The sequence below is a fragment of the Mizuhopecten yessoensis genome, unplaced genomic scaffold, assembly GCF_002113885.1.
Source record: "Mizuhopecten yessoensis strain PY_sf001 unplaced genomic scaffold, ASM211388v2 scaffold9399, whole genome shotgun sequence".
NCBI lineage: Eukaryota > Metazoa > Mollusca > Bivalvia > Pectinida > Pectinidae > Mizuhopecten > Mizuhopecten yessoensis.
The window spans coordinates 524615-596703 of NW_018408028.1; the positions used below are offsets into that span (position 1 = coordinate 524615).

The following is a 72089-nucleotide window of genomic DNA, read 5'->3' on the forward strand; positions in this document are numbered from 1 at the left end:
ATCCTTTTGGTCAAATATTAAAAATTACCCACGTTCAAGAAACAGTTACTTGAGTGAAAGCTCCTTGCCAGTAACACTTACTTCTGTAGCAGTGATCACAGATTGGTGTTCGATAGGAACGTTCTACATGACGTACCATAATAATACACTCTGGTGTTAAAACAGTCATCAGATGAAAGACATTATTTTAAAATGATATTGTTTAATAATTTCCAGACAAAACAAATGTGGATTAAAGTCAGTAAATGGAAGATAGCAAACAGAAAATATATCACAAAGAATATACTCAACAGATCTAAGATTAAAATTTCACGAGATCATTATTCTGTCACTAACATACAGGTATGATATAAGTAATGTCAACATTGTTTACATCATAGTTCAACTACAGGCAAACAACACAAGTCTACATCAAAGCTTTACTTCATACACAATCAATTCTATTAAATGTGTCGTAACATTTCAAGACCGCCTGGTCCCTTTGTCAAGTTATGCCCGAGTGTGAGCGACTTGTATTTTTTACCTGTTCAATGATATGATGAAATTGTATATTTCCTATGTCACTCGGTTAGCCTATTGACAGAGAGTGTATACACATAAACAATATAGATTGCCCACTCAGTCATAGCTTGATGATATAACAGATTAAAAAACTGATGAATCTTATTGAAAATATAACAAGTCCATATTAAGTACAAAAATGATCTCACTACAAATGTATTTAATCATAATATTCTGATTAAATGTAAAGAAATGGATAAAGAGTAAGTTTTCAGTTTTTCCAGAAGTATATAATTTCTGTACTATCTATATTAAGTACAAAAACTATTTCACTACAAATGTATTTAATCATAATATTCTGATTAAATATAAAGAAATGGATAAAGAGTAAGTTTTCAGTTTTTCCAGATGTATATAATTTCTGTACTATCTATATTAAGTACAAAAATTATTTCACTACAAATGTATTTAATCATAATATTCTGATTAAATGTAAAGAAATGGATAAAGAGTAAGTTTTCAGTTTTTCCAGATGTTTATAATTTCTGTACTATCTATATTAAGTACAAAAATAAACGATTGTAAAACCTTAGAAGTATCATGAGAAAGCATTTTCCAAACTAAGACTAATGGTGCCATTTAAACGATTTTAGTTTATCTATCACTGACAAAATGAGAATGTCTTCAGAATTGTATTTATTATTGCAGATTCTGAAAACTTTTTGAACACCAGTACTGCATGAAGGGCAGAACAATATACACCCGTCCCATGTCAATCCGACATTCTTAAAATCCTTCTGACGTATTATTGTATCTCTGACGTATTATTGTATCTCTGACGTATTATTGTATCTCTGACGTATTATTGTATCGAAATGTATGTAAATAAGGAAATGGAAGGAGAAGGAACAATATTTGCACTGTATACGTATTGCTCATTAAGATTAAGAACTTTTTTTTTTAATGTGGTGAAAGGATAAAACTCAATGTACTTGACCAACTTCAGCAGAAGGAATCTATATCCTTTATGACCTTTAGTTAATTAATTTTCATAGGAATTGTCTCCCTTTGTATATGAATTGTCTCCCTTTGTATAGGAATTGTTTCCCTTTGTATATATTTCAAACCATGAAAATAGAAATTAAACATGACCCTTTCTGCCAATAATCAATTCATCTTACAAAATCACAGCCAAAGATATGTTATTGTTCATTAAATCCTGGCAGATTTCACTACTGGACCAAGTGTAAATAAGACCAAGCATCATCAAAATCCTGTCATATTTAACTAACTAATTACATGTATGTGAAAACCGTTGACCAAGCAGATAGAAGTATGCAAATTAACTATGCACAGGTTTTGCTCACGTTTAAGCTTAGCCTTAGTCATTGTATAAAATAATTACTGACCAGGTTTTATCAGAATCGGGTCATATTTGATGAAGTTATTTTGCAGAAATTCTGTCAACCAATCACAGCACAGTATGCTAATTAATTGTGCGTTGAGTATGCTCAATTTCAAAGTGACCCTCAGCATTACATAATATACATGCATACCAAGTTTCATCAAAAGTGAACATTATTTAAGCAAGCTATCTTGTGGAATCCAAAGTGTGGACGGATAAATATTACGATTCAGTGCCACGAATAAAGCCTGAAGTGATACGTGGAATGGTGACAGTTGGATACCTAACCATCAAACATTATATCAGGTTATTTTATATGTGATGCTAATTTAGCAAAATTTAGTACCTGAATTTGTGAATTTTCAAGTTTTTACCTCGATTATCATTATCACATTAGTGTGTGGTATTTTTTAGTAATTGATTAAAAAGTTTTGTTTAAGAATTTCATCATTTTGTGAATAAAGTGAAAAATAGATATTTGCAAAATATTCCTAATATCTTGTATAGGTCAACATGGTTTTCTTGATCCTCCACATAAATGTATATGTATTATAAGTATAATAGGAATATTAATATACATGAACTTTTCATAAACCAAATGCCTGATCGAGCAAACTATCCAAAAGTCACAAGGCACTTACAACAGGATGTCTGTGTGAAATATAAATATCAGCACCTCACCCAATACAAATACGTAGCAGAATACCCGGAAACGTCCCTCTCACACTCTTACTCTCCAGCAAACGTCCCTCTCACACTCTTACTCTCCAGCAAACGTCCCTCTCACACTCTTACTCTCCAGCAAACGTCCCTCTCACACTCTTACTCTCCAGCAAACGTCCCTCTCACACTCTTACTCTCCAGCAAACGTCCCTCTCACACTCTTACTCTCCAGCAAACGTCCCTCTCACACTCTTACTCTCCAGCAAACGTCCCTCTCACACTCTTACTCTCCAGCAAACGTCCCTCTCACACTCTTACTCTCCAGCAAACGTCCCTCTCACACTCTTACTCTCCAGCAAACGTCCCTCTCACACTCTTACTCTCCAGCAAACGTCCCTCTCACACTCTTACTCTCCAGCAAACGTCCCTCTCACACTCTTACTCTCCAGCAAACGTCCCTCTCACACTCTTACTCTCCAGCAAACGTCCCTCTCACACTCTTACTCTCCAGCAAACGTCCCTCTCACACTCTTACTCTCCAGCAAACGTCCCTCTCACACTCTTACTCTCCAGCAAACGTCCCTCTCACACTCTTACTCTCCAGCAAACGTCCCTCTCACACTCTTACTCTCCAGCAAACGTCCCTCTCACACTCTTACTCTCCAGCAAACGTCCCTCTCACACTCTTACTCTCCAACACTCACATCTTTATAAAACAGCTGACTATTCTATCTTCTCTTTTATCTTATATCTTGTAATAATAATATTAAAGAATAAAAATAGTGATTTTTTCATCACTTTACAAACTCATCACAGGCCTCTGTGCAATCCAAAACTCATCTCACGACCCATTATGACTCCAAACTCATCTAATGCCCCTGTGCAATTCTAACTTTCCTCATTCATCTCTGTGATTCTAAACTCATCTCATGCACCTGTGATTCCCAACTCATCTCACAACCCGCTGTGATTCCAAACTCATCTCAAGTCCCTGTGTGATTCCAAACTCATCTTACAACCCGCTGTGATTACAAACTCATCTCATGGCAATGTGTAATCCCAAACTCATCTCACAACCCAACGTAATTCCCAACTCATCTCATGCCCCTGTGTGGTTCTAAACTCATTTCAAAACCTGCTGTGATTACAAACTCATCTCATACCCCTGTGTGATTACAAACTTATCTCATGTCCCTGTGGAATACCAAACTCATCTCACAACCCACTGTGATTTTTTAAACACATTCCAAGCCCCTTTGCAATCTCAAACTCATCTCACACCACTCCATTGTGAGACCAACTCTTCACAAGCCCCTGTGCAATTCCAAACCATTCTAAAAAATTATCATCATTCACTGATATAACCAATCATCACGAGTAGGTGTCTCTAATATTGTTTATGTTTTGTTACATTTCAACCTCTGTATATAGATTACCTGTCTATTATAGATAGGCTTAAGACAGCAGCCTTACAGGTCAGAGTTATAATTATTTTTACTAACTGTTCATAGTTCATCTTTTTTAGTATTCTTTTCTTCTTTCTTTTCGTCTTTCTTTTCTGCCTCCTCCTTCCTTTTCTGCTGTCGTTTGAACTCCCTCTCACACCGGCCATTGATGATCTGTTCGGCAGCCTTGATTCCAGTGTCGTAGGCTCCGTGGGCCCCAACCATGCCATCGAGACTTGTGTATTCCCCAGCAAAATAGATGTATGGACAGACTGGAGTGCTTAAAATATCCCACATGCTGGCATTATTACCTAAAATATTAAATTGCTTTACAGACTACAAACGTTACAATGACAACAAAGTAGATACATGGTGATAATGTCTCACTGAATTGGTTACGTTTGTTATCATATGTATAAGCCTTTCTGTTGGTAAGCTATGGACCTCCGTGTCAAAAGGTTGCTACGGAGGGTAATCTATGGATCTCCGTGTCAATAGGTTGCTACGGAGGGTAATCTATGGACCTCCGTGTCAAAAGGTTGCTACGGAGGGTAATCTATGAACCATTGTGTCAAAAGGTTGCTACAGAGGGTAATCTATGGACCACCGTGTCAAAAGGTTGCTACGGAGGGTAATCTATGGACCTCCGTGTCAAAAGGTTGCTACGGAGGGTAAACTATGGACCTCCATGTCAAAAGGATGCTACGGAGGGTAAGCTATGGACCACCGTGTCAAAAGGTTGCTACAGAGGGTAATCTATGGACCACCGTGTCAAAAGGTTGCTACAGAGGGTTATCTATGGACCACTGTGTCAAAAGGTTGCTACGGAGGGTAATCTATGGACCACCGTGTCAAAAGGTTGCTATGGAGGGTAATCTATGGACCTCCGTGTCAAAAGGTTGCTACGGAGGGTAAGCTATGGACCTCCGTGTCAAAAGGTTGCTACGGAGGGTAAGACACGGACCTCTGTGTCAAAGAGTTGCTACGGAGGATAAGCTACGGTTCTCGGTGTCAAAAGGTTGCTACGGAGGGTAAGTTACGGACCTCCTTGTCAAGAGATTACCACGTATATACCTGTCTGAGGGTAAGCTATGGACCTGTGTCAAAAGGTTGCAAAGATATGGACCTTTGTTTCAAAAGGTTGCTATGTATATACCTGAGGGTAAGCTACAGACCTTGGTATACAAAGGTTGCTAATGTATATACCTGAGGGTAAGCTACAGACCTTGGTACACAAAGGTTGCTATGTATATACCTGAGGGTAAGCTACAGCCCTTGGTATACAAAGGTTGCTATGTATGTACCTGAGGGTAAGCTATAGACCTTGGTATAAAAAGGTTGCTATGTATATACCTGAGGGTAAGCTACAGACCTTGGTATACAAAGGTTGCTATGTATGTATACCTGAGGGTAAGCTACAGACCTTGGTATAAAAAGGTTGCTAGGTATATACCTGAGGGTAAGCTACAGACCTTGGTATACAAAGGTTGCTATGCATATACCTGCCTGATGGTAGGCTACAGATCTCTTTGTCAAAAGGTTCTACGTATTTATCTACCTGAGGGTAAGCAACGGAACTCGCTGTAAAGAGGATACCACGTATATACCTGCCTGAGAGTAAGCTACAGATCCCGCTGTAAAGAGGATACCACGTATATACCTGCCTGAGTAAGCTACAGATCTCTCTGTAAAGAGGATACCAAGTATATACCTGCCTGATGGTAAGCTACAGATCTCTCTGTAAAGAGGATACCACGTATATACCTGCCTGAGAGTAAGCTACAGATCTCGCTGTAAAGAGGATACCAAGTATATACCTGCCTGAGTAAGCTACAGATCCCGCTGTAAAGAGGATACCACGTATATACCTGCCTGAGTAAGCTACAGATCTCGCTGTAAAGAGGATACCAGGTATATACCTGCCTGAGAGTAAGCTACAGGCCTCAGTGTATAAGGTTGTTATGAACATACCTGCCTGAGAGTAAGCTACAGATCTCGCTGTAAAGAGGATACCACGTATATACCTGCCTGAGAGTAAGCTACAGGCCTCAGTGTATAAAGGTTGTTATGTATATACCTGCCTGAGAGTAAGCTACAGGCCTCAGTGTATAAGGTTGTTATGAACATACCTGCCCGTGGGTAAGCTCCAGAACCCAGGGTAAAGGGGTCACCGGACCACTTCGATCTTACCAATGTAGTCACATTATGCTGGGTCACCAAATCTTCTCCAAATAATTTCCCCAACACTTTGATAACTACAATACAAGCAAACACAAGTTTTCATTCATTTTGTAGCTAAAATGGGATGCTTCAGATAGAAAAAATATCAAAAAACCTAGAGCTTGTACATTTCAGACAAATGTCATTTTATTCTGACAAAATTAGGATTTTACAATCCTTTGACAGTCATTTATCTAATTTGCATTCAAATTCTTTGTCTTTGGCTATATTGGTAGTGTGTACCATTTGTCAAGGTTTATTTTACATGATTTGTTTTTTCAATATTCTGATATAATACAAAGAGATACAATGCTTTCAATTTTTTTTTTTTTTAAATGTACCATCATTTTTGTTTAGATTTTTTCCAATTTCTCATTGCAACATCATCACAGTTACTCTTAGTTACTATAGTTACAATACATCACCTTAGTTACTATAGTTACAATACATCACCTTAGTTTTTTCACCATTGAATGTATTGTTTACCTTTTTGTTTCAGTTCCTCTACAGGTGTTTGCTCCATCGCTTCGGCAGCTGTATCGTATAAATTACCGATGAGGTACGGAGCTCCGACGAGGTTCTGCATGTTGAACCATGTCTGGATGAAAGGCTCCTGTCCCTCCGGTGTAGTCATGGTAAACACTCCGACATCAGTCGGCCAGAACGCCTCAGAGAATCCTACGATCACTTTTTGGGATTGGTACACACCTACAAATGTATATCAATTATATTTTGTCAAACCATGCACTGTCAACAGGAACAATTGTAGGGACGGTAGTCTAGTGGTAGGACTCTGGGCTCGTGACCGAAAAATTGCAGGTTCCAGTCACGTCACGGCATGGTGTTGTATCTTTGAACAAGATACTTTACTCCATTTGCTCCAGTCTACTCAGCTGTAAATGAGTATGTGGTTGGGCAGTGCTAGAATTGTTGAATGCTAGCTGTGAGCGCCGAAATGGCAGCACCGGGGAGTTGAGAAGATATTGGCTGGTTGCAAAGGCCTTATAACCACAGCTAATAAATTTTGAACTGCTTTGAGACGATCTACAAACTAGGTTGTGATAAAAATTATTATTATTATCATTAATTAACAGAATGTGACTCACAGTATAAGTACTGTTGTTCCAATTAATCAATTCAATAGATGATTAATGGTCTTACCTCTGACTAAGACTAACCAACTGTAGATTTCTCTAATTGATCATGGTTTGACTATAACGTGAAAATTTGTTATTGAGATTCGGAGCAGAAGTGAAAACTGATTAAAAATTAGTTTTACCAAAAACTGCAATCAAACAACATTTCTGCCTATAGCTAAGCAGTTAATAAGTACCCACGACATCTGATCTCTTTTAGTGAATACTTAACTATTTATTTTGGTTTCATTTTAAGATCAATCCACGATCAATCATCGATCGTTTGAGAAATAGTGATTATTGTGACGCTAACACTAAGTATAGGTAAATATAAGTATAGGTAAATATATGTCTTATTCTACTAATAAACTAATATTTATTTGAAAAACTTCAATTTATAAAAAGGAGAATACTTGACCAAATTTAAAGATGTTTTTATCACATAATGTACTGTGTTATCAAGTGAATATACCCATGCCATATTTTTTTCCATATTAACACATGTATCATGACCTATCAGCCCTGTGATTGGTTGTAAGTTTCAATTGTTTAAACGTCACGCCTAGGACAAGTACATGACGTCACAGACTTACGCACTGGTAAACTCAAAATGGTGTTTTTTTTACTTTTCAAGGTTGCATGAAAATTGTCGGTTGATACGAATAAATGCCACAAATTTTGATTATGTGATAAAAAGGATCTTACACTCGTTTTCATTTTATATGAAGTTTATGAAACTCGTCACAAATTTTTCATTTTCGCTCGCCAGAGGCTCGCTAAATTGAAAAATTCTAAGATTCGTTTCATTAATCTCATATGAAATGTAAGATCCTATATATCTAAGACAGCAATAATATTCACAGAAAGGTTTCAATGGCATGGCCAACCCATGAGACATCCCTGACAAGGTAAAACATCGAAGACAAAGGAAGATAACTCCAACAAGAGTAAAATGAAGACTCAGTAACCATTATCATCTGGGTTTCAGGTTTTACTGCATAAAAAACAATTATGAATTAAAACATAAAACAGGAATGAGTCGGGAGTAATTTTTACGACATTGAATTGTAAACAATTACTACAAAAATTCTATCATTACCTAATTCTTTTATTGCCCTATACCATTCTTTAGGAAGCAGGGGTTCAAACAGAATAGCCTCATTTCTCAGCACACCGATTGGAACAGTCACTATCACAACGTCCGCAGTCACCTGTTTCAGGTCCTTTGTCCTGACAATGACCTTTTTCTCGTCCGAGTCGACGTGAATCTGTCTGACGATTTGGTTAAGGTTGATAGACAGAGGTCTCTCAGGTCCTAGACCTGACACAATGCTGTGGAGAGAAATAGAATCTTAAAATCCTTGTTTTGATGTACATTAAACCGTGCTGAGGAGGAGAAATAGATTCTTGCACCTGTGTAATTGCAGGGATTTTTTCAACCTAAATTTTACAACAGCCTATTCCTACATGATTTGGGGAAATATAGCATAATTTTTATTGTAATTTTTCTTTGTTTTGGGACAATACAGATTATTTTCGCCAGGGAAAGCAGCCTGTATTTGGCTGTAAAACTAGGCAAAAAAATCACTGAATTATCACTTTACAAGGAAAGACAAACGGAACCTTGTTCATCATGTCAATGTTGCTGTTGGTAAATCATAGCCTCTATAACCCTAGTAAGTCTATTAAAGGACAAGAATTACCGACAAAATACATTTGACTGTTTAATTTAAAAAAGCTATTTTATTATACTGAATGGAGGTAAATCCTTAAAATCCTTCTCTTTTCGTACAAATGGAAAAAAAACCACCAAAATTAGTCTAGAGCGTTATTGGGCCAAAAGGATTCAATTATGTATAAATGGAGGATGTTGCCCCCCACCCCCCACCCTTGGGCAGAGGGGCAGGGACAAGTAGGGGAAATAGAGGTAAATCTTTAATATCTTTCTCCTGTGTGGATGAAGGGGTTAGAATTGACTTTGATACAGCATTTTTTGGCCAAGGAGACTCATCTTTGTGTGAATTGATGATGTGGCCCATTAAAGGTAGAAATGGGGCCCAATCAGAGAAACTGTCATAACTTGAAAATGGTTTAGATCCCCACCCTAAATCCATATATTCCTTGCCTCATACCTTACTAATACACTACTTACTCCCAAGGTCATAACATAGAAACAGTTGAAATTTCCACTACATTTTCTATAACCATATATACATATATATATATATAATGCCGAGGCAATACTTGATACTCCAGGGGTTACGCTCGCTTTCGTTCTCTTCACCCATAAAAAAAATGAAAAATCTTACGCGTCTAGAACTTGATCGTATCCGTCCACCACGATTGTGTTCCAGCCGAATTGTTTCACCGGGTCAAAGAACATGGCAGAGTAGTCTGCCTTGGTAACGGCGTGATGATTGCGTAGAATGTTCGTAATGATGGTTTGATCGCCTTGGAACTTGTGTCGTTTTATCTCATCCTCGACGGCCTTCTGTAGAGAAACGTCTGTACCATTGGCTTTTACTGTATCTACTGCAGACTGCATTATCTGTGTAACAGACATCACAGATCAGGCAAGATGTTCCAGGAAGCTACTGAACAAAAGCTCAGTTTTTAGATTTTGCTGAAAATTCCTACTTTGACATTTGTACAGGCCCTTAAGAACTTTAAACTATGGGTCAACTCGAGCCTTGGAAGGTGTCTATATTTAGCTATTTTAGGAAACATGGCAACTAAACAACTAATGAATTTGCTGGCCCTGAACATTTTTCACTTTGGCAGTGTGTGAATTTAGCCCCTTAACCCTGGATACGAATTTACCAGGCAGACAAATGCAAATAGTCTAAAGAAATCATCCTTTCGTAAAATAGTGAACATTTATGCACCACAGAATCAACACAAGAAAGACCAAATCAAAACTCAAAGTTGATACACAAAGACATCAACAGGAACTTTGGGGATTTATCCAATATTATGTGTTATCTGGAAAATGTCTTACTGAGAAAACTTCGGAGAATATCTTGTTAGCTTCGTCACTCTTGAATATCTTGTCAGCCTCTGGAACATGGAGCTGGATGGGCCCTGAGACTTTAGTTTCTAGCTCTGCCTTCCTTACTATGGCTGAGATAGGGTTATCCTTTATCTTAGGATTGATCCAGGCACATCCAAGGTCTGTCTCTGCACCTGGAACGAAACAACATATTGAGTTTATATTATATACAGATAAAACTCATTAACTCATTCACCCCTGAAGACAAATTTGAGCTCTTCCAATTCAAAGGTTGGAATAGTTCATTATGAAATTTCAGGGGTGAATGAGTTAACCTGAACAATTCTGATCAGTTCCAACAAATAAGGTTACGATCAAGGAAGTGATAAACACACATAGCAAAAACGACAAATGTATCTATCATCTATTCCGCACTATGGAGCAGAATGGGTAAACCTAATACCCGTCCCCCTGACAGCTGGCTTTACTGATTCAGGACACCGTGGTATAGTGGGCTTGTTTCAGAGGTTTAGAGTTGAGACGCTGGTCATTTACCCACTTTGCTTGACACAGGAAACAGACATTTTCGAAAGCTTGCAAAATGAGTTTTCAATTCCTGTTTGTGTTCAAAATAAACTTAGCCTTTATTATTCATACCAAACAGCTGTATCTTATTTCAGAAAAATATATTATATATGTTTAATTACCAATAGGTTTCTTAAAGAGTTTCCTGTTTGTCCATACACGGCCTCCATATCGATCTGTCCGGGCTTCTAGCACCGTAACGTCATAGAGTTGGGAAGGATGGTTGTCCAACTTTCTGGCTGCAGCCAGACCTGATATCCCCCCACCAATCACAAGTACTTCCTTCGTCTGATAAGGAACTTCTGATTTACAAACTTCACTATTGAACATAAGCAGCAGCAGCAGACTCATCCATGTGCTCTCCATATCTGAAAAGTGAAAGTAAGAAAAACAGATGTCATCTGGAAATTAGTACACAAATCATGTAAACAAATGTATCAGTGGGGTGGCAAATCATTTTTCAGAGTGTATTCTTACATAGCTGGAAAACTTCTACTAGGACCTAGAAGCAATCTCCCGTGTTCTGGGAACTCGTTTAAGTCTGTTTATTAACAAGTTAAAGATTTACTTGCTAATTTTAAGACTAAAAGGCACTTAAAACAATTATCTGAGGATAACACGCTATAATATGTTCCGCTGGACTAAAATTTTCAAGAGATTTTATTATTTCTCTCCCTTTTTATGATTGATACGGACAGTCCGTACTAATCATAGAAAATAAAGAAATTAATAAAAAAAATATGATTGAAATAAATCTTCTTAAAATTTTAGTGTATGTTTAAGCATACAAGCATACATGTATGCTACGCCTCTGACTATATACAATATTAATGACATATTGTAATTCTAGAAGAGATTCTACTGGATACTGGATGTGTCAATTGTCAACACATGCACTCCTAGCATATTGATTTGTACAAATGAGAATATATATCAAATGGGCCCAGTAGTACTGTGGCTGCTGTAAATAATGACCAGTCCAACTCAATTTCGATTTAAAAGTAAAATCTGCTTCAGCAGTATATCTCAATTAACTGTGTGATATTTTGTTTTGTAAACTTTGTGTACTAAATTATAATCATATTCAATATATACCAAAAATACTCTTCCAAATTCAAGTCAAAACAGAGTTCCATGCTTAGTAATGATTTTGTACTTTATTGCATTAATTTAGTTGAATAGGATTTTGCTGTGAAAAATGCCACAAATAAAACCTCCCTTATTTTAACTTCATGATGATCAATTCCCTTCAAATGATTTTAAAACTCACAGATTGGTCTCCAAGAATTTGGGCATGTATGCGCCAAGGAATATATATGTAACACAGGCTAACAAATCACCCTGCGCTTTAGATTCTTTTGTATCGGTTTAATATCTACAAAGACCTACAAATACATAATACACAACATGAACACTTATAAACGTTACATAACTCACACACAATGACTGATTCACTGGTGCAGATTACATTTAACATAAGAAACAAGAGTACTGCGGAGCGGAACAATATACGCTCGTCGAATGCCATATAGTGTTATATACTTTCTTAAATTTAACTAAGATCTGAATCATTCTAAGAGTGGTTAGCTGACATGCTGTAAAAAATGTAGGAGAAAATCTATGGACAAAAAATAAAATACTGAAATGAACAAAGGGCAAGAATGTTTGCAAAAATTTTCGAATCAAAATTCGTTTTAGGGAGACACAACTTCATATCATGATTATAATGTATACCAAGTTTCAAAGAGATCTGTTGAAAAATGTAGGAGATTGCCAGACAAACAAAAGTTTACGCCGGATGGACAACCCCATACCACAATACTTCCGTCAAATTTGACGGGCGTATAAAAAGTATACATGTTTCTGCATTCACACTGACTTAACAGGGAATGAACGATGAACAGTGATAGTGGTATGGCGATAAGCCGATGCGTTACCTTGGAAAGCTGGCATTGGAATGATAGGAGGAATGTTCATGCAGGGAATAACAGGCGCTAAGCATGAACACACACTCACCCATTCACCCAGTAAGATAAGTTCTTTCACATACATATGTTTGACGCAATATGCAAGCACGGAAACTTACCTGTCTGGAGTTAGTCAACCCTGACTAATGTATACTAAATTACAAAGGGCTACATATACATCACAGAATTAGATTGCTATCTAAGTCTGTGATATATATATATTAAAAGATATGCTTTGATCAATATTATATTGTCCGTCTTCTGTAATAAATCGCTGTACTACATTATAAAATTATAAAATTATATGAGGGTACCCAAATTGGAATGGTATGCACAATCAGAAACGTATAAGGCAAATATCAGGTTGGGGAAAACCACCAACTTGTGTAAACATATAATACGCAAACTCGCCTACTATACGCCAGTTGGAGTATGGATTTGTCACTAAAAATAACCCAAATCGCTTCAAAAGTAACTTTTGCACGATATTATTAAAAATTGCATTAATTTAGGACAAGGTAAATAATATTATGCTAAAAGATGTTTACTGAAAGCGTTGGCTACTTAGAAACTTGATGTAACTTTACCGGAAGTATTGCATCTATTTATGGTACTTTCCCACATGCAAATAAAGTTTATTTTTGCATTTGTGATATATTTCATGACTAAATAAATGCGACTTGGACAAACAATTTGAAAAAGTTAAGATTAAAGTTGTTTTGGCTATTTTAAGTAACAAATCCATACACCTATTGGCGTATAATAGGCGTGTTTGCGTATTATACGCAAGTTAGTGGTTTTCACTGACCTGTATATGTCTCTATCAAAATGGAACACTTTCTACATTTATTTTGCAGATTTTGTTTATAATCTACTCTAAATCAACATTTATATAGTTTTAAGCAATTGGAGCAAATTGATCAGCCCACCTCATCACTGTTGCTAATTAGCTCAATTGAAAAGTTAAACAAAATGATAAATACATAATTAATACACAAGAATTGAAGAAATATGAAACATAAAATGAAGAGTGAAATAATTATAAGGATCCCTGTTATTACACATTTTTGTTGTTGTTTGACAATTTCACAATTATTACACAATCAAACCCATTGCAATTGTAGTGACCTGGATCTTTTATAAAAAAAAAAGCTTATTACTTTAAACTGCTCAGTCGTAAAATTCAGGATGAGGAAACAGCTTTTATCTATTTTATACTACCCGCGTCATCTGAGTTATCATTTCTGCAATTACGGAAACCCGTCCCATAAAACACGCACATGATCTAGATTTCAAAGTGAAAGCGGAAGCGTAAAAAGTCACATGATTTGTTATAATTTGCAAGATGGCGTCGCCTGTTCCACCCCCACCAGACTTAGGGATTTCGGAGCAGGGAGCAGCGGTTACGGTACAAAAATATATTCGAATTCATCATAGATATGTCATTTATACGAATGACGACCCATGAATGTATTTAATGTCATCGTGATATGTTTATTCTGATGACTATAAAAATGTCTTAATTTTGACAGGTGGTGGGGGCTCTGTATTAGAGGCATAGAGATAATTTGAATGCCACCTCGAACTTTCCATATCAGGTTTTACTGATTTAACACTCCATTTCAAAGTGTGGATTTTTGCAAAATACCTTTAAAGCGTTTTACATTAAAATGTTAAACATGATCAATTAAAAAATCAACAACAATATTCGTGTCAAAGACAAAATCACGACTTTATTATTTTTTTACTCTGTATTAAGTACAACGGAATCTTACGTTAAAAAAGTTGTGTAGGTTCGTGATTGTAAATAATTAAAAAAAAACACCTCAGAAAATAAGACAAATTATAACTAACTTTGTTTGATATGACATTCTCTCGAAAACACGAATAAAAGATGGTATGCTTCACTGTGATTCTTTTTTTATTTCACAAATATTTTTTCAAATGTAAAGGACTTTGACTGGGGTTTTTGGTCACAGGACATGTAAAAGAAATATTTTATTAGCGAGAAGTTGTAAATTAGAATTAAAATTGGCTCTTCAGAAAAACAAAAAGTTCACAAATAATGTCATCTTATGCACATCATTCAGCTTTATGCATATGCAATTTAAGAAAAAGGTATTCCTCTCATGACACATTAGCTGTATTATACATTCACCAATCAGACATTGAATTTTAAGATTTATATTAAAATTCTTTATGCATTGGTATTTTGCAAGGTAAAGTTATAAACATTTTTATGTTGAATTTATGATACTGTATACCTAAACTGATGTTTGGAGAGTTAAAATTAAATGTGTTTACATTCTGATAGGGTAATGAGACTGTGGGGGGCCTGAGGTCATGGGAGCGGGCCTGGGCTGTAGATGAGATGAGGAAGGAGGCTGGGAACTGGTCCCTCGCTGCTGATGCTGGGGTAGGTATCATGACTTGAGAATTAGAGAAAAAAATAACAAAGTTTACTAGAATGCTTCGTTGCTTGAAATTCAGAAAGGAGGCTTTTCTCAAAATACACAGTAAAATCCCTTAAAAGAGGAGGAAAACAGTTCTAATTACTGATGTGTTCTTTCTGTCTTTACTCTTTATTTGTGTAATATTGTTTTTAATAATTGCATGTGTTTAATAATATATGTGAAATGTGTATTGTAATTTGTTGTTTGTATTGTGTAGAAAGTTGTATGTAATGTTGATAATTCATGAACATTATATTTGTTATGGTGAATGTGTATGTAATGCCTTGTACATGTACATATGTATAAGTTATGTACTGTTGTGTGAATATGTAAATAATGTATATTGTATGTTAGATAGTTTGTTTCAAGTGTGTATTGTGTGATTTTGTGTGGTAATGTTGTGAGCAATATTATAATGTGATGTAGTAATTTTTTATATGGGGGAGAAAGAATATCTCCTGTAACCGGGTATAGATTATAGACCTCCACAATTCTGAAATTTTGATCAAGTAATGTAGACTGCATTTGTTTAATTATTTCAGCTTCTGCTGCACCTACAAGAGTTTTCCCAGAGGATGATATTGAAGGTCCACGAGATTGAAAAGGGAGTAGACGGACTGCTGAATGACTCGAAGGTAAATAGTGGTGTAGGATATGGAAAATATTAATTAATCTGGGTTTATTGCCTTTGTCTCGCAGTTTTGATAAAACTAACCCTTTCAACACTGTAGACCAATATGGACTCGTCCAGACCAATGTATGGTAGAGTCTACTGAAGTTACATTGGGGTGAAAGGATTAATGAATAACCTCCTTTTGTTATCTTTTTTTGCATATATGTGTTGAACAGTTGCATACTATACTCTACCTTATTCAAGCTCACTATGAGATTAAAAATAAATGCATGTAGGGAGCAAATAAAAAAGGTATGGGGTCACCTGTCTGACCAAGCAAGGAATTTACAACAGATCGAAATGAGAGTAGGGAGACTTTTTTATTGATACTGATCATTTATATAAATCTCTGTTCTAGCTGACTTCATTGATTGTTTTTGGGACTGCTTTTCATGTGGGACTCGCCCACATGTAGTAAACACACTTGATCTCCTAGCCTGAAATGATCCTACAAAAAGTAAAAAATGTCTTACATGATTTTATTATGCTGTTATCACAAACATAAAACATTACTTTCTTTTCCAGTTGACCTCAGTAAAAGTGAACAATGTCTTCAATGATTTTATCATGCTGGCCAATACACAGTTTGTGGAGAACGTATGTATCCTTGATGACTTTTGTTGTAAAATTGAGTTAGATGTGATGTGAATTATTATTGAGAATTCAGTATTCAAAAATTGTTTTAACCTTACATGATTTAAACTTATGAAGGTGTTTTTTTTTTTATTTTCAAAATGCAAGTATAACCCGGTAATTGAAATACAAAAAAATAATGAAAAAAAGAAAGAAAAATATTTATAAAATTGTTTCTATATCTACTGTTAATCATTTTCAAATCAGTTAAATACAATATCGATTATACTTTTTTTCTTAACTTGTTCTTATATGCCTTCTAGGTTTAAATCAGTATAACATACTGTCTCAGTTACTTCCTGGTATAATTTGGTTGTTATCTCCCTTTGAAGCGCGTCTACGATGAAGATGTTAGTCAGGAAGGAGCAGCTAAAGAGGAAACCAAACCAGAGGAACAGGTACCATATTATTGTACCTTTAACACTAGAGAGCTCCACTATTGTATCTAGTTGAACAGTTTTTGTTTTGGAGAAATAAATGTTAAAGAAAAATGCAAAATTATAAATACATATACATGTATATGTTATTTCTAAAATTTATTGCGACTTATGTTTAACCCTTTTACCACTGTAGACCATAATTGACACATCCATATCAATGCATGGTAGAGTCTACCTAAGTTACATAGGGGTGAAAGGGTTAACTCCTTGCTGATTGGTTGACAAGTACAAAATGTGTATTGCAATACTTGGTAATGAAGGTGGGAAAAATGATATGCAATGTTATGGAATGATGTACCGTGAGTGAAGTGAAGCTATTCTATTTTCACAGGAGAAGACTCGAGAACAAAGGGAAGCCGAACTAATTCCCAAGGTCAAAGAGGCATTAACCTTAGGCATCAATGTGATCGATGAGGCGTTTGAGAAACTTGACAGCCATGTTGCTGACTCCGACTCTGAGGACGATGATGAAACAGGATATAGAGTTGACCCCATCTTAGAACCTAAGGTCAGAAGTCAAAGTTTGACACTGCAGAACATAATACTATATATTATATAATGTTCGGATATAATTTGTATGGATAACAAATTTAAAACTTGAAGGATCTATCCTACAGTGACCGTCTTAAGAAATTACGTATCTCAACACTGACATACTTAAGAATGAGGGGAGATGTAATTAACGTCTATAAAATTTTGAACAATTTTTATGACAACAAAGTTACTGCTGGCATCTTTGATCAAGATTCAACATCTAGAACAGGAGGCATACACAAAAAATATAGAAGGAAACATTGTAGGATATTAGGAAACATTCCTTTGGCTACAGAACTGTTGATCTATGGAACAGTCTTCCCGAGGCGGCCATAGGCTACAACAATTATAGGCTTTGAAATTAGTTTGAACAATCATTAGAAACATCTTGAACTGAAATTTTATCACCTAGCTAGGTAAAAATCTAACAAGGGAGTAATTTGTAAATTAAAATTGTAATATTACATGATATGGACATAGAGGCAAGTAATTATCTGCGTCCATCATCTATCCTACTAAAAACTTAATGAAAATAACTGCAGTGCTGTTGGTATTTAGTTACCTGTCATGATATAGGTGACTGGGAACCACAGGCTCTCTGCTGTGAAAAATAAAATTACATCTTGAGTTGATGTTGTTCCTTGTGACAGGACCCGTACCTCAGCAGACCCCTTCCCCTCCTGATAGGTACACCTAACTTCCTCAACGACGACAACGTTGGATTGCTGGAAGAGGAATCAGGTTTGTAGAATTTCTTTGTATTTACCAATGTTTTTACCAACGGTTGGTTGTAAAAGCTTACGCTGAAGTTTATGTGATCATGTTTTTTGGAAAGTTACCTAAATGCTTTATCTTGCTGTGACAGCCACCTCCTTTTCAAAAGAGTTTAATGCTAAAACAAAATGTTAAACAAATTTTATAAATGGTAAATTTGAGTTGATTAATTGTGGTAATTGATGAAACTGGATGGTAAATTGGAGTTGATTAATTAGGGTTATAGGTGAAACTGGAATGCATGCATTTATAATGTGCACACAATTTTGATTTTCTTAACAACAGATGTACTATTGAAAAATTATAAGGGATAAAAGTCTAGCACACACCACAGGTATGCATAATGTGAAAGGATCAAGAATCACAGCTGTAATGTGTAAGGTAGCATATATCTTTAATTCTATCACAAAGCAGAGGTATTATGTTTGTAAAAGTGAAATTTTAAAATACACAATGTGTAAGGTAGGTAACTCTAATATATAAATCACATGAATATATACTGTTTAGTCTACATGGTGGTTTGTATGGCTATGGTTGCAAAAATGTTTGATGTTGAAGAATGTGATTTCTTTATTTAAGATAATATAGGCAGATATTAAATTCTGATAATTTAATACAAAATACTGAAATGCAATGATATGACCTTGACCCTGATTGGCGTTTGACAGAGGAGGAGGAGAGTGACCATGGCAGTATAAGTGAGAGTGAATCAGAAGACGAGAAGAAGCAGGAGACGTCGGATGAGGTGAGAAAAGAATTATCAATACATATTTATATAGTTTACTATTTAGTACATTATCGATTGTCCTGTAAACATTTAATTTTGCATTTTGTAGATAGACATATGTTTGCCTAATTCATTATTTTGCATGAAAATCTACTGTTTATCCAATTGTTTTCTCAATTTTTGAGATTGTGAATAAAATGTTTGACCAATTTTCATAGTAATTACACCATTTAATTGTAATATTGGGGTTATCCTGTAAGAAAATAGAGTTTTATCTAAATTGAATATGAAAATATGTCATTATTTACAACTCTACTAACAAATACTTGCCAAAAAGCTATTTCCCTTGTACGTTACTATTATTCTCTTTATTTCCTCCTTTAAGAAGATTTTACAAACAGAATAATGTAGTTACAATGATAAATTAGATAATAAATGCAAAATCAAATCAAATGGACGATAAGGCAAAATTAGTGCACAAGACTATTAGCTAACACAATAGGAATAGGTTAATCAATTGGAGTACAGTTTACAAAAGAATACATAATTAATAATATTTAAGGATGAAAGTAATATACTTTCTTTTGGACATAACTGTGTTTTTCATTAAATGATATAAGTATTGAATAATTATTATTGTTGATATCTTGTGCTTGAGTTAACTAGTCCTACACAGTGTGGAGTTTAACCCTTTCAACCCTATGTAACTTTAGTAGACCCTACCATGCATTGATCTGGATGAGTCCATTACGGTCTACAATGGTGAAAGGGTAACTAGGTTTGTTCATCTTTTCCTGGGACCACATAAGTAGTAAGCCTAAAGTAAGAATTATGAAAGTCATTGATTGAATATTACTATCCCAATCTGAAAAATTGAGACAAAATAAAGAGGATCCACTTTAAGTAGTTTTGTAGCAGAATTTTATTTAAAAACTTAAGTAGTTCGGCCTTGTTTATTTATGTATATTCCCTTCAAGTGTAATCATGTTATAAGTATAAAGGATAGCTAGACTTAAGTATAATTATACGATGTACTTATAGTAACCTATCAACCATACGGCTAAGGTCATAATAACATAAAGGAAAATAACTGGTAAGATATCTTAAATCACTGCAATTTGTATTTATTTTGATGCATGTAGTGATTGTATTAAGATGTTTGTATATTTTATGCATTTATATGTTTGTTAAAGTCAATTGTGCTGTTTGATTAGCATTATAAAGTAAAGATGAAACAGTACATAATATCAGCGTCACCATATGTTACCAATATTCTCAACTTGTATCAAATGAAGCAAAACAAAAAAAATGTTTGCCCTCTATAATGTTTGCCCTCCTCTGTAATGTTTTCCCTGTTTGCCCTCTATAATGTTTGCCCTCCTCTATAATGTTTGCCATCTATAATGTTTGCCCTTTAAAATGTTTGCCCTCTATAATGTTTGCCCTCAATAGTGTTTGCCCTCTATAATGTTTGCCCTCTATAATGTTTGCCCTCTATAATGTTTGCCCTCTATAATGTTTACCCTCCTCTATAATGTTTACCCTCCTCTATAATGTTTGCCCTCCTCTATAATGTTTGCCCTCTATAATGTTTGTCCTTATAATGTTTGCCCTTTATAATGTTTGCCCTCTATAAGCTATATTTTAACTTTGACCTTGTTGCCCTCTGTAAATTATATTTTAACTTTTACCTTATTGCCCTCTATAATGTTTGCCCTCGATAATGTTTGCCCTCCTCTATAATGTTTGCCCTCTATAATGTTTGTCTGTTTTAATGTTTGCCCTTTATAATGTTTGCCCTTTATAATGTTTGCCCTCTATAAGCTATATTCTAACTTTGACCTTGTTGCGCTCTATAAGTTATATTTTAACTTTTACCCTATTGCCCTCTATAATGTTTGCCCTCCTCTTTAATTTTTGCCCTCTATAATGTTTGCCCTCTATAATGAGGGCATATTTCAGACTGATAAATGTTGTCCCAGTTGGTTTTGTACTTAGAATATCCAAGGTGATAAGTTTATGGTAGAATATCCAAGGTGATAAGTTTATGGTGTCCAATGGAGATGGAGCCAATCAAATGTACTTCCTAGTTGCTACAAAGCTACTTTCAGTTTAATTATTTAGCCTACTTTCAGTTTATTCATTTAGCTTACTTTCAGTTTAATTGTTTAGCTTGCTTTCAGTTTAATTATTTAGCCTACTTTCAGTTTATTCATTTAGCCTACTTTCAGTTTAATTGTTTAGCTTACTTTCAATTTAATTAATTCGCCTACTTTCAGTTTAATTATTTAGCCTACTTTCAGTTTATTCATTTAGCTTACTTTCAGTTTTATTGTTTAGTTTACTTTCAGTTTAACTATTTAGCCTACTTTCAGTTTAATAATTTAGCTTACTTTCAGTTTAATTATTTAGCTTACTTTCAGTATGATTATTTAGCACACTTTCAGTTTAGCATGCTTTTCTTTACACTTTTGTATTGTGTTCTATATATAGTACTCGTATAGCGACAGTGACAGTGACTCTGACGCACCGAAATCGAAACCTGCACCCAGAAAAATTGCACGAGGGAGTTCTGACGAGGTGGGTTAGATTACTTCATCTGTCATCACTCGATGTTGATAATTGATATATTTTGAAAGATGGATTACAATGAGTATTGCCATGTATGACACTTACTAACCGAGCTCCTTGCACAATTTTGATGCTCGGTCAAATTTGTGAATATTTAATGAGATTGCTTTGACCTGATCAAAAAGGTATCAGCACATATATTACATTTTAATCCTTCATCATATGTTATTTGCAATCAGACATCAGTCACAGACACAGGCGACACATTTACTTCCGTGTAATTATTGTTCAACTTCAATTGTATGTTTAACTACATCGGGTTAACACATTGGGTTAGAGAATTTTTCAAATGTAGATAAATATTTAAGGATTAACTTGAATATATTTTTCATGTTATGGAGCTATAACACAAATATATTCAAGTTAATCCTTATATTTTAATCTACTTTACACAATCCCTGTGGAAATCCACTTTTATTGATGGACTCTTTTCTCTTAGAAATTATTGCGCTGCTGTATCAGCCAATCAAAAGCAACGTTACAAACGGCGACGTCATTTTTTTACGTTATGGGCTGATAACATATTGTTTTAAGTCAATGAAAATGCTTGTTACAAGCAAGATTAAATTATACATATTTATCATTGATTTATTCAATGTTTCAATAACAAGTTTTGATAAACCTTTTTGTAAACTGAAAATGAAAGTCATTTCTTTATTAATTTGAAGCTTTGCTTTTCACTTTCCTAATGAAAATTACTTTTAAATATTCAAACAATATTATCATGCTTCAATAATTAGAAAATTAATAAGTTATTCTAGTATTTAGAAAAATGTTCATTATCCATGAATATAAATAAGCAACTTTAGGAAAAAGTTATATTCAAATTTTGAAATACTCTCAGCAGGTTTAGGTACATCGTTCTATATTTTTTTGTATTTATGTAATTTAAGAAAAAGTTAAACTACAAAAATTGGCATTATTATAATATTTTGCCAAAGTTCTTTATATGTATACTTTACAAGAAGATATTATCACGGTACATTTTTGAGGTACTTGGTAAGTTCAAAGCTGTTAAAAATGATTATAAGAACGGAAAATAATAACAATTCATATTTTGTTTTACAGAGTGGTGACAGTGACGATGACCTGTTTGGGGGAAAAGGAAAGGACAGCGATGATCAGGAAGATGATGAGACTGATGATGAAGATGAAGATGAAATTGCAAGAGAAAAAGAAACACAGGTAGGACTTATGTCCAGCCTTCCTAACCATAGAAAAATCTGTAAATAGTTTTAAGACAAAAAAAATTGGAAGCTTAGCAAAACAATATATGTATAATGGAAGATTAATGTATTAATGTAGATTGATTTGATTTCTCGTCTTGCTCAAGCATAAATTTCCTAATGATAATTTATTGATACAAATCCACTCCAATAGTCTGAAGTTTTTAACAATGTTTGAAACCTAGTACACTGATGGTTGTCGGTTCAACTTCTGACATCGCTGTGACTTACTGTATACTAGATAAGTCTTCATGACAGTGTTATTTTCGCACCTTTCGCAGAATGATTCAACCGCAAATTCAACAATGCAGCAAAAATGTCCAGCTCAAGGAAATATCTTATTAAGATCTAGTACGAGACTAAGACAAAGACTACTGATTTAAAATATTGGAGCATTGTTGCTCTGACACATACATACTCAAACTGAAGTGGGGGGNGGAGTTCAAGGCCTAGGTGGGGCAGTCGCCAGGCACTGGCCTTAGGTCAATGGTTTTTCTCCGGGTTATCTGGCTTTAATTTCCTCCACCTCCAAAACCTGGCACGTCCTTAAATGGCCATAACTGTTGATAAAACGTAAAACACAAACAAACCAAACAAACTGAAGAGCCTACAAATATGTGTATAAACCAAGTAGTTGGATAAATAGGCTCAGGTCACTTCTTCGAGCCAGTTTCATTAAATAAAGACACAAAGGACCTACATTGTAACTGTTTCCCGCGAATTCTTTAAGAAATTGCGAAATATGGCATGGTGTCATGTGGTAGGTATTTATTTTCACACAGCAACCCTGGGTAAAGTTGTCATTTGTCTTTTGCCATTCATTGTTATGTTTGTATGTGACACAATACAGCAGCTGTCAGGGTTCTTAAAAACAAAACACAAAGTATGATTTCTTTTCAAACTCTAGCCAAAAGGACCAACCGACTTTGCATCAGAACTGGCTAAAAAGATTGGTGTTCCTGCCAAGAAGCCGCCACCAGAGAGTGATGAGGATGGTGATGACGAGTTTGTAGATGACCCGAAACCAAAGACGAAAGGTGAGATTTATCTCCTTCCTGAAACTACAGTGTTTTTTTTTATTCTGGGAAGAAGGGATCGAGGTATACAAAATCTTTATTTGGAGGAGGAGAGTAAGAGCATTTCAAAATTTTGAGGAAAAGAAAGGGTTGAACATGCTAAGTACAGATTTGTGAAGTTTCCTATTAAGAGGATCTTAAATGATGCAATTGAGAATGAAGTTGATTGTGGATTTTGTATTGGCTTTATGGCTTTATAGTAACTGTTGCTTAAGATTTCATATCAAACAAATAAGGAATTAATGATAATAAAAAAATCAGGTTAGGTTTAATAACTCAATTACAGAGACTGTTATAGGGTTTTTGTTTTTTCAATTACAGGGAAAGAAAAGAAGAGGACAGATTCAGAAAGCAGTCATAAGAAATCCAAAAAAGGAAAGGACAAATCATCGTCAAAGACGAAAGTCCCAGACGATGGTAAACAGTTAATATGGTTTCATCCTATCATACTAATGTAATATTTGTATCTGAATCATACATTTTAGCCTACTGTCATCAGATAGTGGGCTGATCGAATCGCCCTTTTACCCACGGCCTATCGTCTTTCCATCCGTCGATACATCCTTAAACAATTCTTGTTACATGTATTGCTATTGCTCAAATAGTAATGGACAAATCTTTCTCAAATTTCATATGAAGGTCCCCCTTGGTTCATAGTTGTACATGTTCCATTTTGGGATTGACGGAAAAAAATACATATGGCAGCAAACAGCAGTCTTAGTTTTTGAGAGTCAAAGTTTGTTGTTGGTATTTCTCATAGAACTAATGAAGATCTATTGATAGTGGGCATCAAGATCCCCCTGGGATCTCTTGTTTATATTGTATTCAAGTTTCAGTATACTGCAATACCTATGTATTCATCCTCATGTATACCGCCAAACTCAACACATATATGTTACCATAATTCTGTATACTATCATTTGTTTGCAATATTCTGTATGCTATCATAGCTATGTAAGATTTCTATATACAGCTACCGTTATGTATTCATACCTTGTATTACTTTTAGTAACAGAAATGATTTGATGGACTAGTACCTAACATAACCTATGATTTTACTTCTGTAGATGTGGACCTGTTTGGAGCCCCTGAAGAGGAAGACTCCCCGTTTGGTACCTCTGGTGGACTGTTCTCCGCCAGTAAGAGTATGTTTGACGATGACAGTGATGAGGTAAATAAATCTCCCCATTATTGTCAAACAAATTTACTTATAAATCATACATTTTCATGTTAATTTGTAGCAATTGTAAATCTTGAATTCAAGTATTTCCTGGGACACCAAATAATACATATATGTATCACAATTCATCTAACTATGACATAACCTAAATTTGATGGAGGTGTGCTCCTTGGTCCATCCCATGTAGACGGCATACACTTTCACAGTTCTCAGTGTTTACTGATACCAAGATTGTTTATCTGATATCTGATAGACAAATTGAATTCACTCTGGACAATCTGGAACTTAGATAGATGTCATTTTCATCTTTATGTAATCTTCTAAGAGTATAAAGTAGGAGGTGAAATGTGTAGCTTCCTTCCACTATCAATGAACACTTTCGCTATGACTAACAACAATGACGTGTGATTAACAAGATATGGCCGTATATTTGTGCCTCTTATCAAGTTTCCCGACACTGTGTATACATATAGCTGTGCCTCTTTTCAAGTTTCCCCGACCCTGTGTACACATATAGCTGTGCCTCTTATCGAGTTTCCCCGACACTGTGTACACATATAGCTGTGCCTCTTATCAGGTTTCCCGACACTGTGTATACATATAGCGGTGCCTCTCATCAAGCTTCCCCCCACTGTGCATACATATAGCTGTGCCTCTTATCAAGCTTCCCCGACACTGTGTATACATATAGCTGTTCCTCTTATCAAGTTTCCCGACACTGTATATACATATAGCTGTGCCTCTTACAAGTTTCCCGACACTGTGTATACATATATCTGTGCCTCTTATCAAGTTTCCCATCCCTGTGTATACATATAGCTGTGCCTCTTTTCAAGTTTCCCCGACCCTGTGTACACATATAGCTGTGCCTCTTATCAGGTTTCCCGACACTGTGTATACATTTAGCTGTGCCTCTTATCAAGTTTGCCCGACACTGTGTATACATATAGCTGTACCTCTTATCAAGTTTCCCGACACTGGGTATACATATAGCTGTGCCTCTTATCAATTTTCCCGACCCTGTGTATACATATAGCTGTGCCTCTAATCAAGTTTCCCCGACACTGTGTACACATATAGCTGTGCCTGTTATCAAGTTTCCCCGACACTGTGTACACATATAGCTGTGCCTGTTATCAAGTTTCCCCGACACTGTGTACACATATAGCTGTGCCTCTTATCGAGTTTCCCCGACACTGTGTACACATATAGCTGTGCCTGTTATCAAGTTTCCCCGACACTGTGTACACATATAGCTGTGCCTCTTATCAAGTCTCCCGACACTGTGTATACATATAGCGGTGCCTCTCATCAAGCTTCCCCCCACTGTGCATACATATAGCTGTGCCTCTTATCAGGTTTCCCGACACTGTGTACACATATAGCTGTGCCTCTTATCAAGGTTCCTGACACTGTGTATACATATAGCTGTGCCTCTAATCAAGTTTCCCGACCCTGTGTATACATATAGCTGTGCCTCTTATCAAGTTTCCCGACACTGTGTATACATATAGCTGTACCTCTTATCAAGTTTCCCGACACTGTGTATACATGTAGTATTGACCCTGTAATAAGCCCAGTGACCGACACAAATTTCTGACTCGACGTAGGAAAGGGGATTATTACAGGACAATGAAATCTGATTTGATGGCATTTTCTCTGATCGACAATTGACATATATATGGATGGGCTTATTACCAGGCATGGGCTTATTGCAAAACTATTTAAATTAATACCACTCAAATATTTTAACTTTTGTTCTGTAGGGAGGTCTTTTTGGTGATGTGGTGACAGAAGAGGCTATAGAGGAAGGTATGGCTTAAAAATAGAAATTCTCAAGTTTTTCTTTGGATTTTGCTGAAATTGTCAATGAGAATTAATCTGAAAATAATTACAAAAATATGATGATGGCCACTCACAGTTTCTTTATGTAAAATCTATAAGAAGCTTTTCGTGAATATACTATCATGAGTGACTTAATCAAAGAAGCACAAATCTAACTTATTTTTCATTGACTGTCTTACAACATATTTTACAACATAGAATATAGCATTTATTCAGTAAAATGATGATTTCAATGTCATGTTTACAGAGAAACCTAAGAAGAAAACTAGTAAGAAGCCTGCTGGAGGCGTGTCTCTGTTTAGGGCAGGTAAGGAATCATTATCTCCCCAGGTTATAGAATTGTACACATCGTAGCGGAGTAAACATGATATCAGATCAACACCGCATCATAGCATAATTAATGTTAATATATCATTTCAACAACATTTTATAGCGAAATGAGTGTGTCATTGTCATTTCAACAGCACATAATAGCATAGTTAACATTACAATGTCCGATAAAAATGCTATATGATAAAGATAATTTCAGAAAAGTCTTGCATCAAACACATACTAACAAGACCTCAGATTGTCAATTCATGTTGATTTCCTGTCTGATGGTATCCTCTAAATATACCATTATTAACAAATCGGTCCACAAATTTGACATGTCAGGGTTGTATTTTATCTTCAAAATGTTGCTGATGATTTTGTCTACGAGGTCATTTGTCTTCCAGATGATGATGATATGTTTGAGTCCAGTACGAAGGAAAGAAGTGACTCCAACAAAAAGCCAACGTCCATATCGGCTCCAAGCACTAAGAAAGGCGGAGGCGCTGGCAGTGGATTCTTTGATGACGACGACGATGAGGATGAGGATGCCGGTGATTTGTTTGCCACATCAAACAAAAAACCATCAGGTCATTATATAGATTTCGTTTTCCTTTTAACTAAACTATGTTTAGTTCAAAACAGGTGGCAGCACTGTACTACGCTTAAATGTTGATGTACAAACTGTATACCGAGAAACTTTCACCCTGACAAACTTTCACCCTGACAAACTTTCACCCTGACAAACTTCGCTCTCCACACATAGAATCTGTTTTTCGCTCAGTGTTAATTTCGCCTTCCACATGTTATTACTCTGTATAGTATGTTGTGTATTTATTTTCAGTGTCGTGGTAAATCCGCTCTCAATATGAAGGAGGAAAAAGGCGATAGATAAACTGTGACGAAAATTTCCCGATACACAGTATACATTACATATCTTATATAGGGTGTCACATACAATTCCCAAATGTTATATGTCAGTTAAATATTTCAGTTAAATACGTTGGTTAGCATGTACAATGTACAAAGCCTAAGGCCAAGTTCATACAAACGCTTCACCAGTCATTTGCCTAACAACATCCTCGGTATCCAGGGGTTACGCTCTCTTTCACTCTCTACACCCCTGGAATGTGTCATAGCAAAATTGAAGGTTCAGTGTGCGCCACCTTGTCGATGAGAAAAGAAGGCTAGTTTGATCCTTTGATATACATCAAAAGAATCTCGCGATCACATAACGGTAAAATTTGACAGGCTTTGAAGTCGGGCGTCTCTCCTTTGTAATCTTCAAAGGACAGGTATCAGCCTAGCGATTGGTCAGTTTGTTTTTACCCGAGACCAATCAAACAGCTATCTTTGTGTCTTTAATTTTGCTATGGCATATTCCAGGGGTGTAGAGAGCGAAAGTGAGCGTAACCTCTGGACATGGAGGATGGCCTAACAAAGGTGACAGTACATATTGTACTAGTCATCTAAATGTCAGGCTCAAACATTTCACTGGTTGGGCTATATGAACCTTTACTTGACAAACTCGAGGGAAATATTTAGAAATTGGTCAATATTTATAACTACATGAAGACAAAGACTTAGTTCAAAGTTGAACAAGATGTAACTGGACGGCGTATATTTTTCCACCCCTGCGGTACTCTTGTTGTCATTTACATTTAAAATTATCATCTTTGCTATATGTTGTATAACTGCATTAGTTTAAGCTATAATATTCAATGGAACTTGGATGCATCTAGATTTGTATTAAATATGTTGTTTTATTTTAAGAATTATTTCATTATTTATAAAAGAGTATTCTCCACTCTGAATATAGGTTCAACATATATCAATATTCTGTATTAAATCTGAATGGTACAAGTAAAGCATCTTAACTCATTTACCCCTAAAGACACATTTGAGCTCTTTTGATTCCAAGGTTGGAATAGTTCATTATGAATTTCAGGGGTGAATTAGTTAGAGAAATTCAAGTATACTGTGTATCTCTTAACCCCATTTGTGAAAAATTAATTAAGTCTATTGGTGGTTGGGGTGTCTCAAGTTAGAGCCAACAAGTACATTTTATCATGAAAATGGAGTAGTTTATGCTGTATTGAGAAACTGAACGGAAAACCAATTGTATCAGGGAAATATATTGAGTTATATATATTATTGATCTAATTCTGTGTCAGTAGATAACTTGATGAATAATTTTACATACTTTATCAAAAAAAAAAAAAACCCATTTGTATCAGAAGTAAAATCCATAATCATGAATTTGATTTGAAAGTTGCATAATGATGACCTTGACTTAAGATTGTGACTGATAGACTTTGACATAGTATCGGTGATGTGTGTTGATGACGTTGACTTCTAGTAAGGTTGTCTTTGTGTTTCAGGAGAAGAAAAGGTCAAAGCTCCATCTAAATCTGCATTGTTTGATGACGAGGATGATGAGGGGGATTTGTTTGGATCAGGTTCAGCAGCAAAACCACCAGAGGAGAAAAAGAAACCAGAGAAAAAGGTTAGGGTCATACAGTCAGAAGACTGGTTAACGAATGTCTATAAGGCAAGGTATCAAGAAATGCAGGATCCTAAGGTTAAAGGTGAAATAAACACAAGTTCAAAGGTCAATTAATGTGGGGTCACTGGTCAACAATGTAAGGGGTCAAACAAAGGGACATTAATGTTGAATATTTAGCTCATTTGGCTCAAGGGGCCAGGTGAGCTTATCCTGTGGTATGGCATCCATCATCTGTCAACTTTTTCTTTAAACAATTTCTTCTTGACGGGAGAATAGAAGGTATGGGATCCTATAGGTTTGACATTTAGTAACCTTTGATAAAGCCACTTTGGGTTTCTGTGAAAATTTGGAATATTGAATTTTCTGTTTTAAGAAATAATCAACTTAAATTCCCAAATTCCTGAATAATTTGTTTTGAGACTACAAAATATAACAACAAAAAAACAAAGCACAATTTCCATATTACTAGACTCTGGTATGACAATTTTTAGGTCACCTGAGCTTTAGCTCAAGTGACCTATTGCTATCCGTTTTCGTCCGTCGTCGTCCGTCGTCCGTCGTCCGTCATCCGTCGTCCGTCGTCCGTCGTCCGTCGTCCGTTAACATTTTACATTTCAAACTTAAAGTCAAGTTCTGCTGGGCCGATTGAACNGTTTGTGTTCTCACAGCTACCAGCGGGGGCTGTCTCCATGTTTGGTAGTGGACCTAACCCACTAGCTGCTGCTCTGAAGAAACAGCGTCCAGCCTCTGATGTAAGTGGACATATTCTATAAACCAGATCCAGTTTGCTGTCCGGTCTAGACATAATGTCAGATTTCAGGCCTTGTCATTGTGAGACAAACAATCTAATCATTGGTTGTTGAGGGAACTTTTATTATTTCTGTTTTAGAAATAATTACCTTTTGCAATGCAGAATGTTATTTCAGTCACAAAAATGTAACATATATGTAGGGTAGGAAGTCTTAAAGCTAGCAGTTAAAGCTAGGTGGAACAGCATATTTGGGGAAGAAGGCTTAATTTAGAAGGTAAAACTTCAGAGCCAGCTCCGTAAAGCCATCTTGGCAAGTTCATTTTCTCAATTTGTGAGATCATAGACAATATTCCTAGCCTCTTTCACAATTTACGCTCTTAATTATTGAATTTGAAAGTTTCGTCCATAATATAGACATGATAAGGAAACAACTTTTCCAAGCATCGTTTATCATGTTGATGAAGGATTAGTGTTTTTTTAATATACATATATGGTGATTTGTCTTCCTGTTTACCACGGTCTGTCTATAGTTGTCGGAAATAGTTTTTTAACCTTTTATAAGGAACCTTACTTGTCAGTTTTGATATGCTTGATCAGACACATGTCTTTTAAAATTTCTTCCTTCTTTTCTTACACTCTTTACAAATTTTCATGTGTATATTATTTATATTTATATATAATAATTTATTAAATATATCTGTATTTATATTCTAAAATAGATTTTGTTCCGTTTATACCAGGATGAAGACAGCGATGCCTCAGCTGGACACAAGTCCCGTAGCAGCAGCATTAAATCTAGCCAATCACAGTCCTCTTTGTCTTCACGACAAGTTGATAAAGTGAAGAAAGATGGCCGGAGTTCTTCCAACAATAGTCTGTTTGATGAGGATGCTGATGACAGTTTATTCAGTAGTCCTCCTAAACCAAGAGCAGACAGGTGAGTTTTCTACTTCTGTAATAATGATATACACAAATATTAACACATGGGCGTGGTGTATGTTGTCAAATATTAACACAGGGGCATGGTGTGTGTTGTCAAATATTAACACAGCATGGTGTATGTTGTCAAATGTTAACACAGGGGCATGGTGAATGTTGCCAAATATTAACACAGGGATGTGGTGAATGTTGTCAAATATTAACACAGGGGTGTGGTGTATTTTGTCAAATATTAACACAGGGGTGTGGTGTATGTTGTCAAATATTAACACAGGGGCGTGGTGTATATTGACAAACAATAACACAGGGGCCTGGGGATTTTAACAGACAATAGAACAAGGGTCTGTCGGATGTAGATGACCCTTATCACTGCTTCAGAGATATTGACAGGATTAAACATGTTGATGGTCAGTAGGACAACAGCCTTGGCATTCAACATTGAAATTGTTGCCCTGGGGGATGAAGAATTAGGCCATCACAGGGACATGTGGATTAAACTTTTAAAGAAAGTTCTGCTTAAAAATGAGTGAAGGTATTTTTGGCTAGTTTAGCATGGAGCGTCCCATTGCTGAGGATACCAAGGTTGTATGGATATGAATGGTGTGGCCAGTCCTGGAGACAAGAAAGGGTCCTTAAAAGGGGAAGGAGGTGTATATCAGAAATGTTTTAACAGTTCAACCCAAATTGTTTGTTCTACAATTTCTGTATCCTGGTAAATCAATTTTTATGTTTTTTCAGTAAATCGAAAGCTAAGCCAGTAGATTCATTGTTTGGAGAGGATGAAGATGACGGTTTGTTTGGTATGGGAAAGAAACCTAACAAAAAAGCAGCAGCAAAGGTATAAAGCTGGTATTATCAGTGTATAATAGATTAATATGGTATCGTGGATACATAGGGCTATTGTCATTTGTCATAAGGATCCCTCTACCACTGTCAAAAACTGTAACGGTTTATTCTAGCATGACTAGCTTTGATAAATCATTGCTGAAAAGAAAACCATACCATGCACAATGAATTGTTCCACTCTTAAAAAAACTCATTGTTTCTGGGTAGAGAAAAACCTTACCTATGACTTCTATATACAGTGAAACCTCAGGGTAAAGGACACTATACACAGTGAAACCTCAGGGTAATGGACACTATATACAGTGAAACCTTGGGGTAATGGACATTATACACAGTGAAACCTCAGGGTAATGGACATTATATACAGTGAAACCTAGGGGTAATGGACACTATACACAGTGAAACCTCAGGGTAATGGACACTATACACAGTGAAACCTTGAGGTAATGGACATTATATACAGTAAAACCTTGGGGTAATGGACATTATACACAGTGAAACCTCAGGGTAATGGACACTATACACAGTGAAACCTTGGGGTAATGGACACTATACACAGTGAAACCTCAGGGTAATGGACATTATATATATATCTGTATGGTTTCTTCGTAAAGTACAACCTTGTTAGTATGGGGTCAGGACTAAACAATTAAACCTGATTATTCTGTGTTAAGTATTCTAACAAAAATGGAAAACAAATGTTTGAAATAATTAGAACGTCACCTGTCATGTGTTAAAACTTGCCTCTATATCAGGAGCATTTATAAGTGCGGACTAATTTTGTAATTCACGATCAGAGTTAACGATTTACTTTTGGGACTATTTTCTTTATCTACTCTCTGAGTTGGGATTTATGTTAGGACTGTTTTTTGGGACTATTTTCTTTATTTCTGATCTGAGTTGAGATATATTGTTTACAGAGTAAGGTGACAGAGAAGCCTAAATCAAGTGGTCTGTTTGGGGAGGAAGATGAGGAAGGAGACATGTTTGATGGCGCCCCAGTCAAGTCTACCCCCAGGTATATTGTCATTTCAAATTGTCCATTTTCCTTGTTTAATTTCCACACAATCAGTTGATAAACAAAAAATATTAACATGACAGTATGAACAACACGTAATGTTAGTATAAATGTTTTAATTTATTTTGTTCTATGTATTTTAGTTTTATATGTGAAAATGATAGTGTCTGAACTAAAAATTAAAAAAAAATCTTCTTAATAAAGTTATGAAATGATATAAATTAAAAAAAAAATCTTCATAATAACATTACGAAAATTATGCCAACTCTTTTCAATCTTACCAGATACATGAAGATTGTATAAAATAATTACATTACGAAAATTTGGTTGGGTGGAATAGTGAATTAGATTGACTTTGCTGGTTTGTAAGCCTTTCTCTGTCCTATACACACAGTAAGAAACCTGTGGGAGGCGTGTCCTTGTTTGGTGGGGCTGATATTCTCGGCAAAAAAAAAGCAGACCCAACACCAGAGCCAGTACAGAAACAGGTCAGTTGTCTCCAGTAATGAACTTACTTATGATATTTAATCATATGAGCAATCCACAGGATTTCAACCTGTGTTAATAAAAACCTGTCGGCTGTATTTTTTAAACAAGATAGCTAACTTTGTTCTGAATGGTAATGGGTATTCTGACATACTCATGAAATATACACGTTGTATACTGTATACCATGAAATATATACACGTTGTATACTGTATACCATGAAATATACACGTTGTATACTGCATACCATGAAATGTTCGTTGTATATAAACATTCATGGTTTTCGTGGAGGCTACGGAACCACGAATATAAATACAACGAATTTAATTCATATATACTGGACTACTCTTTGTTTATATAGGGAATCCACGAAAGTTTGTAGCACAAAACGATCTAATGGCTTTCAGCCATGAAAGAAAATACTCACGAATATTTCATGTTATACAGTAACGTATTCAACATTACACCGTTAATTATTCTCTTTATCTTAACACAATAAGGGCATATCTCAACGTAAATGGTACAGGAACTTACCATAATATAAATCGTTTATTAACCAGATACAATTTTGAAACAATACCAAGTTATGTTAGATAGCTGTTACCAAATGTACAAATGTCCATAGACATATTTCAAGTCCACAAAAGATCTTTTTGCATGAACACAGGGATAAATATCTCCATGGACCTAACAAAGTTCAGCCTTCTCTCTGATATCTGCTAAATGTTTCTTTGTATATTCAAGGAATGTTTTAACATTTTGCCGCGAATGTATTGCTTTGGTAACCATGGTCAACGTTACAATGCGACGGTCTTTGTCTGCACAGGAACCTCCAAAGACACAAGCTGCTGCGCCGAACAAGTCTCCTCTGTCACTGTTTGATGATAACGCGGACGAAGAAGATGATTTGTTTGGAGGAGTTGGTGATGTGGCCACCAAAGCACCACAGGTGTGTACATAACCTTGTACTGTTCAGCTCCCTCTGTTTTTAGGTCGTTTATATAAAACGTTGGATATAAACAGGGCTTTAAATTTATTTGAGTTAACATCGACAGCTATCAGCTTGGTGCAGATATAAACTAGGCATTGGATGTTAAAGTTAACATAAACCGCAATCCACTGGGCCTGGGCCAAGTGGCTCCAAGTAATGTTAGGTTAATCGGACAATATATAAAAGTTTCAGTCTCAAATATTCCCAGGATTATTGAAGTCAATTGTGAAATCATGTGTCAAGATATTGATGATATCCTAAAGACAAAATCATAAAAATAACTTGTATAATTCAGAAAGTTAAACAATGACCTATTTGATATTTGATATTTATTCACCAGGATATTCGATTGTGAATTCAACTATATCATCATTATTTCTTCCAACACATCAAATATTATTAGGTTTGACATATTATCTAAAAGAAATTCACATTTCATGGTTTTGTGATGTCACACTTGTGACTTAATATTTTCATAACAGATTTTAATGAAACTAAATTTGCTTCTAAATCCTGTTAAGGGTGCTCGGCTCCCACCTGAGGATTTGTATTGTAATTGATAACATCAAGTTAATATTTTTTCCTATATTAAAACATCAGTATGCAGACATGGTTAAGCTGTTAATTGTTATTGGGCGGATTGGTTGAGTGGTTAACACTCCGGCCTTCCACACAGTGGTGAACACAGGTATCTGTGCTGTAGCATTCAAGTGAGGTGGCACTATAAATGATACTGTTGGAAGCACGGTCTCCCTACAAACAGAACACATTACATCTCCAGCACACACGCAGGCATACACACATAGGAAGATATTAGCCTGGTGGCATAGGGCTAGAAGTTAGCACCTGATAAGGCAGCTCCTAAGAATTCCTCCAAAATTGTATTGATTAATGTATATGCTAATTGTATTNACAAATTCCTCCAAAATTGTATTGATTTATGTATATGCTAATTGTATTAATTGTATATATATGTCCTGTAAAGCGCTTTAGAGTGGCTTATTCTAGCTAGATAGGGCGCTATATCAAATGTTGTATAGTATTCTAGCTAGATAGGGCGTATATCAAATGTTGTATAGTATTCTAGCTAGATAGAGCGTATATCAAATGTTATATAGTATTCTAGCTAGATAGGGTGCTATATCAAACGTTGTATATTATTCTAGCTAGATAGGGCGTATATCAAATGTTGTATATTATTCTAGCTAGATAGGGCGCTATATCAAATGTTTTATATTGTTCTGTTTCTAGGCCAAACCTGTGGCCACAACAGGAGGGAAGAGAGATTTGTTTGGTGATGAGGATGTCCTGTTTGGAGGGGCTGAGGAGGAGTCCCCCGGGGTCAATCTGTTTGGCTCTCCTGCTTCCCCTGGCACATCACCAGAGGTAAACGTCAGGATTTCTGGTTCCAGTTTTCACTTCATTCATGTGCCTTTAATGTGTTCGAGTTATCTCCCTTAACACAATTAATGATCATTTTACAAGTTTTGTCAATAAATGCATTGTTGTGTATAGGGCTTAGCGGTCAGATATGTGTATGCCCTATATATAGTAATCATGGTGTCTGTCTGTCTGTCGGTCTGTCAGTCTGTCTGTCCACATTTTCGTTTTCGTAGATTATCTTGGAAACCAAGAGACTAATCTTTCTGAAATTTGACAAGGTGAAATATAGTTATTTGGCATTTAAAAATGGTGGAGGTCAGTCAGACACATAGCGGGGCCCTTGCTGACCTGTCGGTGTACTTGTTAGATAAGAAAAAGTTAAATTACTCAATATTTAAGATTTTTCACAATTCCATATACAGTATGCAGTATTTATTTAGCATAACTATATAGAACGAAAAAGAAATAACAGCGCTTTACGTACAGAGTACCATAAAGATGAAATATCTTACTACCATCACCACTATTATGAAACATGTAAGTCATTTCATTGCTAGTTGGCATTACTTCTTGTATAAAATAAGTTTGATTCACGTGTATATTTTAGGATATGTCATATTTTAGTGGACAAGTTAAAGAAGGATATGGTATTCCTGATATATTGCTATTCATTTGTTATGTCTGAAACTGTCCATTTTTTTAGCTCTGCCTACAGTGCAGTCCAAGTTTGTTCGTTAATCCTAGAGTTTTTATGAACCTCCTGAACTGTTTCAACCGGGATATGCAAATGCGGCCCATGTATCAAATCTCATGAACAATTTCAACTTCTTTTTCAGAAGAGTTCGCCTGTAAAGTCAAAGGCAGCTCCGACCCCTAAGGCGCCTGTTACCAAGGTAACACAGAAATCAAGCTCAGGTCTGTTTAACGATGACGATGACGACGACATGTTTGGATCGTCAGCACCAAAGGTAAAAAGAACATTGGAACACAAAGCATTAGAGTGTTAGATGAAGTCAAAAGATAAAAAAAATATTTTAAGTTTTACTGCAAAAGACAAGTTTTCCTGTTTGAGTAAATTAATGATGATTTACTTTTGTAGACTCTAAACTTTGTTTTTAGGCTACATGTAAGATGAAGTTAAATGTGTTCATGTGACAACTTGTCCATTGAAAATTACCCAAGTAAAACATTTCCTCTGTTCCTACCTGATCATTCCAGTTTTCTGCCGGGACAGGTGTGTGACGATAATTTATTGAATATCCAACAGAATAAAATTGGAACTCGTTTTGATATGCTTGCCAGGTTGTTCCAGGAAAGTATTTGATATAAAATTGTTTTTGAAAAATTCTGCTCCAATCTTTCTCTTTAAATTCTGTATTTTAGGTACGGGCGGACAGTGGGGCGACACTCCCTGTGGCTGGGGTCACTACGGAGGAGAGTTCTGATACACCAAAGGTCTGAATCACTAGTTATATAATCATCTCACAGCTTGGTTCTTACTACTTCAAATACCAATACTGAATTTGAAAGAAAAATGTCTTGTGATTTCATGTTTGTCAGCAAATTTGATTTAGTATTGTTTATTTTGTAGAATAAGGAGGCTACAAAGCCCTGGAAACCTGTAGGAGGCGTGTCCATCATGGGGGGTATCGATCCCTTCGCCATCAAAAAACGAAGACCAGTCGGTGAATCAGACGAGGAGGACGATGTGGGGCCAAAGAAAACAGAAGTAAAGGAACCACCAGAGCCTGCCCAGTCTGCTCCGGTAACAAAAAAAGGTATAGGCCGATAGATCAGAAAAGGTTCTGTTCTTAGAAGAATTTTACAGTGTGTCATATACATATGTAAGTGTATCCATGTGGAACCAAGGCATATGCTGAAGGTAGAATTAACTTACCCCCACAAACCTACATGATAATTAATCCCCCACAGATGGTAGCAGAGGGGACTACAGGTTTGTACTGCATTGGTCAGTGTGTCCTAGGCGTATCTCATGTAACCTGTGCATGTGAATACCTTTTGGTATGGTAGCGTCACAAACTGAAACATAGGGTCTTGTGCAGAGAGTATAGAGAGTTATAGCCCTTTGTTCACCGTGGGTCGCTCTATCGAGGGCATGTCTCGTATTCCCTGGTAGGCACGTGGCATGTCTCGTATTCCCTGGTAGGCACACGGCATGTCTCGTATTCCCTGGTAGGCACACGGCATGTCCCGTATTCCCTGGTAGGCACACGGCAGGGCCCTTGTTGACCTGGCAAGGTTCTAGTTGCATCGACCACTGCATTCCAGAAAGTAATCGGGTCAATACAAATTTCGATAATTTTTTATTTTATTTTTAAATTTGTTATTGCATCAATCACATAATTAAGGTACAAGTGAGACAAAGGTGCTTGATTCTATAAAATGTAACACTATTTATTTTTCCAGTTGATCCCTTATTTGGTGATGACGATGATAGTGATGACATGTTCACAGTCTCCAAACCAAGTCCTAAACCCTCGACTATTTCCGCCACTAAACCTCCCCAGAAAACTGAGGATGTCTTTAGCCCCAACAAACCTGCCAACACTTCAGTGCCAAAACCCAAGCCTGGTCCCCTGTCTGTGGACGATGACGAGGATGATGATGACATGTTTGGTCGGAAGCCTCCCCCATTACAACTTGACTCTCCAGCTAAATCAAAAGTGGGTGATGTATTTAGTTCGTCCCCCTCCTCAGAAAGCGATATGTTTGGCTCGTCACCCCCCGCGCTAGAGGAACCACAAACGGCACCACCAAAGGTGAAGAAGCCGCCTGCGGGGGCTGTGTCCATGTTTGGTGGGGTTGATCCATTCGCAGCCATGAAGAAAAAACAAGCTGTAGAAAGTGAAAGTAAGTGTTATTGTTTGATTTGTAAAATGATTGATAAATGTTAAGGGTACAGCCAACATGATGGTGGAATAATCTCGTCCTCTGTCCCTCGTCTGGATACTCAAAAGTATGCAGGACAATTGAGTAAAATGGTTTACATATTAATATAAACTTTATTTCATTTCCTTTTTTCCCCGTTTACAGTATGATGTAAAGCAATACACAATTGTTGAAATTAGATTTGTAAACAAGTTTAACAACTTATGTAGATCCGTATCCAGGTTACATATTCATAGATTCAATCACAACAGGCGAAGGAGCAGGTTGTCCTTGTGGTTTATTAGGATCGCAGGTGTCTTGTAGTTTATATTAGAATAATGATTCTAATAAACTATAAGAACTAGTCGATCCTTTGCCTGTTGGGATTGAAGCTATGGTTGATGAAGAATACATCACAGCTAGGTACGACTCATACTGTCTGGATTGTGGAATGACGGAATGCAGCATCATTGTCTATAAAATCCAATTATTACCGTTATAGCATAAATATATGTCATTGGTTCCTGTCCGTAATTTTTCTTGCTCTCCGTAAACCTGTTTTTCTTGCTCTCCGTAAACCTGTTTTTCATAAACCTGTTTTTCTTGCTCTCCTCAAACCTGTTTTTCGTAAACCTGTTTTTCTTGCTCTCCGTAAACCTGTTTTTCTTGCTCTCCGTAAACCTGGTTTTCTTGCTCTCCGTAATCCTGGTTTTCTTATTACACCTAAGATATTGCAGTTACTTATTTCATTTGTTACATATTGTCGTATTCTTTAGAAAAGGAGTCCAATTTTTGGAAATATTTTTGTAAGAAAGTTTATTTAAAAACGTGTCCTTTCCAGAACAGTTTTTAAGGAGTTTTATAAAATTGAAAAAATTGTACTACGAATATGTTTTACAAATAATATATGAACAAAACATGTTTTTTCAGAGACAGCAGAAGATTCAGAAGAACAGGTAATCATGATTATTTTTGTATTGTAGTTTTGGTGTGGCTTTACCTGGTAGTGTTTAGCTCTCTGACTTTTTCTCGTAGTGTTTTAGTAGGAGGTTTGCCTTCTGTCATGTTCTATCCTGCCTAACGAGCTTTAACAACTTACAGCCTATTTTAAAACATTCAAAACATTTCAAATTTTAGAAGATTAGATTTTTTCTTGTAATAAATCCAATCCAAAAAAGGGAAAGAAGTAATTTCTCAAAAACTGCAGTTTATTTCATTAGGCTCTGTATCATTGAAAAAAAAATCGTATTTTAAAATTCATAGATTCCCATTAGATAAAAAATAATTTGGAAAGGAAAAAAATCAAAAATATTATTTTGTTTTTCAAATTTGAAGATAAATAAAAAAACAAATTAAGATATCGACAAAAATTGAAGTTTCACTAACACTTTCTTGTTTGTGAAGCTGTCTTGAAGGAATCAGGCACAGAGTTCTACATTTTTGATTTTATAGAGTTTTATGATAATTGCTGCAATACAATATCAATCCCACTTCAAATAGATAATTGTCACTGAATTGGTTTTCAATAAAAGATTATATAATTATGTATTCATGAAAGAACTAAAGGATGAATATAACAACAAATTATTATGGAATATGATGTAAACATAATAAAATTTCAAGATATCAAAATGGCTGAACTTCAAACAGAACATTGTTCTGTTGCTGAAAGAACACCATGCTTTTCCTTTTTAATGGTTGTGTAGTTAGCAGATTTTCATTTAAAAAGAAACCTTTTTCTTGTATCAAATTCTTTATATGTTAATCTGTAGTGTGTTGTGTGTGGCTTGTACTCTCTGGTTTGTGTTGTGGTTGCCTGGCTTTTTACTGACTGTAGTGATGCTTTGTTTCTTAGCCCTCAGCATCTGTACCTAAAAAGGCAACTTCTAACAAGGGGAGCGAACTCCCATCTCCAACCAAGGAGACAGAACCCCCGTCTCCCACCAAAGGGTTTGCCCCTTCTTCACCCACCAAGGGGCCAGAGAAAGGGTTTCCTACCAAAGGGCCCGCTGGTAAAATAGGGAAACTAAAGGTATTGCCCTGTAAAACAGTCTATATAATGTATGAATGTAGCCTATATGTTGGTGTCCTATTTATCAAAATACAACAATCTAATAACAGACAGTTTCACAAATCGCTTAATTGTGGTCATTTTAAGATTTTTCTTTCAGCAATGATTAAGGGAGATTTAAGAATATTCAATAAGGAAAACTCATAAATAAAATGTTTGTTATAGCCAGAAGTGTTTGCAGATAGAATTATCCTGTTGAATCTTAGACATAAAAAGAGATATATTTTTCAAGCAATTTTTTATCCTATAACAGTTTTAGTATCGTTACTGATCAGAAGATGAATTACACATACTGTTATATTACAGATGAACATAGGGATCAACCCCGCTGCTCTACTACCTGGGGCGGCCCCACCTGTGAAGGAGCCAGAACCGGTCGCTATAGGATTTGACCAGCCCGCTGAGGTCAAAACCCTACACAGCGCCTCAAAGGTACGAAACAGAAACATGTAACCACCAGCAGACAACTTTTATACATGATCAATTGCTCATTCTTCGAATCCTCATCAAAGATAACTTTTCATGAATGCATTTTCTAGTATCAAGACAAAATACTTTATTGAAGACACCAAAAATTATTAGATAAATTAATCAAAATACACTCAATAGTACATTTGGAGGTCGGAGCCAGAATGGTGACCTTATTACTGACATATACATTTGCAAATGTAATTGCATTTATAGTTGAGAATATTTTCTCTCAGTATTATGATGGAGGGTATATTGTGTATTTTCCAGGACCGTGCAAGAATACAGACGAAACGCCGCCCACCCAGTCGCATGGCTCGTCAATCAAAGGGAGATAGTAGCACCAGTGATTTATTTAGCCCTTCATCGCCACCTGGTGATGATGTTCCCAAAGAGATGCCAAAACCAGTTGTGAATAATCGAGTGCCGCAACCAACCTCCGATCTTTTTGGTAACGATGATTTGCTGGATGGTGGCTCTACGACACCTGTCAAGTCAGCTCCTATTGTCCAAGAAAATCACCTATTCTCAGGTGGAGCTTTCTCCTCAGGTGCTAAAGTTACAAAATCAAAAAAAGGGGTGGACGATGATTTGTTTGGAAGTCCGACTAAATCGGTTGTGAAGTCAGCGACTAGTGACGATGTATTTGATGTGTCATCTAAAAAGCCTAGTACACTAATGAACAACGATGAGGAGGAGGATTTGTTTGCTCCTAAATCTTCTAAAAGGTCTACTAAAGTTACTGATGAGGACGATATATTTTCTACGTCACAGCCAAAAGTGTCAAAACAGTTGCTAAATGACGATAACTTATTCCCTTCAAAGTCAGGAACAAAGAATGATAACTCTAAGGCGCTGCCACCTAGTGAGAAATCTACAAACGGTACTCAGAATGATGATGATATATTTGGGGGTGTAGGCACACCCAAGAAAACAGGTACGGTATTTTATTTGTACTTCTTTACCCAGTAGGTTTAGGTTAGATTCTGTTTTCCAGGCAAGAATGAGAAAAAAAAACCAGATGTATATATTTTCTCTGTAGTTTATTCCATTTAAGGCCGACAGTCCAAATTAATCAACTTCAGTTGAAATAAAATAAAATGTTCAGAATGCTTTTGAGATGATCCCTTCTATTGACCATCTTGTCTGGCCATCATATCCAAGGAAATACTTTAGCGGGGCAGAGGTATGGTGAGCCTGGCTCATTTTGTGTCAGTTTAACACCTGACCCTAACTTTTCGCTCTTTCAATGAATTATCAATTTTAACAATTATAGATTACTTCTGTAGGAAAGATAAATTCATCAAAACTTGAGTGTATAGCGCCTATTATATAGTCTTCACTTCAAAATCCCTAATTGATTTTATTGATTACAACTGTAAATACCAATTGTACAGTAGTTTTTAGTATCATGTAGTTGTATAAATAGTTGTATAATCTATTCATTTTATTAAGATTCCAGGAGTGAGGTGTGGGGTGTGTGGAGTGATAAATATGTAATGTAAACAAGACCTCCTCAATGATGCTATTTCCTTTGTGACCAACAGGACTTAGGTCCTTCCTCTATATGACTGAGGAATGATTTACGTAGAATATCTTTCTGTAAATGAAGGAAGTTCACTCAATTAATTTACATTACTTGTTCGTTTTGAAACATGATATTTTCCTGTTGTCTATTTCAGATATGAAATTTGAGGTTTCTGATTTTCCCCTGTTGTCTATTTCAGAAGCAAAGCCTGTACTTGAAAAAGACAAAATGAACAATGATGATATATTTGCTGGAGCCACGGACACTGTGAAAAAAGTAGAAAAACCCAATCAGGATGAGGTTAGTTTTACAGACTTGTAACTTAGGTAGAATAATGGCCGTGCAAGCCTAGGTAGGTAAAGACAGGTTTCTAGGGTAAGAAAGGGGTGCAAGACATTTCTTTCTTACTCCTCGAACTGCTCAGCATGACATGCCGTCAAGAATTTGAAAAAGTCTGATGCCACAATGCGGAAATAAAGGAGTCTTATAATAAAAAAGAAAACACAACTAAATTCCACAATTCATTTCCAGGACGAAGACTTGTTTGGAAAGCCAATGGAAAAGAAGAAACGGCAAGTGAAACGAGCCCCAAAGACGAAAGATGAAGATTTATTTAATGACAACACAGACATTTTTGCTGACGTCCCTGCATCTAAACCCAAGGAGAAGAAGAAGAAAAAGACGACAACTGGAGGCTCAAAGAGCTTATTTAAAGACACGGATGGTTTAGGTATGTGTAGGGATATCATCGTATAAGACCCGGATGGTTAAGGTATGTGTAGGGATATCATGATATAAGACACGGATAGTTTAGGTATGTGTAGGGATATCATCGTATAAGACCCGGATGGTTAAGGTATGTGTAGGGATGTCATGGTATAAGACACGGATAGTTTAGGTATGTGTAGGGATATCATGGTATAAGACTCGGATGGTTTAGGTATGTGTAGGGATAACATCGTATAAGACACGGAGGGTTTAGGTATGTGTAGGGATACCATGGTATAAGACACGGAGGGTTTAGGTATGTGTAGGGATATCATTGTATAAGACACGGATGGTTAAGGTATGTGTAGGGATATCATGATATAAGACACGGATAGTTTAGGTATGTGTAGGGATATCATCGTATAAGAGACGGAGGGTTTAGGTATGTGTAGGGATATCATCGTATAAGAGACGGAGGGTTTAGGTATGTGTAGGGATATCATGGTATAAGACACTGATGGTTTAGGTATGTGTAGGAATATTGTCGTATAAGACACGGATGGTTTAGGTATGTGTAGGGATATCATCGTATAAGACACGGATGGTTTAGGTATGTGTAGGGATATCATCGTATAAGACACGGATGGTTTAGGTATGTGTAGGGATATCATCGTATAAGACACGGATGGTTTAGGTATGTGTAGGGATATCATCGTATAAGACACGGATGGTTTAGGTATGTGTAGGGATATCATCGTATAAGACACGGATGGTTTAGGTATGTGTAGGGATATCATCGTATAAGACACGGATGGTTTAGGTATGTGTAGGGATATCATCGTATAAGACACGGATGGTTTAGGTATGTGTAGGGATATCATCGTATAAGACACGGATGGTTTAGGTATGTGTAGGGATATCATCGTATAAGACACGGATGGTTTAGGTATGTGTAGGGATATCATCGTATAAGACACGGATGGTTTAGGTATGTGTAGGGATATCATCGTATAAGACACGGATGGTTTAGGTATGTGTAGGGATATCATCGTATAAGACACGGATGGTTTAGGTATGTGTAGGGATATCATCGTATAAGACACGGATGGTTTAGGTATGTGTAGGGATATCATCGTATAAGACACGGATGGTTTAGGTATGTGTAGGGATATCATCGTATAAGACACGGATGGTTTAGGTATGTGTAGGGATATCATCGTATAAGACACGGATGGTTTAGGTATGTGTAGGGATATCATCGTATAAGACACGGATGGTTTAGGTATGTGTAGGGATATCATCGTATAAGACACGGATGGTTTAGGTATGTGTAGGGATATCATCGTATAAGACACGGATGGTTTAGGTATGTGTAGGGATATCATCGTATAAGACACGGATGGTTTAGGTATGTGTAGGGATATCATCGTATAAGACACGGATGGTTTAGGTATGTGTAGGGATATCATCGTATAAGACACGGATGGTTTAGGTATGTGTAGGGATATCATCGTATAAGACACGGATGGTTTAGGTATGTGTAGGGATATCATCGTATAAGACACGGATGGTTTAGGTATGTGTAGGGATATCATCGTATAAGACACGGATGGTTTAGGTATGTGTAGGGATATCATCGTATAAGACACGGATGGTTTAGGTATGTGTAGGGATATCATCGTATAAGACACGGATGGTTTAGGTATGTGTAGGGATATCATCGTATAAGACACGGATGGTTTAGGTATGTGTAGGGATATCATCGTATAAGACACGGATGGTTTAGGTATGTGTAGGGATATCATCGTATAAGACACGGATGGTTTAGGTATGTGTAGGGATATCATCGTATAAGACACGGATGGTTTAGGTATGTGTAGGGATATCATCGTATAAGACACGGATGGTTTAGGTATGTGTAGGGATATCATCGTATAAGACACGGATGGTTTAGGTATGTGTAGGGATATCATCGTATAAGACACGGATGGTTTAGGTATGTGTAGGGATATCATCGTATAAGACACGGATGGTTTAGGTATGTGTAGGGATATCATCGTATAAGACACGGATGGTTTAGGTATGTGTAGGGATATCATCGTATAAGACACGGATGGTTTAGGTATGTGTAGGGATATCATCGTATAAGACACGGATGGTTTAGGTATGTGTAGGGATATCATCGTATAAGACACGGATGGTTTAGGTATGTGTAGGGATATCATCGTATAAGACACGGATGGTTTAGGTATGTGTAGGGATATCATCGTATAAGACACGGATGGTTTAGGTATGTGTAGGGATATCATCGTATAAGACACGGATGGTTTAGGTATGTGTAGGGATATCATCGTATAAGACACGGATGGTTTAGGTATGTGTAGGGATATCATCGTATAAGACACGGATGGTTTAGGTATGTGTAGGGATATCATCGTATAAGACACGGATGGTTTAGGTATGTGTAGGGATATCATCGTATAAGACACGGATGGTTTAGGTATGTGTAGGGATATCATCGTATAAGACACGGATGGTTTAGGTATGTGTAGGGATATCATCGTATAAGACACGGATGGTTTAGGTATGTGTAGGGATATCATCGTATAAGACACGGATGGTTTAGGTATGTGTAGGGATATCATCGTATAAGACACGGATGGTTTAGGTATGTGTAGGGATATCATCGTATAAGACACGGATGGTTTAGGTATGTGTAGGGATATCATCGTATAAGACACGGATGGTTTAGGTATGTGTAGGGATATCATCGTATAAGACACGGATGGTTTAGGTATGTGTAGGGATATCATCGTATAAGACACGGATGGTTTAGGTATGTGTAGGGATATCATCGTATAAGACACGGATGGTTTAGGTATGTGTAGGGATATCATCGTATAAGACACGGATGGTTTAGGTATGTGTAGGGATATCATCGTATAAGACACGGATGGTTTAGGTATGTGTAGGGATATCATCGTATAAGACACGGATGGTTTAGGTATGTGTAGGGATATCATCGTATAAGACACGGATGGTTTAGGTATGTGTAGGGATATCATCGTATAAGACACGGATGGTTTAGGTATGTGTAGGGATATCATCGTATAAGACACGGATGGTTTAGGTATGTGTAGGGATATCATCGTATAAGACACGGATGGTTTAGGTATGTGTAGGGATATCATCGTATAAGACACGGATGGTTTAGGTATGTGTAGGGATATCATCGTATAAGACACGGATGGTTTAGGTATGTGTAGGGATATCATCGTATAAGACACGGATGGTTTAGGTATGTGTAGGGATATCATCGTATAAGACACGGATGGTTTAGGTATGTGTAGGGATATCATCGTATAAGACACGGATGGTTTAGGTATGTGTAGGGATATCATCGTATAAGACACGGATGGTTTAGGTATGTGTAGGGATATCATCGTATAAGACACGGATGGTTTAGGTATGTGTAGGGATATCATCGTATAAGACACGGATGGTTTAGGTATGTGTAGGGATATCATCGTATAAGACACGGATGGTTTAGGTATGTGTAGGGATATCATCGTATAAGACACGGATGGTTTAGGTATGTGTAGGGATATCATCGTATAAGACACGGATGGTTTAGGTATGTGTAGGGATATCATCGTATAAGACACGGATGGTTTAGGTATGTGTAGGGATATCATCGTATAAGACACGGATGGTTTAGGTATGTGTAGGGATATCATCGTATAAGACACGGATGGTTTAGGTATGTGTAGGGATATCATCGTATAAGACACGGATGGTTTAGGTATGTGTAGGGATATCATCGTATAAGACACGGATGGTTTAGGTATGTGTAGGGATATCATCGTATAAGACACGGATGGTTTAGGTATGTGTAGGGATATCATCGTATAAGACACGGATGGTTTAGGTATGTGTAGGGATATCATCGTATAAGACACGGATGGTTTAGGTATGTGTAGGGATATCATCGTATAAGACACGGATGGTTTAGGTATGTGTAGGGATATCATCGTATAAGACACGGATGGTTTAGGTATGTGTAGGGATATCATCGTATAAGACACGGATGGTTTAGGTATGTGTAGGGATATCATCGTATAAGACACGGATGGTTTAGGTATGTGTAGGGATATCATCGTATAAGACACGGATGGTTTAGGTATGTGTAGGGATATCATCGTATAAGACACGGATGGTTTAGGTATGTGTAGGGATATCATCGTATAAGACACGGATGGTTTAGGTATGTGTAGGGATATCATCGTATAAGACACGGATGGTTTAGGTATGTGTAGGGATATCATCGTATAAGACACGGATGGTTTAGGTATGTGTAGGGATATCATCGTATAAGACACGGATGGTTTAGGTATGTGTAGGGATATCATCGTATAAGACACGGATGGTTTAGGTATGTGTAGGGATATCATCGTATAAGACACGGATGGTTTAGGTATGTGTAGGGATATCATCGTATAAGACACGGATGGTTTAGGTATGTGTAGGGATATCATCGTATAAGACACGGATGGTTTAGGTATGTGTAGGGATATCATGGTATAAGACACGGATGGTTTAGGTATGTGTAGGGATATCATCGTATAAGACACGGATGGTTTAGGTATGTGTAGGGATATCATCGTATAACTAGACACCGATGGTTTAGGTATGTGTAGGGATATCATCGAAAAAGACATGGTTACTTAAACCTCTTGTCAGACACATATTATACTGGGAAATATTGCCTTTTTCGCCCTCCATAATGAGGTTGAATTTATCATTACAGCCAACCTTAGTCAACAACATAATATACATAGTAATAAAATGTGAAGGACGAATTTAACACTGGGCAAATATGGATTATACCGGCAAAGGGTGAAAGTTTCCTGGTAAAGAGTAATTGTAACTTTTATACATTGTACAAGCATGGAACAAATTATTGTGAATCGGTTATTACAAAAGGTGTTCCAATGGTACTAATGTACATGTGTTTCCATTACACAGCCCCGAGATAAATCTACCAAAAATGCTGTAATAAACTCCCCACAGCCAGAACTACGGTACTGTTCAATCAGGGACAAATCATGTTGTCATGTCATATTCTAACTATGACGGAAATTCACAGATGATTTATGGTCATTTAGATTTGTCTGTGTGAAATATCCATTTTAGTATTTGGCTGCAAAATAAACATCCCAATTTGAAATCAAATGTAGATTCTTTTATTCTTCCCTATTGAAGTTATTCATGAACAAAAACACTGATTTACAAGCCAAATTGATCATCAATACATACTTGTTCTCCCTTGTTGCAGACGACATCTTTGCCAGTGCTCCACCCAAAACCAAGACAACCAAGAAGGAGAAAGCCAAGAAAACCGCTCCAGCCGCTGAGAAAAAGACTGGTGCGGATTCAAATGATATTTTTGATGATCCCCTCGGCAACTAATTAAACAAGATGGCCACCTCTTTAAACACGTAGCCTTGAACTGATGATGTTGTGGTGACCTCTAGGATAACCATGTGGTCACCTTGGTGAAGAATATGACTAGGAAGAAATGACCTTCATCTTTATTGTGTGACCTTGATGGTAAAACATTCTCCAAAGAGTGACCTTGGCAAGAAAGTTATGACCTTCATCTTGGATATTTTACCTTGATGATGAAACAATTGCTTAGCAATTACCTTGACCAGGAATCCATGACTATCTTGTGTGCTGAACATTGCTTAAGGAATAACTTTGATTGTTTTGGGGGTTATACGGTATATACCGAAAAATCTGTATGGACTTTGCATAAAGCCCACATATATAACGAAAGAAGTCATAGTTATTCCTTATAATTAAATTCAGAAAGACAGACAGCACTACTTTGTCTATAGTTAATGAGTATTTATTTATTTATGATAAAAACAAAATTCCCACAAAACACAGCATTGTGGTGTAGTATCATTGCTGAGCCACTCAATTAATCAGAAATTAGAATTACAAACACAGTGCCAAACATTGCAGTATACAATGTCATCTGTTTTTGTGTTTATGTGTACAGGGAAAACTTCTGAATTCAAACCGAGAAATATATGTGATTTAAAATGATTTTTTGTGACTTTTCTCGATCAGCAAAATTAATACAATTACACTAGAATGAAATGTATTTTTGATCGTAGTTTTTCGAGGGTACGAAAGGAAACAGATATATTATATTACTTGGCCTGATAAAACATTTTTAAATACTGTAATGTACCTGATATCTTATTTACACCCCATCTACAAAGGAGCTTGGGTTATTCTGTTTTTCGTCCCATCCTTCTGTCTATCTGTCTGTTAGTGATTGTCTCCACTCCAGAGAGCTCATGATATTATTTTATCAAACTTGATGCAACGTTTCAGGACGTTGAATGTGGTTCTCTTACAACTGGTCATAAAAGCGTTCCCAAAGCACTTGGTTTTCTACAGTGTATGTTTAAATTACACAAAAGAGTGAGTTTCAAAGTACTCTATTCAAGGTCAAGGTCACTGTTTCTTAAAATAAAATCTTTGCCATCACTCTAGAAAGCTTATTTCAGATTGCAGTTTAGTATATCAATATCTTGACTGATTTTTAGAAAGCTTATTTCAGAACGCAATTAAGTATTTCAATATCTTAACTGAATTTTAGAAAGCTTTTATCAGATTGCAGTTAAGTATCAGGTATATCAATATCTTGACAGAATTTTAGAAAGCTTTTATCAGATTGTAAGTATTTCAGTATCTTCACAGAATACATATTTACCAATGTATTACGTGGACCAGATTCAGGTCAGATTTGAATGGATATAAGTAAGTATTACCAGTCATCAACATTATACTTAGTGCAATAATGGACTTTAAACATCACAGCATTTGTGACATTAACTACACATTTATAATTCATGGGTTACCTGATTTTCACCACTGGTACCATTTACCTACCTGTGGGCATTAACAATTATACATCACACAAGTTATTGTGTATTGTTGTTACCTAAACAGGATGGCAGAGAAATTGTGTAAGCGTTCCTCACTTCCTTTTGTTGAAAATGTAAGGTTTTATAAAGAAAGTAAGAAAGTATGTACCAGTGTTCTGACTTCAGATATGAATTGATATGTTGTTAAATACTTCATCCTGTTTTGTATATATGTAGAAACCCATTCCCTCCAATGTACAATGTCCTGCCTGAGTATATAATACTGACATTCCTTGTGTAATACCGGTACCACACACACAGAGTGTACCTTGTGTTATACCGGTACCACACACATACAGTGTCACTTATGTAATACAGGTACCACACACACACAGTGTACCTTGTGTAATAACAGTACCACACATACGGTGTACCTTGTGTAATACCGGTACCACACACATACGGTGTACCTTGTGTAATAACGGTACCACACACAGTGTACCTTGTGTAATACCGGTACCACACACACACAGTGTACCTTGTGTTATACCGGTACCACACACATACAGTGTAACTTATGTAATACAGGTACCACACACACACAGTGTACCTTGTGTAATACCGGTACCACACATACGGTGTACCTTGTGTAATACCGGTACCATACACACACAGTGTACCTTGTGTAATACCGGTACCACAGACAGTGTACCTTGTGTAATACCGGTACCACGCACACAGTGTACCTTGTGTATTACCGGTACCATACACACACAGTGTACCTTGTGTAATACCGGTACACATTGTTATCACACATTTACAGTGTACCTTGTGTAATACCGGTACACATTGTTATCGCACACACACAGTGTACCTTGTGTAATACCGGCACACATTGTTATCACACATTTACAATGTACCTTGTGTAATTCCGGTACACATTGTTATCACACAGGTACGGTTTGCCTTGTGTAATAACGGTACCACACACACACAGTGTACCTTGTGTAATACAGGTCCCTCACACACACACAGTGTACCTTGTGTAATACCGGCACACATTGTTATCACACATTTACAATGTACCTTGTGTAATACCGGTACACATTGTTCTCACACATGTACAGTGTACCTTGTGTAATACCGGTACACATTGTTATCACACATTTACAATGTACCTTGTGTAATACCGGTACACATTGTTATCACACATGTACGGTGTACCTTGTGTAATACCGGTACACATTGTTATCACATATGTAGTGTACCTTGTGTAATATCGGTACACATTTTTATAGGCGTGTGTCAATACATGGTTATAATATATATATATCTTTATTGCATAGAAATAAATGTATTTTGATTGGATAAAACTTTGTAGTTAATTCTAATGTTAACTGAATGTGTATTCAGAGACCAAAATGAGACCACATTTTGACTTCTGAATACAGATATGATCCCAGTAATGGTTCCTCTCTACAGGTTTGGTTCCTAAAGGGTGCATGTCTCTCAATACAGGTTTTACTGCTGGAAACCACTGATAGTTCCCAAGGTATTTCTTTATTAGCGAAAAAGTCATTGACAAATTCAAGTTACTTGCTTCCTGACCAAGATAAGGTTACTTTATAGCCCACCATCATTTGATTGTTGGCTGTCCAAATTGTTCTTTGTCCATGTTCCATTGTCAAGTCAGAACACCTGTCCTGAGAGAACATTTCTTGAGACTCATGAACACCTGCTTTTGAGAGAATACCTGTCATGAGAAGAACACCTGTCTTGAGAGAGAACACCTGTTCTGAGAGAACACCTGTCAAATGAAAACACCTGTTTTGAGAGAGAGAACACCTGCCAAATGAAAACACCTGTTTTGAGAAGGAACACCTGTCCTGAGAGAACATCTCTTAAGAGACCACCTGTCCCGAGAGGGCACTTGTACTGAGAGAATACTTGTCCTGAGAAAACACCTGCTTTTGAGAAAACACCTGTTTTTGAGAGAACACCTGATTTGAGAAGAACACCTGTTCTGTGAGAATACCTGTCCTGATAGAATATCTATCCAGAGAAAACACCTGCTTTTGAGAGAACACCTGTCTTTGGAATACACATGTTCTGAGAGAACACCTGTTTTTGAGAGAACACCTGTCCTGAGAGAACACCTGTTTTTGAGAGAGAGAGAACTCCTGCTGTGACAACCTTTGGATGTTAAATTTCAAGTAGGAAAACCACATGGAATTCAAATACACATTAAAATATCAATATTGTATCCTAAAGAAAATTATGAATAACAAGAGTATTGCAGGGAATACAATTTGATGTGATATAGAAGAACCAAGTTATGTAACATTTAATATTTTTTTATTACACCAAAACAAATCCTTATTTTTGTAGAATATTCAATGAATGGTTTTGTTATTAATTATAAAACGAACTAAATTAACAGTACAGAGTTATCCTTCCTGGGACCAACCAGTATCCTTGGTCAGGTCTTGCGACATATCATGTGACTGAGAAAGTTCTGATATGTCATGTGACTGAGAAAGTTCTGATATGTCATGTGACCTAGGAACGTCCTGTGATAGAGATGAGTCATGTGACCCCTGACGTAGATCCTCTCGCTGAAGCCTGAGGTGTACTCTCTCCATGGCCTTGGAATGTGAAGCCACATCATGTGACACAGACACGTTTCCTTCGGTATGTGAATCCACATCCATGGCAGTAGTATGTGAAACACTGACACTTGAATCACCTCCAGAAGTTTGTGAAGCACCGGGACTGTCCATTAGATGAGACACATTTCCTGAAGTCTCAAAACCTAACAGAGAGCTACTTTTGTCCAGCTGCCATAGTAGCATTGACCTACTTTTATCTAGGTCACAAGACAACAGTGACCTAGTCTTTTCAATGTCACTTGAATGTTGTACAGATTCTTGTGATGTTTCATCATCTTCTTCATTTGTTTCTAATTTCTTTTGACTAATCCGTTTTTCTCTCTGTCGTTCATTTTTCCACCATATTTTGACCTTGGCAGCAGTGACCTTGGGCCTTTCTAAGCGCACATGACCTTTATTGAGTTCGTCTGCGAAGTTTTTAAGTTTTGCGTTTGTGGGATTCTTACATTGTTTGTACCACTTCCTCATCTGAGGCACCTCGTGTTCTGGGTGGAAGGTCATTCGAGTGTCCCTAGGACTGGACTTGTCTTCTGAGAAACCTGGAACAAAGGGTAATCTTAGTATAACAACAGCTCTATAACAGTATTGTTTTATTTACTTTGTTACACGTTTCTACAATATTGACTGCTTTTTCAATGTTATTTCATGTTCCAGTACATGAACAAATGATGATGATATTCAGGACAAAGGCCATATCAGGGCACACAGTTTACAACATGGTTCTTTATAATAAATATGTTTTACTGTTGAACATTGGCAGATTTTTATTCAAGCAAAATATCTGGGCAGGAAATATATCTTCCTTTTCACATTAAAATATTTCTTAATTGGATTAATGCAAAATAATGAAAATTATATTAAAACGTGGTCAGATGACGTTGTGCACTTGTCTTCCACCAAGGCGCCCAGGTTTTGAGGCTCTGTTTGGCCATGAGAAGGTATTGGTTCACCTTCCCTACCATGTGGGTTTTCTCTGGGTATTCCACTTTTCTCCCACATTAAGACTCGTTGTCCACTACCATCCTGGCCAACAGGAGTGGCTAATATACGGGTTTGTTGACCGAACCTGTTTTATTATTGTTGTTACAAATATAGTTTACCTCTGACATGTTGGATCTTAATTTTGTACCAATCCCCAAACTCACGGCACTTCTCTGCACTCAGCTTGCTCTCATACTTCCAGTTGGCTATGTAGGAGATTGTTGACTAAGAGAAAAGAAGATGTACACTTAAAATATCTAGTGAGTGAGGAATGTTAATGTGAAGAAACATGTAGTGGTTCTGTGAGAAAAAAGGTTTCAAATTTATCACCGTACATTTTGGAATTTTTTTTCTTCTAATTTCAGCTGTTAAATTTCATCTTTTAATTTTTTGTAACTTTGTTTAGACCTAGTAGCTTCAACTCAATTGGCATCACAGAGGTCTGAAACTTTGATGTTCTGACCATGATCTGAAAATTCACAAGGTACAAAAATTCATGAGTTTTGAAGCATTTGTGAAAAAAGTGAAATAGAAACCTTTGTGAATATTAGCAACTTTTCAAAAGTCCTATCAAAAGTCCGATCTACACAGGTTTCTTACATGTAAAAAGACACAGTAAAACACTCAATTAAAATTGTACCTGAGTCAGTGGACATTCCTTGGCTAGAGCAGACTGACTGGATTCCCTAAGTAGGGAAAGGACGGCACACCTTACAGAATGGTCAGTCCAGGTATCGGGCACGGTGAACCCAGAGGAACTGTAAATACAGGAACAAGTAAAGTTGTGCTGGAATAAGAAGAATGCTTATATAGATGAAACTTAATTACAGTAGACAGACCTGGCCCCGTATTCAGGAAACCATTCTCATGCTCAAGCATGGATTATGTGATCATGCCAACTTTCTCGTAACTCACTTAAATTAGGTGTCACAATCACAGAGTCAATTGTTATCAATGTAAACTGTAACAGTTTATAGTCTATCCAATTTTTACATAATTTTGACAAAATGTGATTTAATTTATCTAAATTTATCTCCTTAACAAGATAAATATTATGTTTGAGCACTGAATGTGAGTTTGAGCATGAGAACGGTGTCATGAATACAGGCCCAGGATTTGACCTGTGACTAATTTGATCTGCCTGTTAACTCATTCACCCCTACATGTTTATATTGGACTTGCCCAGTCTTTGATTTGGTAAGACTCAAATGTGACTTTAGGGGTGAATGGGTTAATAAGCAAATCGACCCAGCTGAGATCTTCTATATTCTTCCTTCCATTAACAAATCCTTTACAAACATATAATCTAATGTGAATATAACTAATTCGGCACCAAACTTAAGAGGAGCAGAAAAAGTTAACTACCAGTTGGAAATTTCAAATTAAAGACTGTCCAGGAGTTCTTAACCCTGCTACATTGATAATCTTCCGACCTTCCCATTGGTGAGTCCTGGATTATCTGTTAAGGAAACTTGAGATTTGAGCTTTATTTAATAGATATAAGCTTGATCATCTCAATTTTTGTTGAAAAATTCTTTTACGTTTCTTTCTAAAGTGAAGTAAAAATAAAAAAATAAAAAAAAATAAAAAAGTTTACGTACAGATTTTCAAGGTTTCTAAACCAGAATTTCCTTTGAATTTTGATTTGGATATATCTATTGCGATGGTAAGAAGCACTTCCATTGACCATCAGGTAGCTCAGTGTTGACCATCAGGTAGCTCAGTGTTGGCTTGAGTGACAGAATCCATTGACCATCAGGTAGCTCAGTGTTGGCTCGAGGGACAGGATCCGTAGACCATCAGGTAGCTCAGTGTTGGCTCGAGGGACAGGATCCGTAGACCATCAGGTAGCTCAGTGTGGGCTCGAGTGACAGAATCCCTTGACCATCAGGTAGATCAGTGTTGGCTCGAGGGACAGAATCCATTGATCATCAGGTAGCTAAGTGTTGGCTCGAGGGACAGAATCCATTGACCATCAGGGAGCTCAGTGTTGGCTCGAGTGACAGAATCCATTGTCCATCAGGTAGCTCAGTGTTGGCTCGACTGACAGAATCCATTGACCATCAGGTAGATCAGTGTTGGCTCCGGTGACAGAATCCATTGACCATCAGGGAGCTCAGTGTTGGCTCGAGTGACAGAATCCATTGACAATCAGGTAGCTCAGTGTTGGCTCGAGGGACAGAATCCATTGACCATCAGGTAGCTCAGTGTTGGCTCGAGTGACAGGATCCGTAGACCATCAGGTAGCTCAGTGTGGGCTCGAGTGACAGAATCCATTGACCATCAGGTAGCTCAGTGTTGGCTCGGGTGACAGGATCCGTAGACCATCAGGTAGCTCAGTGTTGGCTCGAGGGACAGAATCCATTGACCATCAGGTAGCTCAGTGTTGGCTCGAGTGACAGAATAACTATTCGAGGTCCAGGGTTTGAATCCTGGTCTAGTACCCCCACTAGTTTTTACGCTCAAAACAATTTTGTTGATTATGTTGTATTTATTTCGTCTGCATTATTTCTCATAAATGGCCCAAGTTATGGTTTGCTTTTCAGGAATCGTTTATCAGACCTATGAATAGTTACAGGTTTTGGCATAGGAACATGGATCCTTAATAGAGAATTTCCATAACTTGTGACAGTTGTTTATTATATTTTTTTGTCTCTCATAAGCCTCGTAACTTTTTGAAATTTGAAAATTAAGTGGCTCATAGAAAATATTATAAACAACAGTGACTGGTTATGAAGTTAATTTAGCATGTATTGTAATATCATCTGTAACTCTCATAATAACAAATATATCAAAACAACCATCAACACATTACAGACATTTGTAGGAGAGACAACTCTCAATGTGTACTTGTGTTTGAAGACAACCTGAACATGTTAAGGTAGCCAACTCTAGGTGGGTACTTTATAGGTTTGAAATTAACACTCAGTGTTAATCCAACATTTGAACGAGAGACAATCTTCAAATTAATGTCAGTCAGATATCTTTGGGGCTAACAACCCTCAATGTGTACTATGACTCTAAATGTGTACCTGATTTTTGTAGGGAGACAACCCTCAACATGTACCTGATTTTTGTAGGGGAGACAACCCTCAACATGTACATGATACTTGTAGGGGAGACAACCCTCAACATATACACGATACTTGTAGGGGAGACAACCCTCAATGTGTACCTGATATTTGCCAGGGGAGACAACCCTCAATTTGTATCAGATGTTTGCCAGGGGAGACAACCCTCAATGTGTACCTGATATTTGCCAGTGGAGACAACCCTCAATTTATAGCTGATATTTGCCAGGGAGACAAACCTCAATGCATACCCGATATTTGTATGGGAAACAACCTCGACGGGTACCTGATCTTTGTAGGGGGGACAACCATTATTATTATTTCTCATCAATTTTACAGCGTGTCTGATTGGTTTAAACGCATCACATGAAAGGATTATAAAACATTGAGTCTCCCTCATGCGATCCATTTTCCCTGTCGAGTATCCCTCTCGGAACCCCTCACATATTATCCGACAAGTTGTCTCTCTTTGTTAGACTCTCAATCACCTGATGCATTCCGGAAGGCACCATAAACATCAACAATGGCTGTGAACGGGAGATTCCACCTCCCAACAGCTGAAGAACATGAAGGGCTATTATTGTTGTTCAATTTGATGTAACATCAAAACACTGACAGTGATAGGTATTTGTAGTATATACATGCAGCCAGACCTAACGTTACATTGCCTAATGTTGATGTATTTTTGTTATATGTACATAGGACACAGATTCCACAGATGGAATTTCGGAATAATAAAACAGTTATTGCCCTGGTGAGAGACCTGAAGAGTTGTTCCCCCTCGATATATCATGTTTTCTGAGGGCGAATATGTACCTGATATTTGCCAGGGAAACAACCTTCTATGTGTACCTGATATTTGCAAGGGGATACAAACCTCAATGTGTACTCCATATTGGTAGAGGAGACAACCCTCAATTTATAGCTGATATTTGCTAGGGGAGACAACCCTCAATGTGTACCTGATATTTGCCAGGGAGATAACCCTCAATGCATACCCGATATTTGTATGGGAGACAAACTCGGTGTGTACCTGATCCTTGTAGGGGAGACAACCATTAATATGTACCTGATATTTGCCTGGGAGCCAACCCTCAATGTGTACCTGATATTTGTATGGGAGACAAACTTGATGTGTACCTGATCCTTGTAGCGGAGCCAACCATTAATATGTACCTGATATGTGTCTGGGAGCCAACCCTCAATGTGTACCCGATATTTGTATGGGAGACAAACTCGGTGTGTACCTGATCCTTGTAGGGGAGACAACCATTAATATGTACCTGATATGTGCCTGGGAGCCAACCCTCAATGTGTACCCGATATTTGTATGGGAGACAACCTCGATGTGTACCTGATCCTTGTAGGGGAGACAACCATTAATATGTACCTGCTATTTGCCTGGGAGCCAACCCTCAATGTGTACCCGATATTTGCCTGGGAGCCAACCCTTAATGTCCAACCGATATTTGCCTGGGAGCCAACCCTCAATGTGTACCTGATGCTTGTAGGGGAGACAACCCTCAATGTGTACCCAATATTTGCATTACTAATGGAACATTCTTGATACATAGTATTTATAGGGGAGAAGATAACCCTGATATTTGTAAGGGAGACAGCCCTAAATGTGAATGTGATATTTGTTAAAGGATGGAAGACAACAGTTAATATCATTATATGTAGCTGATACTTGTCAACCTAAACTTGCACTGGATGTTTGTTATTGATAAAATCCTTGATGACAGAACAGAAAACACAACATGTAAATATCTTAACCATGACAAGATTTTATTGCATATCAGAACAACAACTTTTGGCATTAATGATGAAACACCTGATTTCCAATAATTTACCATTAAACGATGAAAACATGAAATAAATACCATGTAAAATATCTGTTATATTAATAATCTCTTCGTGCACACTTCCGCGACGAACCATGGACAGGGTTCAACTACATATCAACTAATAAAAAGTATGCAATTAAATTGTTATCTAAAACATTAAATATTGCTACAATGTATAATTGCATGGCTTAATCATCATCAACTACCTATAAACATTGTGACAACTTGTACAAATTAACCATGACACCATCTTAATGATTGTACTACAGTTTTCTTCTCATCTTCAAATCGTCACACAGGACCTGAACATTGTGCAAAAGGGAATAAACCCACTCCTCGTCACTGACAGGTGGTGGGCGACTAAATCTCTATAACAACCCATCAACTACCATCTTATAAACATATGAAGCATTCTTTAAGAAGATAGACATTATACATACTATGTATATGCTACTGAAGTACAGTGTACTAAGGAATTCCACAAAGAATTCTATTCTATGTTTTGAGATATTATAAATCTTTCCGATATCTCACCAATGATGATTTGTTTGAGGTAAAGATAGTATTCTGAACACTTCACACCATATGACCCTAATAGTTCTTATTTTTATAAGAATATTGTGTCACGGTAAAATATAAATACACTCATAAACGTGGGGAAATATTATCTTAATGCAAATAATTTGCATTTGTTATCACATTTTGTTGACGGAGTTACAGAAAACAAGTTACATGTTTAAGATCAGAGGACAATCATAGCATTAGAATAAGTACTACTGCAATCATGACAACGACACAATTACCATGGCAACAGTATATTACTTGACATGTTTCCATGACAACACTTACTGGTCTCAACATAGTGAACTTGTTTCTGTGACATACTCTATCATTACATCAAAGTTTACAAACAAAACCTCTCCCGATTGGATAGCAACAATTAACACAGTCATTACAAAGTTTCACGTGTCTCCATTACCTTATCAAAGCTGGAATTGAGTTTTCTATATCACAACTTGAGATCTCTGAGATTTGTGATTGGATGGTTGTAAAAGCTGATATCCAATGGGGAGATTTTCCGTTCACATCGTAAGTATGGATAAACACATCCATTAGTCTAAGTGTTAAATTAATCACCTGTTAATCTAAACAACAGCAAAGATGTTTATAAAACTGTTCTCACCCATACAGTAATGTCAAGAGATTTAACTTTTTTCATAATCATTTAATATCCAAACTGAATTTCCTCATGCAAAAATATTTTAACCTTCTCTGTACATACAGATTGTCAAATAGAATATATATTGTAATGCTTATAGGTCACAAGACGCCGTTCAAAAATATGTCATCAGTGATTTAAAGCTCGAACTACAAAACTAATGCTGTTACAGGTCCAACTAATATTCAGGGGAGATAACTGCATAAACAGGGGAGATAATATCACTACTTGAGAGTTAGTAATGATAGCCATTATGTATGTTAACTAATTACCATCATGATTAACCTTTCTATCTCCAGGGTAAACATTAGACTTGAGATCCTTTCACCCCTAGAAATATAAAAGAACCCTATTTAACACCTAGTAATCCAGTTTTATATCAGCACTTATAAGTTTTGGGTTTCCGATCAGTTGCATCTCTATATCTACAATGTAACACTACTTTTGAAGAAGACGTTTTATGACAAATCAGTGTTTTGGATGGGTTTTGAAAGTGGGAGGGGTGAGAGGATCCGGAGGCAAAGTATATTTTGCATAACACTTTTCTATTGAAAGACAATGGGTTAGACCTTCTCCTGTTTATCATAAAAAGTCCTTATCTTACATAAAAATTCATCGATTCCTGTTTCACAGAACTCTTGAAAAAAGGTCACAGAACTAACTTTCCAATGAATTCCTACAAATTTCCTTTCAAAGACCAGTTATATCATCTTAACTGATCAGATTTTAAAATTGAGTCATTTCTTTCAAGGTTTGAGTATTTAACACAAAAATTCCAATTGTTTTACAAAAAATTACAATGAGAAAGGCCTTTATATCTACAACACATGTTCTAATAAACCAACTAGGCATGGGTCTTTATATGGTACTGACAACCAGCATATAGATCTTATATTCATTAACGAATAACTAACTCGGACGAGATTGTCTCGGCACCTTATTATCTAGTTGTCATTTTAGTCAAACATTTATACGGCTATTGTTTTGTGCCGTAAATGTTGATTAAATCCTTCAGGCCAAACAATTACCAAGACATATAGAGTAAGTGAACGTGGACAGGATCACTGTATATACCATCTATATCTACCAAACTGACTACAACAGTACAGTTTCCACCAATAGAAGTATCAACAATTTAATAAAAACACAATTCACAAATCTCAGTACATTATATAAAAAATTTGATTTCAGGATATGATAGACAATATTGGATAGCATTATCTGAAATGCAAGTTAAAATTAACTCTGACTTCTAAAACATTAATTCGTTAACTAAGTGTAATTTAAAATCAACTCTGACTTTCTCAGAAGTGAATTATTTACTAAGATAAAAAAAAAAAATGAGCTTGGTAGGGGAAAGTTGACATCTTCGGCAGTAGCAATGTAATGTAGTAGGACGAGGAATAGTGATAGATATGGTGTCGTCGCTGGGGCTCGACCCCACGACCCTTGGCTCTCCAGCCCGATGCTCTACCGCTGAGCTACCTAATCTAAACACATATTTTACACTAATTTAATTGTCTAAAACCTGTTAACCAAAAACTTGTCGCAGACACCTGAGAGACGATATCCTCATCTACCGCTTCTACAGTTAAGATCAAATCTATAAAGTTGATTTATCATATTTTTCTATATTAACGTCAATCAAGGACTTTCGTAAGATGAATATGAGAAGGGTTCATCTAGAACCTAATATCGCATAAAATGGCCACTGTTTACTAAGCCTGGCCGCCAGCTACAGCTACTATGAGACATGGATGAAAATATCAATCAAACGCATCATAAAATTTTGTAGTACATCATGTACATTTCAAAACTGATGCATATTAAATCAAGATAATGCACAATCTCATATTACTGCCAGCGTTTGGCAATTGTCATATTTATTATCCAATCAGAAGTCATTACTCTATGATATACAGATTGTTGATTTTAAAACATCTTGATATTATTTATTGGAGTTTTAGAATGACACAAGTTAGTACATCAATACAAAATTCTTGATATAAAAGAAACACTTGAAGTGAAAAGAAAAAAACTGAATTAAAGAAAATCTTTTCAAATTTACAGATAAAATCATTAACAAAAATGAAAATTCAAAAACATAAACGAAAATGAGATGTAAATTGGAGAAATATTGCACAACTAAATTGAGGCCTACAGTCGGCCTAGAACTAAAAATAAAAATCACACACTACATTTACGAAACACAGGATTTTTTTTCTGTCGTAGTTGATAGGATGAATTGGTCATGTTTCCTTAAAACCAAACTTATCATTTACACTTCCATTAAAGACGTGATTCTTTAAAAACTAGGATCCCTGCCCCAACGTAATTCATACATACTGTAATATCCTATTAATTTTGCTTTGATTATACCTATATATAGTTAGTCTGGTCTACGAAAGTTCTGCTTTTCACATAACTCAGTTGATTGGAGAGACTGTATTTTGATCTGAGGTCATGGGTTTGAATTAGGGTCTGACCTCTGATAACTTTATTCTAAGAACACTTGATTTTTTTGTTTGTTATTTCCTCTGTATCATTTTTTATACAATCCTTTCTGCTTGATAAGCTTTTGTCATGTGGTAAAATAACTGGATTTACAGTTACAATTTTTGGCAGTGGTACAGGACTCCTTAAAACATGTGACACTATACCATGTATGGGACTTAAATCACAAACTTATTTAAAATAAAATATTTTAACATTTTAATTCTAATATTCCTTTTTCTCCCTGGTGATATTGACGCCTGGTACATCAGGGCTGGTCAAAACAGTGGAATACTTTGTGATGTCATGAACTTACAAATAAAGTGCAAACATTTGAAGAAACCTTGGTATATCGAATACAAATGTAAATTTACGAATCAATTATAGAACCTGCCCCCCACCCCCGACGGTACATACAATGATTAACTGTGCTATTCTGTACTACATCCTGTTAGTCTACCTTATACAATTCTGTGTATTAACTTCCTCTGGTGGAATGGAGACAAAATAAAATAAAACCCACAAGGAATGCTAAAAGTGTTGGGCAAAAGATCTGATTATCAAGTTCTCCAGCAAATAAAATGCCTCGTAAGTTCATAACTCTGATGAACAATGCCACTCGTCAAGTGTCGGGCTGTTGTTTAATTCCAAGAGTTATCTCCACTTGCAACTATAAATTGTTTCGACGTTTGTGAGGTAATATGATCAACTACTTCAGCTCAAGTATGAACATAAAAGGAAGAATTTATACTCTTTTGGTGCAGTAATTAATGTTACGTAATGGTGCAGTAATTAATGTTACGTAATTGTGTTCAACTGCTTTACGAATTTGCTTACACCTCATCTCAAATTTTAGACGCTTTAGAGTATTACCGTCATAAAAAACATATCTTCATGCAATTACATTATCTTGTCATATGGATTGGGGAGATAACTCTAAATGTATAAAAAGTTCTGACAAAAAACGGGGAATACTCACATAATTATATTCCAAAAACATTGGAGGGGGTCAACTGCGTTAGCCGTTTACACTGTCAATATATACATATAATTAATTGCTGAAGCCCGTGGCAGATGGTCGACACCATCCTTTGTCAATATTATATATTGCATGTGTTTCATATCCAAAAACAGTATCATAAATATAGGAATATTTTCACAAAACAAAAAGAGAGACACAATTGTGTCACATCGTCAGGTGGGGCACAGCACAACATCATACTGGTAATGACCAAATATGGTCATACTGGTAATGACCAAATATGGTCATTGACTTAATGAAGGCCTTATATGGATACAAGACTATGGTTTCTTTGCCTTTGGTGATAATCAGCGTTCAGATTGCAATAGTACAAAGAGTTAGCTGTGTTGTTAGTTGTAAGAACATTTTCAAAACTTCATCAAGATTAAAAAGTCTTAAAACAAGATACAATTTGTGACTTAATGATAAGTATGTAATATCATTTCAATTTCTAAATGAAAAAATAAGATAATACAGATGACAATAAAACCTAGCACCAAAACAAAATGTTGAGAAGTAGTTAGAACCAACGAAATCATAGCAAGAATCTACTAACTCAGAAATTCTGAAAACAAAGATTCAGATAGGCAATATTTTAATTCTGAAGCTGTCAGAAATACTGTTTCAAAATTTTTCATTAAAAATGTTGTGTTAATTTACTATTAAAAACAAAAAATTGCGTAAAATCAGAATCAACCAATGGAATTGCGTAATCAGTTCTATATTGACCAATGGCAGACACTTTTATAAAGATTTAGAATGTCAAAGATTTTTTTTAAACAAAGCGGCACCAAAGAGTTCCGATTTGTTTTGTCAAAATAACATAAAAAGATACAACAAATATATCAAAATAATTTCACAAAATAATCAATAACAGAGAAAAAGATGCAGAAAAAGTCATTGTCATTTGTTTTACGCACATAGATTATATAGCGAACAGTATAACACATATAAATCATACAGTTATAACACAGAGGGTAAGACAACATGTGCAGAATCAAACAGCAGTGAAATTGCATAGTCAGTATACAATTGTAGTCCTTATCATACTACACTCGTTAGCACTATACTGTGGTACATTTAGCCACTTTATCTAGCCACACTTAAAATCCATTTAATAATTCACTAAAACAACCTGTGTACTTCACAATGCTGTCAAGTTAAAAATTGAATCAGTTACTGTGACGATTCTAAAAATAGCTTGATTTTCATTTGAACACAAAATTGGGAGGGGAGAGAGAAGGGCATTAATATGATAAATGTTTTAGTACTGGTACCAAGGTGCGCCAGTCCAGCCTACAGATCACAAGGAATTGGTTAAACTTTAAAGAGACTTTTCACTGGTCCCAGCTTGTCATGCGACATTAAGTTAGATGGTACCTTATTGTGATACACCATACACTATACAGTAAAACCTCCATTACCACCTCCCTTATCTCCAACAGTTCACAAGGTTCCCTGCACCTTATTTTCTTAACGATTTCTTTGTGCACCTTATCGCCAAAATCACTTTATAGTTTCAAAAGATTTCTATCATATCATGTTTCTGAAATTTGAGGTAGGTCAATGTAAATGACTGGGGCAATCGTTAGAATCATCACAGTATCTGTCTTATAATTTGTTGTAATCATTCTGTATGTGTTACTAGGACATGTTTAGCTTAACCCTTTCACCCTGTGTGACTTTAATAAACTCTTCCATGCATTGATCTGAAGAAGTCCATTATGGTCTATAGTGGTGAAAGGGTTAACCTCAATATAACAATACTATAAATATACAAAGCTGAAACATTGTTTTGAATTTCACATTTTTAAACATGGTATATATATATTTTTTCATGTACAAATCTGCTACTGAAAGAAATATTTGCAGAAAAACATTCCACGTCTGTTGAACACTACTTTCGTCTGGCAGTGGCGGTGCATTGTGACAATACGTGGGGAACTCATTGTGGTAGCTATGAGGTAAATCTGTATTTATAAGTGTATACTTTGGGCTGATTCTTACATAAAATGACATCAACTGAATAATGTGAATTTTAACAGAACAAAAATTCCTGGTCATTAACAACATATGTGTATGAACATTTGAACTCTTAACAATACCAAACACTGCATATAGCAGCAATCTGTTTGAAACATGTACTGTTGTTTTAACGATAAGGGGAAGAAAGAGAGGCGTATTGTGACTAGGAAGCTGAATTACTGTAAAGGGACGATGATATCAATGTCTGTAGAACAAACATCGACTCCGCTGTAATTCTTGGATAATGACAATGAGGTATAGAGGTCGCCGCTATGTACAGTTCTGTTAATAATGCTCATCGCAAAAAAGTATCTTATTCATAAATTATTTCAAAGACTGAATCAGCTACTAATGTACACATTATTCATCAATGACATTCTTCCATGCCTTCATAAAAACATTTCAAACATTTTACGATGATGTCATTAATTTTTACACCTGAGATTAAACAATATAATGCATATTCATTTTATTAAATTTGAAAAAAGGGTCAATTTGACCTCCATGAAAAGGTTAGAGGTCATCCATATATAGAAACAACCCAAAAGTACCACAAGGTAAAAGCTGTATCTGTCTCTGTTGGTATGGCTTTTTAGTGTTAACTCAATCACCCCTAAAAAATTATAATGAACTATTCAAACTTTTGAATTGGAAGAGTTAAAATGCGTCTTCAGGGGTGAATGAGTTAAATAACACACAACCAGTTATCATAAACAAGCAATTCTCTACAATGTATGATATTGTTATTTAACTAGAATGATTTCTACTTCATTAAAAATGGTTCAAAACTTTCATACAGATGATTCTATCTTAATGGCTTGACCAATAAATGAAACGATATCAATAACAGTATATCATATTGTGCATGCAGAATAATGATTTTTCATCTAAAAGTATGGAATATGGACAGTTTTTATTTATTTATGAGTCTTAACCAATTACATTCCAAATGTCATCTCTTGTTTTTCCAACTTCCTTAATTAGCTTGTTTTGAATTTCCATTGATGGATCATAACAGTTCCTTGAAATAGGAGAAATCATAACAATAGTGTACACTGGAGAGAATTGGAAAGTTTTCCTCTAGTCAAAACCAGACAAATCCTACAAGCAATAGAACATTTAGGTAATTACCATGTCAAGATACAAAACGACAAAAAAATCTTAACAAATCAAGCTACTAAAAACGTAAGTGCAGGTCAAATAAAATGAGAAGAAATGTTGTATATAAAATAATTCTGTTCAATAAACGATCATTTGGGAATGCTGTTTGTTAACATAGCTTATATAGTTTCCATGGAAAGATTAATTCCCCTTAGGCAAATTGGTGGTTACCAGATTACCTCCCTTTGGAAAAAAATCCCCACCAGTTACCTTTGCAAGTTCACATTTAGCAAATGTCACATAATATAGGAAATAATAACTGATAAAGGTTAAATAATAGAACTTAATACATAAACTTGCTTTAAGAATGTGATTTACCAATGAAACATTAAAATGTTGATTTTTCACAAAAAATGTTGTGTACCTTAATGTAACCTTAGAAACACTAAGTGATACCATATCATAATTTATATGTGTTTACTGAATACACAATTTCAAAAGTCCATCAACCTTTATTCTAGAAAAGGATTTTATAAGTTGTGAAAACTTCAAAAGTTCGTAAATTCTTTTGTAAATATTTTATTGCAATTAAATGTTTTAAATATATTTTACATGAAGGGGAGGTAATCTGATATTTTATTTACACTTTATGAGTTGTTAACACTTGGTAACGTGCCTAATGCTGGATTTGCTGAATGAACACTATCAGAGATCATAACTTAATCTACGAATGTTCAATAGCATGATATTCATCTACACAAGAAAATATTTAAAAAAAAATAGCTATCATCATATTCATATCTTCAGAGCTTTATGCTGTTTTTTCTTCATTATTGTTAATTTTTAGTCAACAAAGGATAAACATATTGAAGGAAAAAGAGAAAAACCAAGGAAAATGATTGTAATAATCAATAGTTCAAATCAGTAATCAGTAATGTTACAAAATATTTCACAAAATGTACGGAAATTGAGTAGAATTATATTTATTGGCCTGTTTAAAAGTAACTAATACCATTTATTCTATGAGAGCTATTTGATAACTACATATGATACAACCCATACTCTAAAGTAATGTATAAGTCGATTCAATGAACAAGAAGTGAACATTTGATTGGCATATTAAGGTAGTGTTAAACTTGATAAGAAAACTGTCCTCGTACTTTCCCAGTAAGTTGCGTAATGCTGATCAGAATGCGACAGCCCCAGTTAGTTTACATAATGCTTATCAGAAAAGGACTTGCTGTCAATCTTGTGATATCTTGCATCATATTGCCATTTCAGATTCAGAAAATATAAATACAAAAATATTATCACAGTACAAACACTTTCCAAATGTTGAATTTGTTAATGTAACAGACAAATAAACATAAAAAACAATTAAAAAGGGAGAGAACTCTCCCCCTTTGGTCAAATCATGAGACAAAACAACATGAAATCCATTATATACATGAATAGTCTCAGTTAAAAACAAACCAAATTATATAAGCTCTGTTCACCACCACTGTTTTCAAATCTTACACAGTTATTAAGTTAAAAAATCAAACCTATAAACTTTATCAGGAACTTTACATTAAATCTTAAGATGAAAAACAACCTTAACACTTAAGGAAGGCTGATTTTAGATTTCAAAATAAATTTTTTCATTCTGAAGAAGATGTGAAGTCAAACAGCACTAATATAAAATGGTCTGCGAAAGCTGAGGTCAGCACATTATACAAGCCAACAGAAAACAACCGAGCAAGCTGGATTTGTCTGGCCAATCAAAACTGGGGTCAGAGGTCATTACATTCAATAACAAGGTCAATAACATAAGTCAGTCTAAATGAGAGGTAACTCTCATGCGTTTGACTTTAGCTCGGTGGTTCTTAAACCACAGCTGAACATTTTTTGGCTCTAGTTTTGGAAACTTTTGCCTATAATCGGAGCGATTAAGGTCCTCGCAGTATTTATCAATCATGTACGACGATGGGTGTGTGTCTTCTGTAAACCACTTCTCAAGTTTCGGGATCTCTGTCATGGGATCAATGAAGACTCGCGTGCGCCGTTTACGGTGAGCATTTCCTGGGCTTGCTTTGTGATGAGGATGCTGCGATTGCTGTTGTTGCTGGTGCTGATGATGTTGAAGTCTTGCAGCAGCAGACTGCTGTGCCATGAAGTGAGTATTCATCGGAAAGTAGTGCATGGCCAGGGGGTGGGGAAAGTGGGGGATGTGTAGGGGCTGGTGGAGGCCACTTGTTGGGGTTGTCGGCATCCTTGATATATGGTTGCTGAGGTAGTCCGCCTCTGAGAAGTCCTTATTGTAGGATAGAGATGAAAGTTTATGACTAGATTCTGAATCCTCGTTTGATTGTTCCTCATAATCTGACTCCATGTCATCGTCATCTTCCGAGTCAGACATGTGCATGCCGTTGGATTGTGGTGCCTCACGCTCCCCCATGCTTATTCGATCTACATCGTCCTTGACCCCTTTAATGAGATCTGTCACACACTCACCATCTCCTAAATCTGGTGTCTCCTCCTTAATGCTGACTGGAGACTTTTCTTGATGCGTTTCCATGGTGTCCATGGCCTCCACTTCCTCATCTGCACTATCTGACTTGCTGTCACATAAGTCTTTCTCCTTCTTAATATCTGGACTAGAGACTGGCCTTCGGGATTGGGACAGGTCACATGGCTCTTTGGACTGGTCATGTGACGAGTCATGTGACATGAAGGGACCGTGGTAAGGGTAGGGGACAATATACACAGCATTTTTATTGGGCAAGTAGGGAACATTACGATCAATTGTAACGGGACTGTTCTCCAATCCCTCCTCCATTTCAAAAGAGTTATCATCAAAGTTTCTAGAAGCCCGACGATGAGCTGCTCGAGCGTTTTTGAACCAGTAGATTATATTGGTGAGATCTAATGGACGTCTTCCTTTGCGAGATTCCAGTTTATTCAACTCTTCGAGAAACCGAATCATTTGCTCTCTTGTAGGGTGCTGGCACTCTGCAAACCATTTCTGGAGACGGGGAATTTCATGCTCAGGATCGAAAGATGTGCGCATCCTAGTCTTGCCGTGATTCAGACCCGTAAGTGAGGTGAGTGGAGGGCTGTGATTGGCTGGGCTGTTGCTGAAGTGATTCTCGTGGGCAGCTACAGTGCCATTGATGGTGCCATTGAGAGCCTTTTCGGGAGAGCGTAGATCTTCAGGTGCCCCATTCTGCTCCTGAGACTTTTTGGCTTTCTCTACTTGTTCATCATACCACTTGTCAAACGCACAGCGCACATCATGCGGAAGACTAGACAGTGTGTCACCCTTGGTAATGGAGGAGAGCAGAGACTGCAACGACAAAGAAAGTATAACAAAATCATAGTAAGGGATGGTTTAAATACCCGATGTACTGTAAAGCTAGGAGAAACAAAACATATACTTTCAAGGTACCTCATACATTTAGCATCTAAAAGTGCAGATTTTTTTTGATTTTTTTTTAGTGTTAAACATACCACAATTTTTAATATTAACAAATGATGAACACTGCAAAGTATACAAGTTATGACCCCTGTGTGTTTCCATTCGGGCCAACAAGGTTTTATAAATACAAGTTGAAAAAAGTTGTTTCATATTTGTTATAAAAGAAAAATAAAGTTTACATACAGCGAAACCCATAAATATGACAGAAGTTATTAATATGACAGAAATTTACATACAGCGAAACCCATAAATATGACAGAAGTTTACATACAGCGAAACCGATAAATATGACAAAAGTTTACATACAGCAAAACCCAAAAATATGACAGAAGTTTACATACATCGAAACCCATAAATATGACAGAAGTTTACATACATCGAAACCCATAAATATGACAGAAGTTTACATACAGCGAAACCCATAAATATGTCAGAAGTTTACAACAGAAAGGAAGTAACTCACCTTTTCTATGGGACAGCCGGATGTGAGGAGGAGCCCGTGTGATTGGGTAAGGAGAAGTTGTAGTAATTTACTCTTCACTTCGTCGGTAGAGCTCAACTTTGATTGGCTGGAAAGTGCAAACCAAAATTGGCGCATGTCGTTTAAAAATCGGAACTACAAGCTACTTGGTATCTGTATTTAGTATTATAGAAAATACCCACACAACAACTGGAAAACACACTTTATTTTAAAATGGTTGACATTCAATTTCAATCCAAACGGTTTTTATTTTGATGAGAGTTGAAAGGAAGCGAAAGTAACTTTCTTCATAATAATAATGTATTAAGATATGCTGGTTGAAAGGATACAAAACAATATTATCTTTTTATATACAATATTGTGTCAGTGAAGGTTGTCTCCCCTGGGGATGTCATGGTTATATAATGGTTGATCAAGGATGTTTCATAAACATAACTTTCCATTTATTTTATGGATGAGGAATTCCACAAAATAAAAACAATGTGTTAGATTCAACAGAAATGTATTACTGTTTGCTATTTAAGTTTATAAAAACAGGATAAAAGTGTTGATCAATCCGTATGATTAATTCAGACAAAAGAATAAATAAACAAAGGTTTTTATCAAGATTTTGTTCCGACAAGTTTGAGTTTATTTCTGAAGGGTTTGAGTTTGTCATAAATGGTTTCTTTTTTCTTATAGTTCAGTGTCTGAAATAATCAGGACTTTGTACAATTGACTGTTTGACCTTGGAACTATTGATTGATACCTGCTGAGGCGTATCCGCAGTGTCGCCACCTGTGTC

The 72089-nt window shown here is 36.3% G+C and overlaps 3 protein-coding genes across 6 annotated transcripts in view; 1 reads left to right on the forward strand and 2 right to left on the reverse strand.

The window, feature by feature from the left end:
- Window positions 1-4051: 4051 nt before the first annotated feature.
- Window positions 4052-14172, reverse strand: LOC110458005 (lysine-specific histone demethylase 1 homolog 1-like). 2 transcript variants are annotated; one of them, XM_021509528.1, is made up of 9 exons: window positions 14072-14172; window positions 12215-12329; window positions 11067-11312; window positions 10369-10553; window positions 9680-9918; window positions 8470-8702; window positions 6721-6942; window positions 6144-6269; window positions 4052-4325 (listed from the first exon to the last, which is right to left on the reverse strand). In XM_021509528.1, exons 3-9 carry the CDS (start codon window positions 11308-11310, stop codon window positions 4075-4077), a joined length of 1500 nt encoding a protein of 499 aa, XP_021365203.1. In that variant the 5' UTR covers window positions 11311-11312; window positions 12215-12329; window positions 14072-14172; the 3' UTR covers window positions 4052-4074. The 2 variants fall into 2 exon arrangements, with proteins under 2 accessions (XP_021365203.1, XP_021365202.1); XM_021509527.1 differs by lacking the exon at window positions 12215-12329.
- A 75-nt stretch (window positions 14173-14247) lies between these two features.
- LOC110458006 (WASH complex subunit 2A-like) lies at window positions 14248-51847 on the forward strand. 3 transcript variants are annotated; one of them, XM_021509529.1, is made up of 35 exons: window positions 14248-14319; window positions 15226-15327; window positions 15907-15999; window positions 16563-16634; window positions 17003-17068; window positions 17442-17618; window positions 18295-18385; window positions 19087-19163; window positions 21639-21725; window positions 22845-22961; window positions 23910-24039; window positions 24400-24495; window positions 25146-25249; window positions 27025-27070; window positions 27351-27410; window positions 27820-28002; window positions 29794-29918; window positions 30587-30670; window positions 31410-31606; window positions 32347-32446; window positions 33375-33472; window positions 33867-33960; window positions 34785-34907; window positions 36201-36335; window positions 37169-37300; window positions 37716-37787; window positions 37924-38110; window positions 38760-39203; window positions 40152-40177; window positions 41077-41253; window positions 41599-41724; window positions 42031-42697; window positions 43488-43588; window positions 43820-44018; window positions 49332-51847. In XM_021509529.1, exons 1-35 carry the CDS (start codon window positions 14257-14259, stop codon window positions 49463-49465), a joined length of 4785 nt encoding a protein of 1594 aa, XP_021365204.1. In that variant the 5' UTR covers window positions 14248-14256; the 3' UTR covers window positions 49466-51847. The 3 variants fall into 3 exon arrangements, with proteins under 3 accessions (XP_021365204.1, XP_021365206.1, XP_021365205.1); XM_021509531.1 differs by lacking the exon at window positions 41077-41253; XM_021509530.1 differs by lacking the exon at window positions 21639-21725.
- A 14175-nt stretch (window positions 51848-66022) lies between these two features.
- The window catches only part of LOC110458008 (mucin-12-like), a 51666-nt gene continuing 45599 nt past the window's right edge, over window positions 66023-72089 (reverse strand). The window contains exons 4-6 of the mRNA XM_021509533.1: window positions 72054-72089; window positions 71288-71393; window positions 66023-70692 (exon numbers count right to left, since the gene is read on the reverse strand). The exon at window positions 72054-72089 is cut by the window's right edge and continues 91 nt beyond it. Coding sequence (XP_021365208.1) covers window positions 69181-70692; window positions 71288-71393; window positions 72054-72089 — 1654 coding nt within the window. The 3' untranslated portion in view covers window positions 66023-69180. The remainder of the gene's footprint in view (window positions 70693-71287; window positions 71394-72053) is intronic.

Excerpts from the sequence above, each read along its gene's own strand:
- LOC110458005 (XM_021509527.1), bottom strand. The coding sequence starts at position 11,310 with ATGGAGAGCACATGGATGAGTCTGCTGCTGCTGCTTATGTTCAATAGT. Across the intron at positions 10,554-11,066 it reads ACTCTTTAAGAAACCTATTG|GTGCAGAGACAGACCTTGGA; the intron begins GTAATTAAACAT and ends GTTTCGTTCCAG. Across the intron at positions 4,326-6,143 it reads TGGAGCTTACCCACGGGCAG|GTAATAATGCCAGCATGTGG; the intron begins GTATGTTCATAA and ends TTAATATTTTAG.
- LOC110458006 (XM_021509529.1), top strand. The coding sequence starts at position 14,257 with ATGGCGTCGCCTGTTCCACCCCCACCAGACTTAGGGATTTCGGAGCAG. Across the intron at positions 22,962-23,909 it reads CAAGAGAAAAAGAAACACAG|CCAAAAGGACCAACCGACTT; the intron begins GTAGGACTTATG and ends TTCAAACTCTAG. Across the intron at positions 37,301-37,715 it reads TTGGATCGTCAGCACCAAAG|GTACGGGCGGACAGTGGGGC; the intron begins GTAAAAAGAACA and ends TCTGTATTTTAG.